The 72,089-nt window shown below is 32.9% G+C and overlaps 1 protein-coding gene across 1 annotated transcript; it reads left to right on the top strand.

The window, feature by feature from the left end:
• The first annotated feature begins 22,063 nt into the window (after positions 1-22,063).
• Positions 22,064-57,919, top strand: LOC134694554 (26S proteasome non-ATPase regulatory subunit 10-like). The gene is made up of 8 exons (XM_063555568.1): positions 22,064-22,072; positions 23,759-23,893; positions 27,618-27,719; positions 28,151-28,249; positions 46,638-46,736; positions 48,778-48,888; positions 55,478-55,576; positions 57,851-57,919. The coding sequence occupies exons 1-8, from the start codon at positions 22,064-22,066 to the stop codon at positions 57,917-57,919; spliced, it is 723 nt and encodes a 240-aa protein (XP_063411638.1).
• Positions 57,920-72,089: the final 14,170 nt, after the last annotated feature.

The raw sequence follows: 72,089 nt of genomic DNA, 5'->3' as shown, positions 1-72,089 counted from the left end.
TGTAGTTCAGTGGTTGTCGTTGGTTCATGTCTGTCATATAGGTTTTTTTTGTAAATTGTTATTTTTCTAGATTGGGCGGTTCGTTTTCGAATTTAATTGTTCCAAAGTTCATGTTGGGACCTTTTAAGATTATAAGGTACGGTCGCCTAATATAGCTTACATGTGTACATCCCATTAAGTTGATGGATAGTTGTATAATTGCAAATCATATCACATCTCCTTATTTTTTTTTTTTAAATGAGCTTTAATAAGTTGGGACAAGCGATTGTACAGGAAAGGCCCAAGTGATAGTACAGTAAACTTGCAAACGATTGTACAGTCAATTAATTTATCCGAAATTGAAAAAAATATTATTTGTTAATCTCTACTTGCTGGTTAACTTTCAGACAGGTAAGACTATATAACAGAAATGATACTTTTGAAATTTCGGTACTCAACGATTTGTATTTCATTGCGTGATTAGTGACATTTCTATCGCTGTCGTGTGACAGTTTTGGTCGATTTATATAAAGCTCCTCCATTCGACGAACAAAATGTGTATGCATACGTCGTTTATTATTTGATTTGTTCATATATACATATAGAATGTTTTGATTATTTGAGTTCATCATTGGAAAACTTTCCATGTTGCAATTTGTTATATTTTCGAATGTCGAAAATGTAGAAACCGTACAGTTCCGTTCCCACACAATATAATAATAATGTAATCGGGTTTTTAAGATTCCCACGGATGCCACATTTTCTTTCAATCTCTTATGTAAGTATGCACAAATTAAAATTTCTGTGTTGTTAAGAAGGTCATGAAATATCGGAAGTAATTTACCTCAAATTATAATAAATCAAAATTTGCTTCTTTAGAAAAAAGTCATCTTGCAATTTCCCTTATAAAACAAAATAAAAACTCTGATAAACACAAAATATTTTTTAAAATTATTCTTTCATCAAGTTGAAAATAAACTACGCTAAACCATTAAGTTTATTCTTCAACTATCATAAACTTATTAATTAGTAACGATCAAATGACAATTGTTTATTGGATGGATTGAACATTGATGCTTGGGAGTTTGCAATAAACCTTCGGTCACGTGCCTGCCTCATGGCACGCGCGGATAAAAAAAGTAAGAACTTTAAATTTATTATATATATGTATATATTGATACCTAATTTTATATTTATGAGTTATATACTTATATTATCTTCTCATATCCATGTTTGTGGTCTAATAACATCGTTTTAATATCCTTCTTGCAAAAACTTTGTTCTTAATGCACCAATGATTTGTATAGTCCTTCAGTGTACTAAGATGTCCTTTGTGGTATTTCTACACACGGTACAAAATTTGGCTAAGGTCAAAATTAAAAAAAAAAATAAAAATTATAACAATTTGCAATTATTTAAGATTAAATTATGTAAGGAAAAGTGTCTTTGTTTTCTGTCAAAATAATTTACCTTTTTTGACATGAAGTTGTCGATAAATAAATTGGATACCCTGCATTTCAATAGCATATTATCAAATAGCTGAAAGATCACCTACGTGTACTAAACAGGGAATCCGTAAGTATTGAAACCCCCTGTCCTTAATGATCCAATGTGTCGTTCTGCATTATTTTGGTGTAAGAAAAACGCACACATTCAGACTAACGCCCTTAAGGTGTATAGAATATAGACATAGGAAGATGTGGTGTGTGTGCCAATGAGACAACTCTCCATCCAAATAACGATTTATGAAAGTAAACCATTATAAGCTAATGTACGGCCTTCAACACGGAGCCTCGGCTCGCACCGAACCACAAGCTATAAAGGGCCCCCAAATTTCTAGTGTAAAACCATTCAAACGGGAGTACCAATGGTTTAATAGTTTTGTATTTTATATAACTTCCCAGATAGGTTGCTACATTCGTTTCCCTTACACCTACACTAATAAACTGTTTTGAATATTTTTTTTATGAAAAGTTTATTTTGTTATAGATTATTTATCATAATTTTCAAAAGCTGCGTCAACTAATCCTGCCTCTTTAAAGGTCAAATGAAAGTGAGCCATTTTCACTCTACTATGCCATGGAACTGGGAAACTTTTTGCGGGGTATAGTTATAATATAACTGTTCTTTATATTTATTATTCAACTGTAAGCCGGAAAATTAAATTTGCTCTCTGGATGTCTTTTGGTTCGTTTTTGTTTTGTTTGTTTGTTTTCTATATTATATTTTGACGTGAATAAACTAACAACAGTTACTTCTAATATTTTAAACGTAATTTATAGAACTCAAACTATATATATGAATAAGAATGAAAGACGAAAATACAGGTTTATATGTAGTATAATGAAATCAGAGATCTGTTATAACAGCTCTTATAAAAAGTCCCTGTACAGCTACAGTATTTTTTCTCTTAAAACATATTTGTTACTTTGTCCACTATTCACGGTCTTATATCGAAAATTTAAAAATCTAAAAAGAAAAGAAATAAGATTTCAAATTTGTTATTTCACAAATTCACCATAATTATGTCATGCCACATGCTATATGGATTCAGATTTTATTTTAGGAAATCTATTACTACACAATTGTATGTGCACCAATCTTTATGAACAAAATTTAACGTTATATTTCCATCTACAAAAAAGAGTGACAGTGGTGGTCGGTACAGCCCGGAAAACAATGCGTACTAGTTCTGTGTACAGTCATTTTTTAAAAGAGGTTCACAACCAAGGATAAAGGGAGAAGATCCAATTGTATGTTCCTATTAAAAAAAGGGTGGACAAAACCCCCATGCCCCCTCAAATCCTCCACTGTGTGTTCAAACGACATGACATTTTACAAATACATTGTACGCAAATCGATACTTGATCTGATTTTTTTCAATTTTGTATGATAGCAGTAGGTGAACTAAACAGCAGACATATATATGAAAAAGAAGAAAAAGAGGAGGTACACGTATGACAACTTTCAAATCAAGATAAAAAAAAAGTGCATGGATGTAAGTAATGATAGGCAACCGTATTGCCTTCAATAATGAGAAGACTACATAACGTATAATCGACTATAAATTGTCCCGCTTGCTGATTATACGTTGTTGTTTCCTATAGAGAAATAAATTATCGATTTAAATTAATTTTTACATCATAAAATAGGTACACTACCATAAAGTCAATTTTGTGAAAAACGATGAAATTTTAGTGACCCCAGTTTAAGTTTGAACCCCTCTAAATCTTTCCCGTTTTTACGAGCACAAAATTCAAGGATCAGTATTTTTTTAACTGTCTTTATGAAAGTTAGCACCGACGGTTAGCTTTACACTAATAAGTTTGTCTTAAAAGGTAATTGTCTTAAAACTGTCGTTACGTTGCTGTCTTGCGGACGATTACCCGAAATCTCTGTGCCATCATCAATCATATAGTAATGACTTTATATCGGGTTATTCAATACTCGGTCTTTGCATAGAAATGATTCTTCGTTAATCTCAGCATTGAAAGAATACTTCATATCACAAGCTATAAATATGGATACAAAAAAAATCACTTCAAATAACAAACGTTCGCATGAAAATGTGCAAAAGACAAAATTCATATTATATACCGATGCTACTAAACTACAGACTCTCCTTGGCGACGTGGAAAAGTGTAAAACTTGTCATACGTTGCAACCAATTACATTACACAAATTATCTGTCAGAAATATTAAAGATTTGAATAACTAAAGGATTTGTATAGTAAATCCTTGATGTACCCTATAATCTGTATTGCTTTTGGAATAACTTTTTTAATTATTGGAGTATTTATTTTTTGGCGCAAATAAAAGATTGGATTTTTTCCAAAATTAACGCATATGCAATGCACCCCCTTTTTAATTTGAAGTCCTCCAGGAAGGTAAAATTCACCAGTATTGATATGTCTGGTGTATTATATCGCACGTTCCATCTACAATAAACGGAAATGACAAGGCCGGATATTGTAGAGGTTTGAGGGACTTTTAATGTCAAATTCATATCCCTGGGCGACGAAATTAGCGGTTTTTAAAAAAACACCGTGTGTACGCTGACTTACAAAAGTGTTTTAGTCTTTCATGCTGTCTAGTCTGGGCAATTTTTGTAGGTTATAAATAAAAAAGGAAAACCGTCAAAAAAAATAATGTAAACGGAAAAAGGGCTTTGCATACGTGTCTCTTACAATTTAGAAAATCTAGAATATGTGTAAAAAATGAATATTTATATTATTCAGTCAGACTTTAATATTGTTGTTTTTTTAATATTGTATCCACAAATTCGTGACGATTTAGACCTTTGAATTTCACGTAGACACCCGTTTCTTGTTGAAAACTAAAAATGCGGTCTGATTTACATGTCTTTGATTTACCTATGGTGTTTTTGTCGTTTGGTTGCCGTCAAATTGAAGTACATCCCATGTCTCCTATATTATGCGCTTTAAAATCATCTTATAAGAATTATTATTATAATTGAAAGGTTTATTTGCACGAGTATAAATAAATTTATCTATGAATATGTTAATATATTAATCGGTGTGAGCTGTACCACATACGTATATATGAACTTTATTAATTTCGATCTAAAACAGTTCCTAAAAATAGATATTTTTTTTTATCTGATATTACATTAAAACACTGATGTTCACTAAGTATCATAGTATTCCTAGCTTAAGGAAAATAAAAGATGTTTTTTTTTTGTTTTTTTTACAAAGTTGTCAATTGTTTAATTTTGTCGTAATTTGCTAGTCAGTCAGCGTCGGATTCCGGGCGACATTGCGTACGCTTTGCCCTTTGATTTGAAAATATATAATTTTACAATATTTTTTTTTATCTTTGCTACGGTCTATGTTATTGCTTCCGCTGTATCAAAGCTAGTGAATAAGTCAAACTGTCCGTACATTGTATAGTGCTATTTCTGTTCATGACTTGTTTATTCTTAATAAAAATATACGCGTTGGCTATTTTTATCTGATAAGTCAACACATGGACTTTTAATTAGTCTAGAAAGTTCGCTATAGTGTTCCATCAATGTCTTACTTTAGGTTCGAGAGCTTAGTTCACCAAAGCGGCCTGGGTGGTTTTTAGACGTACCGGCAAGTCCCTAGCCAACAATAGCACAACCGTCCTTTTGATGATAAATTTGTTAAATTGCTGGGACTATCATACTAATAGCATAATAGTCCCCTTAAATCAGGAGCTCTACCGTTAAATAGTAATTGTTATTATTAATAATGTTATTGTTTTATTTTTACGCTGTCTTAATTTGTAAATAATTATTAAGTATAATATGTATAATATAGCGTAGTGTAAGTCATTTTTGGGCAAGACATTGTTTGCTTTAAAGTGTATTGGATAATTTTTATTGCAATCAATTTATGATTTATTATAGTAAACTAAACTAGGTGTCATCGCATACGAGACAGCTGATTGGATAAATATGATAGGCTGTCACGCCTACAGTAATACTGGTGTCCAATCGAATACCAGCAGACACCTGTCAGTAAAAACAAATTGCAAGCGTGGATATATTAGAGATTTACTTGTGTATTCGATATTTGAAAAATAAGTTAAACTATTCGTTTAATCTTTTTCAGGTGAATTTCAATAACTGTTTTTTTTTTCTTCACTTTCTTATTAAATAAACAAGAAGGTATTTAAATATGAGCGTACCACAGGTAACGGTATTTTACAAGCATTTTATATAGCGACTTGTGTTTCCCGGAACGTACTATTTTTAATATTTTACAGACTTCTGAAAAAATTAGATCATACAGGTTTCATCTACCATGTGCATAAAAAAACACTATCAAATTATATTTGTAAATTGTAAAAGATGAGGAATATTTTTGTATATGTACTAAATAATCTGAAATAAAATAAAACATATTTCTCTCGGCCTGAATTTTAATCGTAAGCAAATGTTCATCCTTTTTTTTTTTTTTTTATCTATTTGTAAATGACGAAGAATTTTCTTTAAACTGTGAATTATTAAACAGACAGACTAACTTTAAAAAACAAAATACAAGCGTGTACTAGCAGCCAAGGAAATGAGTTTCTATAAAGTAACTAATCTAAGTGGTCATCGATGTGTAATATTTGACACTGGACATTATTTGTGTACCAATGCAATACAAATAATGTATACTATCAATCAAAGTTATATACTTTTGAATGAAACAATAGGCTACACATTCATTTGATTCACTGAATTTTTATAATTTTTTTTATCGAAATGAAAATGTTTATAAACTGCTCCCGGTTAATATACATACATGTACAAAGATGTGGTATGTGTGCCAATGAAACAACTCTCCGTCAAGTCACATGGTATAATTTAATTAAAGGTAAAAAGTACGGCCTCAACACGGAGCTTTGGTCCTCATTGAACAGCAAGTTATAACGGTCCCTAAAATGACAAAACAATTAAAATGGAAAACAAAAGTCTAATCTATAAGTTTGATCATTTCGCTACGTTATTTTTAAAGCTTTTTGGTCAATTCTGAAATAGCAAGAAAGCGTCTCACTGTTTTTCAAAATGAGTAGTAACACTGGTGCCTAAAAAAAATTTGATACGAAACTGAAATATAAATCATTATATTTTATCAATCGAGTCTTAACTAACGTTGTTAGATATTTTTTCTATGATATGATTTACTCCTGTATTTAGTTCGTGCTTAAAAAAATAACGATAAAAAAATCAAGGGAGTTATCCACATCGGTCTTTATATTTATACAATGGTCAATATAAACGGTCAATTAAATTTTTGAAATATACTTATATAGTTGTATTTATTTAAAAAAAAAAAAAAAAAATTTTTTATTTGTAAATGTAATAATTCAACCCGGTTTAACCTTATACATTTTATATAAATGATAAAACATGGAACGTAATTCATCATACGTCTACGAATGGGTAACTGATATTAGAGTATAAGGCAGAATATCATTCTTTAATAAACTTAAGTAAACAAAAAACGCAATTTGTAATCTGTGGTTTGAATTTTCGTCAGATCTGCCTTAGCTGTGACATTGGATTTACTGACATAATGGCTATATTATGTGTGAAATATTTGCCACTACACGTTTAGTAGAAAACATTCAAATCCAGATCAAACCGCTCTATTTGATGCAAAAGAAAACGTGACAGGCAGTGCTATCACATGTATATGATCAGATTTTTTAGCCATCAGTGCACATGATTAATAAGTGATACACGAAGAAAAGGAGATGTAAGGTATACGCCAATGAGACCGCAACCGAACAAAAAATAACCGAAATACATCTAGAGTTGTCGACTTCAACAAAAGACAAATATTCCAACATTAGGTCTTATAAGTGCTATCAATTATTTTTTTCGGCCAGAACTCGGACATCGTAGAGTCTATACATTTGTACCATATTGGACTTTCATATAAATTATCGATTTGAAACATGAACGCAGACCTCGATGAGAACAACTGGATTGAAAGTTTACAAACTTTACGACCAATGAAATGCATTGTAATATGTAACACAAACTTCAACGAGAGCATCTAGATATTTTTTTTTTAAGAAATAACCGCTAAAATATAGCTAATAAAATTATATGAGAGCAACTTTGCAGAAGTTTCTTTCCCATTCTTGTAAATACAGGAATACCTAAAGTTTCGTAAGCAATTGCAAGAGACCATACGTTATTTACATTCCGCGAGTTTTTTAAAGCACTTAGCAATTTTTGAAACGAATATGTGAGATAAAGATCTACTGCATTTTGGCAAATTTATATTATGTTATGCATCTTACTATTTTAATTTCAACAGATTCACAATTCTTAAACCGTGCATCAATTTTTTAATGTTTTTATTTAAATTTCTTAATGTCACGTGTATTGTTCATTCATTTGTTTAAAATTGTGAAGCCTGCAACTTTACTAAGATAAACGCATTCAACTAAATTCGATAAAATTTGAAGAAGATAAAAACGATGAATAGATCAAGGTTGTTCTGCTTGAGTGATTTACCTGTACAAAGCTCGGGTCTCAACGATGTTTAAAACGAATTGATGCCAGTTTGAAATAGTTTAACGGGGGCGTGGCCTATTAGTTTGACGTACATTACCAGCAACTTGATTTCAATTGATTGACCGCTAGGAAATCTATTTGACTGGCGTTAAAATGAATTGAAATGAATTGAAATGAATTAAAAATAATTTTTAAATTTTGTCAATCTTTATCAAATAACAATTAATCTCATTTAAATAGCGTTAACACGTTTTTGTCCGTTCAAGCTAAATTCGGGTTACTAGTGCATTAAATATCTGCATTCCTGCATCAAATTGTGCTAACTTGATAGAAAATCTGGACCTTAGATTCTCTGTTTTTTACAATCCAAGATGGCGGAAGACACCCATACCACCTTAAGTACATATGATTGAAATTTTATGTCTTCATAATATAACAAGCAAGCAAATCTCTCTTTTTAGGGGTTAAGTATCATATGATCATATATTAAATGAGAAGAACCCAACCCGTATCATGCCAAATACTCAATAAATATGTTTATTTCCGAAGCAAAGACCATGTGCGGGAATCAAGTCTGTGTAAAGGTTTGGTCTCAATTAAGGTGAATACCAACATATGTGCTTTGTAAAGAATATTAGCATAAACGATTGGATGTGAAATACCTGAACGTTTAAGATGTCTGCACGTTGATTTATATTTACCAATGATGTTCTTCTACCGTTGAAAAATTTTAGTAAATGTGTTGATCAGTTTTTGATATCGAAAACCCCAGTAAAATATTTTTTCAACTAACTTACTAGTGTAAATCATTTCAATCAAGAAACAAAGCTGTCATAGTTTTTAAATGTAAAGTACAAATATGGAAAGTGTTGGTTAGTTCGTTCAAATATTTGTGTTATACGAGTCAGTCTGGGATATGAAATTTGAAGTTTTGTGAAAGTCAGAAAAAGGACATGCTGGTACTCAAAATTGATACAGACAAAATTAATACTGCTGTTATTTGTATTTAACAATCCATCCTGAACTCAATAGATAATGACTTATTGGTAACGTGGCTATATGAATGCATTTAATAAATTCCTAATGTGGTCAGTTTTGGTCGTCAGTGCAGTCAAATTCGTTTTATACGAGCGAGCTTCAGATTTCAAAACTAATAGTTGTTTTGTAATGAATCAATATTTCAAATAAAAAGAGAACATGCTGGCACTCCATATATATGCAGACAAAGAGTCATTGTGTTCCAATATTGCTGTTTGTTATGTCCAACCCGTCTTGATTTATCGACTTATCATGGGCTGTATAAATTTAAATAATAGAATGCAAATACGGTCAGTTTTGGTTGATGCGGTCTAATAGTTTTGTTATACGAGCCAGTGTGTGATAGGAACACAACTAAATTATTGTTACAGAAAAAGAAACATTAGTAATGTGGGCACTCTGAATTTCAGGCGATCATATATATGAAAAATACCATTGTATGTAACTGTATACTAAACTGTTTTAGCAATCTTTGAAACAGACCAAAACTTAAAAAAAATATACGGCTTTCTTTCTACTTTAATATTATTTGCAACTAAACTAAACATATCTGCTAATGAATATAGGCCTTCATATGAATTATATGATTAGAAAAGGAGGTTCTTAATAACTAAACACAAGATTGTTCATAAAAACAAAAATTGTTTGAGAATAAAAAGAAATCTATCAGGTATAATTTAGAAATACATTACTAAAAGATAGGTTTTGTAATATGCTTTAAGAAAATAAAAAAAAATAAAAAGGGTGTCAACGATCTTGTTTTTTAGCTACAAGTAAAAAATGAAAATAATAGTACAAAATGTTAACTGATAGAGTAACCTCTCCTAAAATGGCCAAATTAAAAAAAAAGATTTAGACAAATAACTATGCCAGTTGTGTAGTGCAATTGTGCAATATAATATGGCGGTAAACATAGAATCTACCTTGAATGTCTAATACCAAGGCAGGAATATGACAGTAGTTATCAAATAGTACGTTTCTATGTATATTGACGTTTATTTTTGTAGCAGTTCAGTGTTTCTGTTGTTCTGTGGTTTTATTGTGTTTCTCTTTTAGTAAATGTGTTTCATTCGGTGATGGTTTGTGATTTGGATTTGTTTCAGTTATATCGAATTTTGACGATTGAAAAGCGGTATACGTCTGCTGCCTTTTCTCATACTTACATCTGTTTATTTCCATTTTATGGAATCGCACTTTGTCAATTGTACTATGTATAGCCAGGGATTCATGTATGCCACCCAGGTACAAGTAGTAAATTGTGCAAATCTATCCGTACATGATACTGTTATGATATTGTAATTATGATATTTATTTATGTTGGCCTATTTTGTGATGTATGGCCTGGTAGTTGTTTACAGAATAATCTTATAACTGTGCAATTTAGAAATCACTGGAATAATCACAGAATGATTGGAACTTTCCTTTGGACTTACATAATGATTCCAGAATTATCCTAATAAAAGATGCGTTATATAAACTTCTACATTTTACTAGAAACTTCCGTTGTTTCTAGGACGTTCCATTATAGAGTGTTCTAGAATTTTCCGTGACAACTATATATATACAGACACTAAAGTTAAACTCTCGGACTTAGACTTAGACATCGATAGACATTAGTATTCACAGCATTTGGATTGACACTATTATTCTACAAACAACATCATACTGGATTGTGACCTTAGTAGTGAACGTAATATTCAGATTGGATTCCGAAAGATTTCCGGAAACAGATAAAGATAAAAGATTGGACTCATATTTTGACAGTTAAGTTGACAGTAATATTTGTGTAATACTTTTTGTAAACTTTTGTATAATAAATCTTGTTAAATTTTATTATTGATGTGTGTCTGTTGTTGGCTACAATTTAAAGGCGATTTCTGGCCGTAACAATATAGATAAATTAACAATTAGGAAACACAGATAGCTTGAAGCAGATGATAATGAAAGTTCTAAATATATCTGGACATAAGTCCACGCGTGTAGAGCAAAACAAGTGGTCATCCGCCTGTATATGTCAGTCCGCATTGACCAATGTTTCAGGATTCTATCAAAACAATTCGACATTCAATTATTGCAATTCAACTATGTGCTATTTCTGTTGAGACATGTATCAATTTTCACTTTGCAAACATATATCTAGCAGAACAAAGAAAGTTTTGTTTTAGGTCGTCATATTGACATATTATCGTATGTGATTGTTTTAAAAAAGTTGGTTGAAAAGAAAAGTAGTACTTCATGAACAGTATAGATTCTGTTTAGAGGCATTGATGCTTTAGGAACAAGAAATTTACAAAAGACTACAGTAGGTGTATTTCTCGTTTGTTCGCGAAGATCCTGACATAATTTTTACTTATGAACAAGACTCTGGTGAGAATTGTGTAACATCCAAAGAATGGAGTAACAACATGGAAATTGGGAGTCAACATTACCACAACTGGTCTGTTTCATTAAAGACTGATCTGAACATGTTGATATAAAAATCAAATTGTCAAAGGAGAAGATGGGGACAATACATATCGGTCAACTACAGCGTTTATAGGGTTTTTGTCTAGATATGGTCAAAGTAATACCAAGTTCCAATCCACTTTTGAAAACAAAATCAATGTTATTAGTTAAACCAAATGGTGTTCTAGTTGATATTTGAGTTCATAAGTATCTTAGCCATCTTACTTGTCACCGAAACAACATATTTTCAATGTAGTGTTCCAGACTTTTCTTAAGGAACGTCTCACGCAATTGTCCTTTTGAAACTGAATCTACCTTGACATTCGTTTTATATCGGTCTGTTTACAAGGTCTTTACATTAAATCAATCGGAATTTGAATGTGTACTGATTGATAATTTAGTCTTAGATGCATGACTTATTTTATTAGTTGTTAGTGGCTTTGAACCAGCTGTCAGTAACTACGAGTACTCTCAGATCAGTAGATGTTGTCTTTTTTGTTAGTTGGATATACAACTACCCGGTCACCTTCATTCTTTGTTTTTGTTAGATGGATGTCTTTTTGGATCCATCTGGTTGGTTAAGCCTTTTTAAATTGATTTTTTATCGTCGTTCCTATGCTGTACTGTTACACCACTGTCTCAGGTTATGTTAGGGTTTGGATCCAGCTAACATGTTTAACCCAGCCACATTCTGTATGTAAGTGTCGGACCCAATTCAGGAGCCTGTAATTCAGTGGTTGTCGTTTTATTGATGTGTTACATTTTTTTTTCATTAATATTTTCTACATAAATAAAGCTGCTTGTTTTGTCGTTTGAATTATTGTACATGTGTAATTTCGGTGCCTTTTATAGCTGACTAAGCGGTATGGTCTTTGCCGTACGGTGACCTATAGTTGTTTTTTGCTGTGTCCTTTGTCCTCTTGTGGAGAGTTGTCTTATTGGCAAGCATACCACATCTCCTTTTTAATATATATAACCAACGATATTGCAAAAAAACGTCTACAAGAACTTCGCGGACACCTTAAACATCGGGCTACACAAGAAAGGACATCGATGTGCTAACAACATCAGCCGAGATGAGCTTTTACAATATCAAGACACTTGGTGGTGAGAGCTGAATCATCCTCTTAAGCAGGTTCTTCCTCTGTGGGCTCTTGCAGTTCTGGTTCGGTTTGACTTTTGTATTGCATAAATCTCAAGATTGTTATAGTTTAATCTAAGCAGACTCAAAGATAATTTATTTAACATCAGAATCTTGCTGAGGAAGGATATCTGAAATATCTATAAATAATTACATTCAAAGTTACCTTTTTTGTATTTGGAGTTGTTGTGTACACTTTTTAGGCGTTTTTATATATATATCATACGAAATGAAAATTCAATGACTTTCTTTGAATTGATTTTCTTCTAAGTTCAGTATTTTTGTGGTTTTACTTTTTTCTATCAAAGATTCTTGATCATATTCTGAGATTTAAAAAAAAATGTTTCCTTATTAATAATTCATTTTAAAGCAGAAAGATCATTTTGTCTATTTGACTCGGAGGTTTCACAATTGTATAACATTATTTTTTATCTTTCAATTTAAATATGACTATATATTAAACTATATCTATTTTCTTGTTAAATTATATACTTTTCTGATGCACAAATCAGTCTTAATTTATGTATAATTGCACTTCAAGTATTTATTCCTATAAAATTGAGAATGGAAATGGGGAATGTGTCAAAGAGACAACAACCCGATTATAGAAAAAAACAACAGCAGAAGGTCACCAACAAGTCTTCAATTTAGCGAAAAATTCCCGCACCCGGAGGCGTCCTTCAGCTGGCCCCTAAACAAATATATACTAGTTCAGTGATAATGAACGCCATACTAAGTTCCAAATTGTACACAAGAAACTGAAATTAAAAGGATACAAGACTAACAAAGGCCAGAGGCTCCTGACTTGGGACAGGCGCAAAAATGCGGCGGGGTTAAACATGTTTTTGAGATCTCAACCCTCCCCCTATACCTCTAGCCAATGTAGAAAAGAAAAATGCATAACAATACGCACATTAAAATTCAGTATGCATATTTATTATAATGATTTGGCCTTGTACACCACATGTTGTATGTGTGTTTCTTTTTTTTTATCTACTAGTAAATCCCATTCGAAATGAATGACAGACGGACATATATACAAAACTTAATGAATAATTGAAATCAAGATATTTGCGTTATAACGCAAAGGTTTGCGTTAAACGCAAATATAGGAAGAAAAATAAAAATAAAATGTGTGGCGCTAATATGCTGTCGTAGATGTACATGATTCTCTTGTAAAATCAATTTTTTATATCCCTCACCCATTTTCTCAAAATTTTGGCTAAAAATACTGATTTGATTGGTCGTAAATTTGAAAACTGGATTACTCAAAAAACATTCATTGTACATGTTGTTAATACACAATTTTTTCACAGAGTTATGTTTGATTATAATATTTTAAAAATTCATTGATATTTTCTACTTATATCACATGTTTTTGAAATAATTCAAGAACGAGATTTCAACGAGACTGAACGAGAAAAGTCAGAAGAATACATCATTAAGCCCAGTGTCTTGAATTGTTTGGTCTTAACTGATTTCATTTTATTATAATCACTTCGTGAAGAGTAATTTTTTTTTGTTAGTATACTCATTTCGTCTTTCTTTACAGCAATTTTACAATGATCAGAAGAACTATTGACGAGGTAAGGCTAATATATAATGTAAGAACATTACAAATTATGTATTATTAAACGCTTTTCTGTATCACTACTGTTAATAAGTACATCAAAAAATATAAAAGGTTTTTCGAAATAAGTGCCTTCGAAGTGATAGCTTATTACCTTATTCAGGAACGCTTGAAATCTATTATAGCTGTTGTATCGCAAGAAGCTATCTAACCAAATATTTTTTTTTGTAAGTAAATATCTTTTTATAAAAATCTGCTGATTTAACAATTTACTCGGATTACAAGTTCTAAGTTACGGAATTTCTAGGGAAATATTAGTCGATCAACTTCAGATCAACTCTGTGTGAGACCTTTACGACTGCAGCTTCTTATAGTCCGGCGGCTACAAGCATATTTCAGACGAATTGTGCACATGCTGTTACAAGCATGAAATTTGGCATAGACCTTCCTCAACTATTACTCTTTTATTTCAGATAGGGAGGCATTTGAAAAAAATGTCTCACTTCCGGCAAAATCCAAAATGGCGGACATCATACTTAAATCAGCCCAATATCGAAGGCTAGCGTGTAAAAATGTGTTATTATCATGCTACTATCATAATATTTGGTACAAACCTTTGTGGTTTACTACTTTTGGATAAATCAAATAGATTAGATGTCTTCAGAAACCCCACTTCCAGTTTAAATCCAATATGGCTGACATTGTACTTAAATAAGCTTATTTTTTAGGGAGGGTAATTGAAATGTGTTTTAATGTATTGCTACTATCATTTCATTGTTTATGAACCTTTCTTTGGTGCTTCTGATGGAGACAATGCATAAGACATATGTCTTAAAAACATTTTCTTCCGGTAATATCCAAAATGGCGGACATTAAAATATCAATTTTTTATTCAAATTTTCAACTTTTTTCAAAATGTAAAAAAAATGATTTTATTTTGTGCTGGTCATTAAACTTTTAGCTTAAAGTTATCCTCAAAACCACTTATTCTAGGATGTTGTAAATATTTAGATATAAAGTTGACACTTCCGGTTAAAAATATGACGTAAATTTCTAAAGATGAGTCCTCAATCTATTTCTTCGATGTAGAGTTTTGGATAGATTGATTAAAACAAAATAAAATCACTATAGAACTAAAAGTTATTTAAAATTATTACTATTTAGCCAAAAATTAATGTTTATTCACAGTCACCATGACATGCACACATCGCAGTGCACGGGATACCCGATTTTCCACATTAAAAATGACCGCGGTATACTTTCTTACATCCACAATGTATAAGCTTTTGACAAAATGATGAGGCCTCAAAAAGAGTTTTTCGAAAGTTATCCTTTGTCCCTACCTAGAGTGGGTAGCATACGAGCCAATCCCAAGCTTGTCTCCCTAAACACCTACCGAAGTCTATTGCATGATTAACATGCTGGAAAAGACTAGACCAAGTTGGGGGAATAGCCTAAAAAAGCCGTCCCTGTTGCGAAAATAGTTATTTTCTTGCTTCGTTAACCATGTTATACCCATCTGGTAAGTTTGTGCGATCTTACAGTAAAACCCTGGTGATTTAGTCTGATTAATCATAATTCTTTTTGTTAAAGTCACATCTTCAAATGCATTCAATGTCTCCCACATAGTCTTTTCCCCCCTTTCAAGCAAAGAGAGAACCATATCACAACAGGTAAAGACATGGATAACAATAAGTGTTTCAGATCACTCAGATCACTCATTGCCAAGTGCATTTGAAAGGCCATTGATAGATATTAATCCAAAGTCTTTTGCCCTCCCAAACACAATCCATAGTTCGTCTACCCCTATGTCACAGAATAGCGACTGTTCGAATCATGACTCGTTTAAGTGCGTGTTTCACTGCATCAGACACATGCACCATGATTTTAGTGTCTGCCTCTAAATGTGAACTTGGTGCTGAACTTGAAATACATTACGTGGTGGATAAGATAGAATATCCTGACCATGTGTTGCTATGACTACCATACAAATCCAAGACTTCATCCACTCGTATTTCAGTTTCAAGGTATTTTATTTAGGTAAGGACATAATACCCAATCAGCATACTCAGTAGGCCGCAATCCACAATCGGATAGCTGATTTCCAACAGTTACAAAGACTGTAATATTGCTTCTCACATCCATAAATTCTGCAAAAACACATATTTTCTTGCCTTGTTAACCTAATCTGTTTCTTTTTTTTTTCGATCTTCCAACAAAACCACGTATCGTATTCAATGACATTAAACATCAAATCCATATGGTGATGTTGGCTGGTCAATCAGCATTCTAAATGATATAGTCACATCTTCAAACTCCATTAATGTCACCAACGCAGTTCCTTTTCCAGCAAACGTGTTATCTTTTAATGCCTAGTGCATTTGAAAGGTCATTGATTGATATATATCTTATACTTTTCCCCTTCCAAATGAAAACCAAAGTTTGTCTGCCCCTATGTCACGGAATAGCGAAACGGCAATGACATTAGTATCGACTGTTTGAGTCATGACTCAGTTAAGTCTATGTTTCACTGCATCAGACACATCTATCTTGATTCTAGTGTCAGTCTCTTCGTGTAAACATGGTGCTAAACTTGAAACATCGCCAAGTGGTGGATAACACTGAACATCCTAAGCATTTGTTGCTTCAACTAACTTGTACTTAAAATTGTATTGAGCAAGCTCCTGTGAATGAAAACTTAAAGGTTCTTTCTTACTGTCGTCATCTCTCAGAAAACTTTCCCAATTTTGAGGATGTTTTTAATCCTGGGTTCGTCTGTGTATTCCATTTCCCCTAAATGTTGCCCTTGCTTCTTTTAGCAGCTTTCAAACTACCAGTATTGTCTATGTTCACATGTTACAGTTTCAAGGTGTTTCCTAACGAGTATGATGATTGGGTATTATGTCCTTACCTTAATAAAATACCTTGAGACTGTAACAAGAGTGGATGAAGTCTTTGGTGAGTATGGTAGTTGTAGCAACAAATGCCTAGGATATTCTGTCTTATTCAACACGTGATGTATTTTAAGTGAAGCACCATGTTCACATAAAGAGACTGACAATAAAATCATGGTGTATGTGTCTGCTGCAGTGAAACACGCATTTAAACGAGTCGTGATTAACAGTCACTGATGATGCTGTCAATACTATTTCGCTATTCCGTGACATAGGGGCAGACGAACTATGGATTGTATTTGGGGAGGCAACAATCTTTGGATTTATATCTATCAATGGCCTTTCAAATGCACTAGGCAATGAGTGATCACACACTTTTATTTCTGACCCATACCTTATGACGGGTTGTGATACTGTTTCCTTTGCTTGAAAAGGAAAAAAAAAGACTGCATGGGAGACATTGACGGTATTTGAAGATGTGATTTTAACATAAAGAATGATGATTGATCAGCCTAAATCACCGGGGTTGTACTGTAAGATCGCACAAACTTATAAGATCTAACATGATTAACGAAGCAAGATGGTCAATTGTTGCACAAAAGGGAAAACTCATTTTAAGTGAGGCTATTCCCACGACTTGTTCTAGTCTTTTCAAGCATGTAAAACGTGTAATATACTAATGCAGGTGTTTAGTGAGACAGGCTTTGGATTGACTCTTATGCTACCTAGTCTTGTCACTAATGGATTGCGAAGGGACAAAGAGGGTCCCTTTTATAAAAACGCTTTCTGAGACCTCATCATTTTTTCAGAAGCTTGTACATTATTGATGTAAGAAAGGATGCTGCGGTTATTTTTAATGTGTAAAATTGGGTCTCCCGTGCACTGCCTTGTGTGCATGTGGTGGTGACTGTGAATAAGCATGTATTCTTGGCCAAATAGTAGTAATTTTAAATATTTTTTAGTACTATAGTGATTTTATTTTGTTTAAATCAATCTATCCAAAACTTTTCATCGAAGAAATAGATTGAGTACTCATCTTTGAAATTTACGTCATATTTTTACCGGAAGTGTCAATTTTATATCTTAGCATTTACAACATGCTAGAATAAGTGGTTTTGGGGATAACTTAAAGCAAAAAGTTTAATGAACAGCACAAAATAAAATCATTTTCTTTACATTTTGAAAAAAGTTGAAAATTTGAATAAAAAATTGATATTTCTCTGTCCGCCATTTTTGGATACTTCCGGAAGTAAGGGTTTTTAAAACATATATCTTATACATTGTCTCCATCAGAAGCACCAAAGAAAGGTTCATACACAATGAAATTATAGAAGCAGTACGTTAAAACACATTTCAATTACCCTCCCTAAAGAATAAGCCTATTTAAGTACAATGTCCGCCATATTGGATTTTAACCGGAAGTGGGGTTTCTGAAGACATCTAATCTATTTAATTTATCCAAAAGTAGTAAACCACAAAGGTCTGTACCAAATATTATGATAGTAGCATGATAATAGACATTTGCGGAAACTCTAGGATTACACTTTAGACTTACGATTACAGGTAACAAAAACAAGGGGTCATATCAAAATACAAAAACAAACCAACAATACATATACAAAATAGCAAATTGAATTTTCTATGAAAAAAAATCATATGTTCGAAGCGGTTATCTGCATTTACCACTCAAAGCCGAATACTTGAAGACAAGGATTTTTAAGGACCGAATGTGTAGATGGACATGTATGATATGATCAGCAAGTGAAATAGACTTAGGGGGAGTGTTTTGATCCCGCTAACATGTTTAACCCCGCCACATTATTTATGTATGTGCCTGTCCAAAGTCAGGAGCCTGTAATTCAGTGGTTGTTGTTTGTTTATGTGTTACATACTAGTATTTGTTTTTCGTTCATTTTTTTACTTAAATAAGGTTTTCTCGTTTGAATTGTTTTACATTGTCTTATCGGGGCCTTTTATAGCTGACTATGCGGTATGGACTTTGTTCATTGATGAAGGCCGTACGGTGACCTGTAGTTGTTAATGTTTGTGTCTATTTGGTCTTTTGTGGATAGTTGTCTCATTGGCAATCATACCACATCTTCTTTTTTATATTTCCCCGCGAAAATGGGTTCTTTTAATGCAATGGTTAGAATACGAAAACCAGCAAAAATATTGTTCAGATGATACTCTACTGCACGATTACAACTTTGTATTCGCAACTGTTGCGTTGTCGATTTAAATAGATTGTGATTTTGTTAACAATTTCTTCTCGACTGCTACTCTTTTCATTTGTTTTATTCCTAACAATCAATTGAATAGATTTGAGTATAAACTTTGTGTTGAAATAAATAACTTCGCAGTGAGAGATCACGGACTGTTTTTGGGGTTGAAACACCCCTTTTCTTGCCGATCTATGCTTTTGATTAAAGACATTTGGTCGCACCCTTTTATCTTGGGTTGGAATCCTCTTCGAGAAATGGCTGGATCGACCCCTGCGTCGTCAGTGCACTCTATATTACAATTCCATAACAATATTACCAGTCTCGGAACAGGGTTAGGTTTATCTCATGTTTCGAGCATACTAGTTCCACCAATGTTCATGGAGGATAGTTATCGACAGCGCGAAAAAAAACTCCATACTTAATGATTCCAGGGATCTTGTTGTAATAATTGCATGTAAAAAAACAACAACTTGCATTGGAACTCGTTTGTCATTTTCTGTGTGTTGCTGTTGATAACATAGAAAGCAAAGATTTAGCTTTTTGAATACAACTATTTTACATTTCAACGGAGTCTGGCGAACAGTATAAAATATACTTCCGACACAGAAAAGTTCGTCGATAACTGTTTTTTCTCTTGAATAGTTGTGTTGTTTTTTTTGTCCTATTCAGGAAGAATAAAAGATTTCAAAATTATACCGAACGGCAAGTGAACTTTCATGAGGAATAAATAGCTCAAAAACACCCGTTGCTGTATTTCATCATTTCTTTAAAACAAAATAAAAGAGAGAAAGTATGTCTTAGCATAAACAAGCTTACAAAAGTATTGCTGACTTTTTTCAACAATTGTCACAATCTATCAACTGCGACGACAATTGCGATATCTTGTGTGTCTGTCATGTTAAATTTATTTCTAAAATAATGTAAGTTTATTCTATCATACTTCGTACAATGGCAGCATTTTCAACCTTGGATAACACCATATGCAATAATTAATGTTAACAGATTGCATGAAAATATATTTAAAAGAAAAGTATTTAACTACAGGAAAACTTCTCTATCGTTACATTGTTTTGGATCAACGGTTTATTTTTACACTCTGAGAAAGCCCAAGATTTAAATGCTACCTTTAAGTGTAATTGTCATCCTAATCGTAGGTGTATGACAGTTTCCGCAAATGTCTATTAGGACATCTTTACACGCTAGCCTTCGATATTGGGCTGATTTAAGTATGACGTCCGCCATTTTGGATTTTACCGGAAGTGAGACATTTTTTTCAAATGCCTCCCTATCTGAAATAAAAGAGTAATAGTTGAGGAAGGTCTATGCCAAATTTCATGCTTGTAACAGGATGTGCACAATTTTTCACAAAGCCGCCGGACTATTAGAAGTGTCTACATTAAACACCATGTGATTGATAGATAATGTCAGTATAATAGTAACAAAAGGTACCAATCTCATAATTTGATATAAGACTCATCAGTGACACTCAGATCAACATTGTTGTGAAGCCAAACAGGTACAAAGATGATGATCATTGAGGACTTAAAAAGTGGTACTAAATAATAATTTGTATTAACATATAAACATATTTAAGTTTGGTTATCTGTTATTGAGGAGAAATATAACGACAAAAATAACACAAACTACAAAATGTAAATCATGTACATAGAAACAAAAAAGAATACTATACAGTTGTCTAAATAATATTTAAAGCTCTGTATTGTTCTTAGAATATATCACTTATAAATCAATCTAAAAGACCAAATAAAGATGTACAAATCACTGAATCTCAAAATAGCAAAAACATAAAGATGTGACATACTACTACTACTTGTAAATGAGTTACACTATCTGCTTGTTCTATTAACACTTATAATTGTTTGTTATCTCAATCGGTAAAGAGACACACAATAACAAAGGGAACAGAAACATACCTACTTTAGAAATTAAGAGATTATATGTAACAGTTTCAAACGTGTCCGTCCCATGAAAGTGCACGAATTGAACTCAATTTCTATAAAAAATAACTTTAAAATCAGATATCACCCAAACGATGTTTTGATTCCCTAAATGTTTCAAGGTACATGTGTTTCCTTCACTAATATTTCAACAAGTGTACACCACAACAAAATAAAAAAAAATGCATTAAAATTTGAGCGCATTTGTGTTCAGTGGTGGCCAAATACCGTCTGAAACTGTCATTATTGACTGTGAGTTACTTAGTAACAAGAATTTGATAAATTTTCGTAAAATTGCTGCAATTATAAAAAAAACGGAATAATTCTTTTTCACAAGGAATCAGGCCGCAGCTGAAATTTCAAAAAGAAAACTCCAAAAACATTTTTTGTTCTACCGGTAAATTGAAAACCTACGATTGCAATTGACTGTTAAGTTTATTGTGATCTTGAATTCCATGACATAGTTGATACTTTGTCGTATTGTGTGCTACATATGCAGACTTTTGGTTAAGTTTTGAATAACATGGTTGTTAAAGGTATTCTACATTTATGTACTTAAATTGTCCAAAACATGCAAAACACAACCGACTGATTTAGGAAAAAAGTTATTGTATATTATTCAATACAACGACCAATTATTTAGTACCTTCAACAGATAATGTAGTCCTTAGGACATTTTGACGAAACAAAATGAACGTTTATTTATTTTGACGATTACAATAGTCGGAAATGACCATTTGATACCTCATATTAAAAGCATATCATTGTGATACTCGTCTGATAACTAATCACTTCCTTTTTTTCTGGTTAAAAGATGGGCAAGGTTGGTTATTTGTTTAATTAAGAAATCGTATTACAGAAATGTTTAGAATCCTCCTACAGGAATTTGTCGAAGCCCAAATGTTAATAAATTTTGTTGAACTCCGCGAAAAATTCAAAACGGAATGTTCCTATAATCAAATGGCAAAATCAAAAGCTCAAACACATCCAAGGAATGAATACCGACTGTCATATTCCTGACTTGTAACCGGCATGTTCAAATGTAAAAAAGGGTGGAATGAACCAGGTTTTATAGCGCTAAACCTCTAACTTGTTACTGGCAATTTATTCTGGTTTTAAAACCTGAAATTTACATATCTTTATATTTTTGAGCATTACATACAATATATTTCCAAAGAAATTTTGAAGATAATATATCGTTTGGAGTAAATAGTTATCAACGGTACCAGACTTATACATTTATATGTCAGACGCACGTTTCGTCTACAAAAGAAAAGTAAATTTAAAAAAGGAAAGGTGGAGTTCATATTATTTAAAAAAATGGAAAGTTATACAGACATGTTTTGACAACTTTATTATATTCATTGATAACTTTATTGTATTCATTGACAACTTCAACTATACATAAAACTACATTGATAATAGCGGCAGCGATTGAGGTTACATGTATTTATCTATTTTATGGGAAACAACAATCCTAGATTGTAGGTAGACTAATAGTTGAAATTGTCCTGCTTGCATCAGACTGTTACTTTTTGTATTATTTGCAAGGCCCCTCTCCACCTATTATTAGTTTGAGCTTAGCAGCGTTTAAATGACTTTCCTAACTCCTAGAAAAGAAAAAGTGGATCGAGGTCTATAACGATCCCAAAAAGTATGTTTCTGCTATATTAAAACTTCTATGAAATCATCAGAATGACTCCAATCTTATTGTTATAGTTAATTTTACTCTAATACATCTTTGTTAAAAAAAGGTGAGCTCAATAAATCTGAAATGTAAGGAAAGTGGTGTAATGAAGGTGAGCTCATATTGAAAGGGTAATCAGGTAATTTGTATTGTATGACTATATAAAAAAGAAGATGTGGTATGATTGCCAATGATACAACTGTCCACAAGAGACCAAAATGACACAGACGTTAACAACTATAGGTCACCGTACGGCCTTCAACAATGAGAAAAGCCCATACCGTATAGTCAGCTATAAAAGAAGACTGGTTTAATAAAGTTCTTATGCAATCTGGTATGAACGAAAAATGATTTAATAATGTCTTCTTTGATGTATTGAGATTTGTTTTATAAAATTGATCTCAGGCAATCTGTCTATAAAGAATAGTTGTATAAAGGTGACCTCAGGTAATATATGTATGCAGACAGGTTAAATAAAGGTGACCTCAGGTAAACTGTTGTGTATGAAGATTGGCTTAATAAAGCTGACATCAGGTAATCTGTAGTGTATAGAGATTTGTTTAATAAAGGTGACCGCAGATAATCTGTTGTGTATGGAAACTGGTTTTATTAAGAAGACCACAGGTAATATGTGGTGTATGAAGACTGGTTGAAAGAAGGAGAAATCAGATAATCTGAATTATATAATGACTGGTTTAATAAACCACTGATGTTATCTGTTGTGCATGAAAACTGGTGACCTCGTGTAATCTCTCTATGCAGACTAATTTAATACAGGTGACCTCAGGTAATCTGTAGTGTTTTGAGATTTATTTTATTCAGGTGACCTCAGATAATCTGTCTATGATGAGTGGTTTAGTAAAGGTGGCATCATGTAATCTCAGTATGCAGCCTGGTTTAATAAAGGTGACCTCAAGTAATCTGAAGTATATGAAGTCTAGCTTAATAAGTCCTTTTGTAATCTGTTGTGAATGAACAATAGTTTAATAAATTCCTCAGGTAATCTGTCAAATTTATTTAACAAGTTGCAATACACACTGATTAAATAAGGTCAACTTTATCAAAGTGATATCCATGCACAACAGATTACCTGAGGTTACTTTTATGTAACCATTTTTCTTACTTAATTTGCGGGAGAACTTTATTAAACCAGCTTCCATACACAACATATGACCTAAGGTAACATTTATTTAAGTAGTATGCATATACAGATTACATAAGGTAACCTTTAGTTAACTATTCTTTATAGACAAATTACCTGAGATCTAAATCCACTTCAAATTACCTGTAGACATTATTAAAACAGTTTTCATTCACAACAGATTACATAAGGGGTTAACTAAAACAGTCTCCATACACTTCACATCTTCATTCAAAGAGTCGTCATACACTACAGATTAGGTAAGGTCACCTTTAAAAAAACAGTTTTTATTCACGACAGATTACTTGAAGTCATCTTTGTTAAACCAGTCTGTATACATAGATTACATGAGGTCACCTTAATTTAACCAGTCTGCATATACAGATAACTTGAGGTCACCTTTATTAAGCCAATCTTTATAGACAGATTACCTAAGGTGAACCTTGATTAACAAATCTCAATACAGAGATTACCTGAAGTCACAATATTACACCAGTCTTCACACACAACAGACTACCTGAGATCACCATCATCAAACAAATCTCAAAACGCTTCAGATTACATGAGGTCACCTTTATTACACAAGGCTTCATATATACAACAGATTACCTAGATTTGTTATTTATAAATAGATACACAAATTAGCTGAGATCACCTTTACTATACAAATCCCAATACACTACAAATAACCTAAGGTCACCTATGTTGAACAACTCTACATTCAAAACATATTTCTGAGGTCACCATTATTAAATAAATCTCAAAACACTACATATTACCTGAAGCAACCTTTATTGAGGTAAACTTTTACACCAGTCTTCATACGAGCTCTTCATACACAACAGATTGCCTGAGGTCACCTTTATTTATTAAATCTGCATATACATATTACTCTAGGTCACCTTTATAAAAAAAATCTGAATACACCACAGATTACCTATTATTTAACAAGTTTTCATTCAAAACTGATAACATCAGTGGTTTATTAAACCAGTCATCATATAATTCAGATTATCTGATTTCACCGTTTTTTAACCAGTCTTCCTACACTACAGATTACTTGAGGTCTCCTTAATCAAGCCTGTCTCCATACACAACAAATTACATGAGGTCTTCTTTATTAAACAAATCGCTATGCACTACAGATTAACTGATGTCAGCTTAATTAAGCCAGTCGTCATACACAACAAGTTACCTTAGGTCACCTGTATTAATCCGATCTTTGTAGACAGATTACATGAGGTCACCATTATCAAACAAATCTCAATACACTACAGATTACCTAAGGTCACATATAAGAAACCAATCTACATTCACAAAAGACTTACTGAGTATTAAACAAACCTCAAATCACTACAGATTACCTGATGTCACCTTTATTAAACCAGTCTGCATACAAAGATTACCTGAGGTCACCCCTATTAAACGAGTTTTCATACACAGATTACTGAGGTCTCCTCTATAAAACAAATCTGAATACACTGTAGTGTATTCAGACTGGTTGAATGAAGGTGAAATCAGGTAATATGTAGTGTATGAAGATTGGCTTAATAAAACCCTTATGTAATATGTTGTAAGATATTACAGCATGATAATATACTTATTGTATCTATATATCTTTTATAAAAGGGGTACCTGAGTTCTTCCCCTCCCAAAAAACAAATATAGCATATTTTACTCAAATTGACTCAGTTCACCGTAAGAAAAACATTACAAAAACAATACAACGTCCATGAAGTCCTACATTTTAAAGTGAAAAAAAAAAATTATTTCAGAATTATACACCCTAGCATTGTATCTATTATTTATCCATTACAAGTGGTACCTATGGTAACCCTCCGAAAAAAAAACCATGAATATTACCAATTATGCTCAAATTATCTTAAACATGACATAAACTATGCAATGTTCATCGCGTCCATGATGAAATTAGTTTATTACAGCATAATTATATACCCTAGCATTGTATCTATATATCTTTATTAAAGGGTTACCTGAGTTCATCCCCTCCCAAAAAAACAAATATAACACATTTTACTCAAATTGACTCAGTTCATCGTAAGAAATACATTACACAAACAATACAACGTCCTACATTTTAAATATATACCCTAGCATTGTATCTATTACTATTTTATTACATGGATACCTGAGGAGCCCCCCCCCCCCCCCCCCCCCCAAAAAAAAAAAGAAAGTCCTACAATTAGAATGAAGAAATTATTTATTGCAACATAATGATATATCATAGCATAGTATTTACAATTATTTAATTATGTGGGTTACCTGAGGTCACATCCCCCCACGAAAACCCAAAACAAAATACAACCAATTCATCTCCAATGAAGAAGTTCGCCTGAACAACCACAAACATAAACAATACAACGTTCATGAAGTACTACATGTACATTGAGATTGAAGAAATTATTTAATTACAACATAATTATATTACTTAGCAATGTATCTATTTTTTTATTTTTTTTGGTATTTAGTCACATTACAATGTGGTATTAAGATTGATCAATAAAGGTAACTATATTTTCGTGCGAAATAATCAATTACTAATTCCACCGAATACCAAAGGGCACCAAGGGCACCGGTTACCTCGAACTGTAATTAAAGTTTAACAAAACTTACATTGTATTATAATTCTAATACAGATTTCAAAAGATTTACGTAATGTTGTCAAGTAGATATGACGCCATTTTTAAAACGAGCGGTGGCCATCTTGAAAATATGATTTTTTTTATGGCCAGCGGCTGACTTTTTTTTAATTATCATTAAGTCAACCTATATACCAAATTTAATTCTTGTATCACGATTTGTCAAATATACACTAAATTGTAGTTTTATTACATTTATAGGGATAATAGCTTCAACAATTGGCGCCCGTAAAGCTTTCGAGGCGTAAAACGTTTCATGCAAAAACCGTTGCATTGTCATAAGGATAAATACTCTGCCACGTCTGGTCTATATTTTTGTTTGATGTTTTTGTGCTATGTATCGATCTGATAAGTTAAGCTTTTTTCAACTGACTTGTATAGTCTGTTCCTATTGTGTACTGTTACACCACTGGCCCAGGTTAAGGGAGGGTTGAGCGCGCACAAACATGTTTAACCCCGCCACACTATTTCTTGTTTGTTCTCATTTTTATAACCATACGGTTGCATATAAATGTAAACATTCACTTCATTAGAACTTAGGTTGATCGTTGTCTCGTTGGCAAGTAAACAAAATCTCATTTTAATACTGTTCTGCAAACTAACAATATCAATGTCTCAAATGAGTCTTCAACACAGCAAAACAAAAATAACTCAACGGCGTCAGGTTTCAGCTGGCCCCTAACAATATTTTGTTTATGTATCTTCATTTAGTCAAAATGCATATTTGCACCGTGCAATATGTACTAATGACAAAATATTATTAACATTTGATATCAGGTGTCGGTTTGACTTTGCAATTATTGCAAGTCTCTGCTGTTTTCTTTCCCTTTATTATATAAGTTGATTCCTGTTTTATTTTATTTTTTGTTAAAATTGACAGATGAATGGTAACACTGCACTTCACATTGCTGTAAATGAGGGAGAGACAGGATACATCAAGTTGCTGATTGACGCCGGTATTGATATGAATATACAGAATCAGGTCAGTGGGTTATGAGTAAAACTTACAATCATATTGAATTACCTGCAATAACAAAAAACAAATATACTGCATCATATGTGCATGTCAAACTAGACAAATTTAACTTTATATTGTGTGTGTGGATTTTTGTTAGTAAAGTATCACTTGAGGTTACAAACCACTGTCCCTGGTTGAGCGTTTACTAATATGATTAACCCCGCCACATTGTTTATGGTTTCTTTATTGTCGAAGGCCGTACGATTTATTATAAATGACAATCAAACCAAATCTCTTTTCTTAATACTGCAAACTAACGACAACAATATCTAATGTGAGGTACCAGTTTGACTTTGACTTTAGTACTAATGTTGTTTTACTTCCTTTAATGCAATAGGTTGATTCCTGTTTTATTTCATATTATAGTAAAATTGTTATTATGTTTTTCAATCCAGTATGGTAAAACTGCACTTCACAAAGTTGTAGAGATTAGAAGTACAGAAGTCGTCAAGTCGCTGTTTTATGGTGGTAATGATCTCAATATACTGAAACATGTCAGTGGATTAAAGATTAACTTACGTTTTGTTCATGTTTTAGTACTTAAAAAAGGCCGTGTGTTTTCTCGTTTGAATTGTTTTACATTGTAATGTGTTGGGCCTGTTAAAAATGACTATGCGGTATGGTCTTTGCTCTTTGTTGAATACCATACAATGACCTATAGTTGTTAATTTATGTGTCTTTTGGTCTATTGTGGAGAGTTGTCTCATTGGCTATCATACCACATCTTCATTTTTATATTTACAATCATATTGCATTTTCTGCAAAAATTAAAAAAACAAATTTACTGCATCAAACTAGACAATACTTTCTATTGTGCGTTTGAATACTATTCAAAAAAAAAAGTCGTCAACAAAAAATTCAGTACGTTGCGTTTGACTTTTAAATCGGTTCAATTCGCTAAATGTGAACTGTTGGCTCTAGCGTTCATTCTTTGCTTTTGACTTAAAAAGGCATTTTTTAGTATGACTGACAAGTTTTTTATCTTGATAGGTCATATGGATAAATTAAGAAATGTTGACCCCCGTCTGGGTCACATAAAATAATTCTTACATAATTTAATTGCTTCTGAATATGCTTAACTAGAGCGGAAATTATCATCACAGTCGATTTGACTTCTTATCTGGCCGTTAATGTTTGAAGACCAGTAAACGAACTCTGCTTTAGAAAGAACTATGAAACAAGTAAGGCAAATATCTATTTGAAAGGTCATTGATATATATTCAAAACAAAATCCTAAAAATTGGCAAAATTTTCTGAAAGATGACGACAATAAGAAAGAATTTTTTTAAGATTTCATTCGCAACAGCTTGCTCAAAAGATTTTTGAGGAAAAGGTAGTTGTAGCAACAATTGCTCAGGATTTTCCACCACATGATGATGTTTCAAGCTTAACACCATGTTCACAGGAAGAGGCTGACACTTGAAAAAAGATGCATGTGTCTGATGCAGTGAAACACAGACTTAACTAAGTCATGACTCGAACAGTCGATACTGATGTTGCTGTCATTGCTGTTTCGCATTTCAGTGACATAGGGACAGACGAACTTTGGCTTGCATTTTGGAAGTTGGAAAAGCTTCAGATATATATCTATCCATGACCTTTCAAATACACTAGACATTGAGAGATTACACATTTGCTGGAAAAGGAACTGCGTTGGTGACATGAATAGTGATTAGATTTATTACTCTATCTTTGAGAATGATGATTGATCAGCCAAAATCACCAGATATGAATTTGACAATGTCATTGGTTGAACGATATGTTTTTTTGTTGTAAGATCGAACAAACTTATCAGATGGGGTAAATGAAGCAAGAAACAATGTGTTTTTGGAATAGGAAATACTTATTGAGGCTATTCCTACGACTCGGTCTAGTCTTTTTCAGCAAGAAAAACGTTCAATATACATGGCGGTGCGCATGAGTAGCAAGCTAGGTATTGGTTTCTATGCTAACTAGTCCTTTGCTTATGAATGGCGATAAGAAACATATGATCCATGGGAATCCTTTTTAGATAACTCTTTGTGAGGCCTCTTCATCTGATCAGGAGCTTGAACATTATAGAATAAGCTCTCCGATTGTAAATAAACATGTATTTGCGGCCATAAATTAGTCATTCTAAAGATGTTTGAGAAGTTTTAAATTAGTGATTTTATTTTGTTTCAATCAATCTATCCAAAACTGTACATCGAAGATATGGATTAAGGACTCACCTTCGTAATTTACGCCGTATTGGGTTTTTTTTACCAGAAGTTTTAACTTTGTATTTAAACATATAAAGCTGAATAGAGTTATTGGTTTTGAGGATGACTTAAAGCCAAGAGTTTAATGATCACCTAAACAAACAACATTTTCTTTAGTTGAATATTAAAATGAAAACTTATCAATATTTCTATGTCCGCCATATTAGATATCAACGGAAGAAAGCGTTTTAAAGATATTAACAATATAATGATTGTAGCAATACTTTAAAACACATTCCAATTACCCTCCCAAAAATTAAGCTTATTTTAGTACAATGTCCGCCATGTTGGATTTTACCAGAAAATAGGTTTTTGAAGACATCTAATTTATATCATATATAAAAAAGGAGTACATAATGAAGGTTTGTACCAAATATTATGATAGTATCATGTTAACTACACCTTTCCACATACTAGCCTTCGATATTGGGCTAATTTAAGTATGATGTCCGCCATTTTGGATTTTACCGGAAATGAGACATCTTTTTCAAATGCCTTCCTATCTAAAATAAAAGAGAAATAGTTGAGGAAGGTCGATGCCAAATTGCATGCTTGTAGCAGGATGTGCACAAAGCCGCCGTACTATAACCATAATTATATGGATTCTTTAAAATACTAAAAACTTCTGAATAATTTTAAATCTCGAGCTTTTATTGAAATTAGTTCTATCAAAACGTTTGATACTTCAACTCTCTATACCACTATTAGCCTTGTGAAATTGAAAAATCGTCTTGAAGAAATTATCCACATGCACTATAACATGTATACATGCATTACTTTAGGATACCATAAGGTATATTTTGTTAATAGTGAAAAAAAAGGGTATAACATGCTACACAGAGGAAACATTGATCAGTTTGCTGGAGTTTCTAATTGACAACATTTTTGATGAATTTTCGAGGTAGATTTTTTCAACAAACAGTCTTCAATCCTATGGGGACTAACTGTGCGCCTCTCCCTGCCGATCTCTGCTTATTTTCATATGAATCGTAGTTCAATCAGGCACTTGCCAAACACTAGGAGAACAAAGAATCCAGGTTATTCAATTTCAATTTTAGATATCTTGATGATGTCCTTCCATTAACAATCAAACTTTTCTAATTGGTTCAATTATTACCCCCCAGAACTACAAATTAAAGAAACAACAGACACGGCGTCCTCCCCGTTATTCTTAGACAAATACCTCAAAATTGTCCTTCACAGTAATCTCAGTAACAGAATCTATGACAAACGAGATGAATTTAATTTTGAAATTATCGATTTCCCACACCTACGTAGCATCATACCAACTTCACCTGCATATAAACATTTCCAAACGTATTCGGTATTCAAGAGCCTGTAGCAACTACTCAGACTGTGTGACACACCAACTTCTCAAATAATTCTCGATGGTCTTTAAGTATTGTTTATGCGTACTGACGTTTTCTATCATCTTAACACGTGTCATAGTGTTCTTTATTATTTCCATATCAATATTATTTTACTGTTTGATTTGTTTTTGATGATATCTATTTGGCAATGCTCTGCACTTATGCATCCCGTCAGTGTGTTGTTTGCATTATCTTTCATAGTAGCTTTGTCCTTTTTTGTGTGTTTCTGTAATACATATAACGCGACTCTGTGCTTAAAAATACCGGTATTGTGTTATTGTTTTATTATAAATTTTGTATTCTACAAATGCTTTGCCTGTGTGCCCTTTTGAGTGTTTTAAAACATAATGACGTGGCTCTTTTTTTAGAAGAGGTACACCATAAGCATATAGACCAACAGCAAAAGTACAATTAAAATTCTGCAGAGGATATGTCTAAAGAACTATAGACTATATTATATTCACACTTTGAACGGCACACTTATTTTATATATCTGCCTGTGTGTCGTTCATATGTTGACGTCAAACACGCAATTCTACGTTAGAGTCAATGTTTTATCTGACAAGTCGGTCCTTTTACCTAAGATCTTTTAATCGTTTATGGATAGATTTAACTTAGGGTTCGAGTAAGGGGTTAGGGTTAGGAGAACCTTTAATATGATTCAAAAATAACAGAGCACTAAATGAGGTTGTCAAATTTGGTGTGTGCCTTTTTGTGCTTCTCTTTTAAATATTTGTTTATTTTTATTGTGATAAACATACTTGTGGTACTTGTACATGTGTTATTATTGTTTATTATGTTATCGTACTCTAGTCTTTCATTTTTGCTAATGTCCTTTGTACATACGTTTTGGTTTTACTTTTATACATATAGCATGGCTCTAGTCTCTGTACCTTTAAATCCCGTTATTGTGCTATTGTAAAACTTGTATGTTGCTTGTCTTTCATTTTTGTTAAGTGATTTTTCTAAATGCCTTTCATGTTTATTTGTTACATATATGATATACTTATACATCCCGTAATTGTATTATTGTACTATGGAAATTTTGTGTATTCTTTATTTTTTGGTAATATGCGTGGTCTGTATCCAATCTTGTGCTTCTTTGTCACATATATGTTTTTGTTTTTTTTAGTGATTAAGATTATAACGCAATATTGATTGCTGTATTTTTGACATTTTGACAATTTTGTCTGTTTGTCTCATTCATAAAATTGAGAATGGAAATGGGGAATGTGTCAAAGAGACAACAACCCGACCAAAAAAAAAACAACAGCAGAAGGTCACCAACAGGTCTTCAATGTAGCGAGAAATTCCCGCACCCGGAGGCGTCCTTCAGCTGGCCCCTAAACAAATATATACTAGTTCAGTGATAATGAACGCCATACTAATTTCCAAATTGTATTCAAGAAACTTATATAAAAATAATACAAGACTAACAAAGGCCAGAGGCTCCTGACTTGGGACAGGCGCAAAAATGCGGCGGGGTTAAACATGCTTGTGAGATCTCAACCCTCCCCATATACCTCTAACCAATGTAGAAAAATAAACGCATAACAATACGCACATTAAAATTCAGTTCAAGAGAAGTCCGAGTCTGATGTCAGAAGATGTAACCAAAGAAAATAAACAAAATGACAATAATACATAAATAACAACAGACTACTAACAGTTAACTGACATGCCAGCTCCAGACTTCAATTAAACTGACTGAAAGATTATGATTTCATCATATGAACATCAGGCACAATCCTTCCCGTTAGGGGTTTAGTATCATACCATCATAACATATATGAGAAGAACATAACCCGTGTCATACCAACAACTGTTTTTAGAATAAATGTATTTAGTTCCGACGCAAAGACCTTATCAGTGACTCAATATTAACGCCAAAATATGCAATCTTTAATGACTTGACAACAGTATCGTAATTATATCCCTTCTTAATCAGTCTATTTAAAGGTTTTGTAAGTTTCTGAGGTGAATACTGACACCTTTGTGTTTTATAAAGAATATTTCCATAAAAAATTGGATGTGAAATACCTGAACGTATAAAAAGTCTGCATGTTGAGCTATATTTACGAATGATGTCTTTATACCGATGATAAAATTTAGTAAAAGTTTTGACTAGTTTGTGATATCGAAAACCCTGGTGTAATAATTTTTCAGTAATACATAAATTTCTCTCGTTAAAATCTACAACATTGTTACAAACACGAGCGAATCGTACAAGTTGAGATATATAAACACCGTAAGATGGTGACAAGGGAACGTCACCATCTAAAGACGGATAATTAACGATAGGAAAAGAAAAATCATCCCTTTTGTCATACATTTTAGTATTCAGCTTTCCGTTAGTGATAAAGATATCAAGATCGAGGAAAGGGCAGTGGTCATTATTAATATTAGCTTTATTTAAAGTAAGTTCAGCAGGATAAATTTTATTAATATACATACTGAAGTCGTCATTATTGAGAGCCAAAATATCATCCAAATATCTAAAAGTATTATTCAATTTGTTTATCAGATGTTGTTTTGATGGGTCTTTGCTTATTTTTGTCATAAATTGTAACTCATAACAATACAAAAAGAGGTCCGCAATAAGTGGTGCACAGTTAGTCCCCATTGGAATTCCGATAATCTGACGATATACGGAATCCCCAAAACGAACAAAAATGTTACCTAGTAAAAATTCAAGGGCATATATAGTATCAAAGCATGTCCAATTAACATAGTTTTTTTGTTTATTGCTACTAAAAAATGAACTAAAAGAGTTTGAACATATATTTTCAAATTCTGATTTTTTGAATGCCCATTTAATTAGGTGTGTGATTTTTTTCTTAATGAGAATGTGAGGCAATGTGGTATACAGGGTAGAAAAATCCAAACTTTGAACAGATTCAAAATCACCAATATGAGCATGCAATTTATCAAGTACTTCCAACGAGTTCTTGACACTCCAAAAGTAATTTATTCCACTATTTTCGAAGGCCTTATTTGAACAATGTATTATAAGGTTTTTAATTGTACCAATTGTGCTGGTAAGAAGAATAGACAATTTAGTAGTTGAACAATGGCTTGAAGACGAAATAAATCTATATTTGTAAGGGGTTTTGTGTAGTTATGGAAGCCAATACATAGTTGGGACTTTCATTGTATTCGGCTCTGCTTGTAAAGCGGTGGCTAAAAGTTTATGTTTGTTACTGATTTCGTTTTCTGAAAATAGAGTCAGTTGGAATGTTGGTGAATTGGTGATTTCCTTTTTCAGAACCTCAATGTAAAATTTACGTCAAACAATAATAATATTATTAGCAGCTTTATCGCCCGGGACAAAAACAAATTCCTTGGCTAGTTCTTTTAGTTTATGTTTGATACAAAAAATAGGTTTATTGTGGTTATTGTTAATAGTAAAATGTTCTTTAAAATGTTGAATACGTATATCAACTATCTTCATTACTGAATTGAAAAAAGAGTCCAAAGATGTTTGTCAGCTTTTTCCCGTTTTATCCATTTCATACAGTAAGTATGGAGTGAGTCGTGGATGATATTACGACACTCATTCCAATTAATAATTGACGGGGGACGATATTTAGGTCCTTTACTGAGGAATGATTTTAACTCTCGGTCTTGAACGATGTTAAGATCTCCTGTTATAACATGGGAAATGGGTCCATTAATATATGCGGAATTACTGCAATTACATGAAGTAGGTGTATTTTCACTGATATTAACATCTTTACACAATTGACTATAATTAAATAAGAAAATTTATAAAAATGACCACAAAATTGATATTCATGTCAACACCGAAGTGCTGACTACTGGGCTGGTGATACCCTCGGGGACGAAACGTCCACCAGCAGTGGCATCGACCCAGTGGTGTAAATAGTTATCAAAAATACCAGGATTATAATTTTATACGCCAGACGCGCGTTTCGTCTACATAAGACTCATCAGTGACGCTCAGATCAAAATAGTTAAAAAAGCCAAACAAATACAAAGTTGAAGAGCATTGAGGACCCAAAATTCCAAAAAGTTGTGCCAAATACGGCTAAGGTAATCTACTCCTGGGGTAAGAAAATCCTTAGTTTTTCGAAAAATTCAAAGTTTTGTATACAGAAAATTTATAAAAATGACCACAAAATTGATATTCATGTCAACACCGAAGTGCTGACTACTGGGCTGGTGATACCCTCGGGACGAAACGTCCACCAGCAGTGGCATCGACCCAGTGGTGTAAATAGTTATCAAAAATACCAGGATTATAATTTTATACGCCAGACGCGCGTTAAAAACCTTCCTTTCACCGGAACACAATAAAATCATTATTTTTTCAAGTGTCTACACTAAGACCATCATTGATATCAATTTAAACTTATTTGGAGAGGGGGCCAAAAATAGCCCTTATCATACCTTGTCCTTTCCGGGTAGATTTCTTGTATATATAACAAATAAGAGGTAGCTCAGTATTGTCAAAATAACCAGGAATTTGTACTTTAACAGAATGGTCGTTAAATATACCGGCAATATTTACAAAATCTAAGCCTTTATTGACATACTTAATTTTAATAAAATGTTTTTTATGATCTTCAGGGCGATCAATTTTGGGAAATAATTTAGAATAACAATATGCCATAATAATTTGAACAATTTTATAGGACTGCTATATGAAATTGTATTGCAATCCTCCAAAATTTTATTTAACTTATTAACCGGTAACGAACAGAGTTTTGTTAACAGATCATGTCTGCCGTTGTTTTTTGAAATAGAAATTAGGTCCGAAATATTGGTATGATTGGCCCTAAACTTTCTTTGATTGCGATTTGTTCTACGACCGTGAGCACGGTTTTTACGTACAGTTTTAGAAACTATATCCAAAATGTTAACGGAATTGGTTCTAGATATATTACCAATTCCCATGATATTATCATGTAGACCGAGAGGGTAAACTGTCTGTAATTTTTTAATCCAATTTAATTCAATTATTTTCCGTGATCGTACAAACTTTGAATGCGATTCACCAGGCTGCTTATTTACTACTTCTAAAGGTTGAACTGCTAAATATTTAAACGGATGGTTGTGCTTCTTAAGGTGTTGGTAAATGATACTTTTGAATTTATTTGGTCTTTTAAAACGATACAGATGTTCTTGAGTGCGTTTAGATAAATATCGTCCAGTTTCTCCTACGTACTGAATACCACACCCGGTTTGTTTCATGTGAGTAAATAAATAATACTGTTTGTTTTTCAAGTTACATCAGTTTCAAATTTTAAGAAAATGTGCGACCATTAAACGTGAACCTTACCGTATTGTTGGTGGAAAGACGGGGACATGTAAGTCATTTGTTGGCCAGACACTTATCGATAGAAGGGTAACCACGATTTTTATTGTTAAAAATGTTAGCGATGGTAGTATTTTTAGATAACCGATTTTGAAGATTGAGACGTGTAGATACCCTTTGAACAAGTTTAGTTTTTAGTATTTTTCCGTTTCTAAGCTTCATAATTGTTTTGTTAGTGAATTACATCATAAAGGAGCAAAGATTGGCGTCCAGAATATGAACCAGCATACAATAATTAAAGTTATGTAAAATTGATAAATTTTTGTTCGGCTGAAAATGTTCTATTTCTTTAGGCATATCCTCTGCAGAATTTTAATTGTAGGTTTACTTTTGCTGTTGGTCTATATGCTTATGGTGTACTTCTTCTAAAAAAGAGCCTCGTCATTATGTTTTAAAACACTCAAAAGGGCACACAGGCAAAGCATTTGAAGAATACAAAATTTATAATAAAACAATAACACAATACCGGTATTTTTAAGCACAGAGTCGCGTTATATGTATTACAGAAACACAAAAAAAAGGACAAAGCTACTATGAAAGATAATGCAAACAACACACTGACGGGATGCATAAGTGCAGAGCATTGCCAAATAGATATCATCAAAAACAAATCAAACAGTAAAATAATATTGATATGGAAATAATAAAGAACACTATGACACGTGTTAAGATGATAGAAAACGTCAGTACGCATAAACAATACTTAAAGACCATCGAGAATTATTTGAGAAGTTGATGTGTCACACAGTCTGAGTAGTTGCTACAGGCTCTTGAATACCGAATACGTTTGGAAATGTTTATATGCAGGTGAAGTTGGTATGATGCTACGTAGGTGTGGGAAATCGATAATTTCAAAATTAAATTCATCTCGTTTGTCATAGATTCTGTTACTGAGATTACTGTGAAGGACAATTTTGAGGTATTTGTTTAAGAATAACGGGGAGGACGCCGTGTCTGTTGTTTCTTTAATTTGTTGTTCTGGGGGGTAATAATTGAACCAATTAGAAAAGTTTGATTGTTAATGGAAGGACATCATCAAGATATCTAAAATTGAAATTGAATAACCTGGATTCTTTGTTCTCCTAGTGTTTGGCAAGTGCCTGATTGAACTACGATTCATATGAAAATAAGCAGAGATCGGCAGGGAGAGGCGCACAGTTAGTCCCCATAGGATTTAAGACTGTTTGTTGAAAAAATCTACCTCGAAAATTCATCAAAAATGTTGTCAATTAGAAACTCCAGCAAACTGATCAATTGTTCCTCTGTATAGCATGTTATACCCTTTTTTTCACTATTAACAAAATATACCTTATGGTATCCCAAAGTAATGCATGTATACATGCTATAGTGCATGTATAATTTCTTCAAGACGATTTTTCAATTTCACAAGGCTAATAGTGGTATAGAGAGTTGAAGTATCAAACGTTTTGATAGAACTAATTTCAGTAAAAGCTCGAGATTAAAAATTATTCTGAAGTTTTTAGTATTTTAAAGAATCCATATAATTATGGTTATAGTACGGCGGTTTTGTGAAAAATTGTGCACATCCTGCTACAAGCATGAAATTTGGCATAGACCTTCCTCAACTATTTCTCTTTTATTTTAGATAGGAAGGCATTTGAAAAAGATGTCTCACTTCCGGTAAAATCCAAAATGGCGGACATCATACTTAAATTAGCCCAATATCGAAGGCTAGTATGTGAAAAGGTGTAATTAACATGCTACTATCATAAGATTTGGTACACACCTTCATTGTGTACTACTTTTTGATATATGATATAAATGAGATGTCTTCAAAAACCCATTTTCTGGTAAAATCCAACATGGCGGACATTGTTCTAAAATAAGCTTAATTTTTGGGAGGGTAATTGGAATGTGTTTTAAAGTATTGCTACTATCATTATATTGTTAATATCTTTAAAACGCTTTCTTCCGTTGATATCTAATATGGCGGACATAGAAATATTGATAAGTTTTCATTTTAATATTCAACTAAAGAAAATGTTGTTTGTTTAGCTGATCATTAAACTCTTGGCTTTAAGTCATCCTCAAAACCAATAACTCTATTCAGCTTTATATGTTTAAATACAAAGTTAAAACTTCTGGTAAAAAAAAACCAATACGGCGTAAATTACGAAGGTGAGTCCTTAATCCATATCTTCGATGTACAGTTTTGGATAGATTGATTGAAACAAAATAAAATCACTAATTTAAAACTTCTCAAACATCTTTAGAATGACTAATTTATGGCCGCAAATACATGTTTATTTACAATCGGAGAGCTTATTCTATAATGTACAAGCTCCAGATCAGATGAAGAGGCCTCACAAAGAGTTATCTAAAAAGGATTCCCATGCATGGATCATATGTTTCTCATCGCCATTCATAAGCAAAGGACTAGTTAGCATAGAAACCAATACCTAGCTTGTTACTCATTCGCACCGCCATGTATATTGAACGTTTTACTTGCTGAAAAAGACTAGACCGAGTCGTAGGAATAGCCTCAATAAGTATTTCCTATTCCAAAAACACATTGTTTCTTGCTTCATTTACCCCATCTGATAAGTTTGTTCGATCTTACAACAAAAAAACATATCGTTCAATCAATGACATTGTCAAATTCATATCTGGTGATTTTTGCTGATCAATCATCATTCTCAAAGATAGAGTAATAAATCTAAACACCATTCATGTCACCAACGCAGTTCCTTTTCCAGCAAATGTGTAATCTCTCAATGTCTAGTGTATTTGAAAGGTCATGGATAGATATATATCTGAAGCTTTTCCAACTTCCAAAATGCAATCCAAAGTTCGTCTGTCCCTATGTCACTGAAATGCGAAACAGCAATGACAGCAACATCAGTATCGACTGTTCGAGTCATGACTTAGTTAAGTCTGTGTTTCACTGCATCAGACACATGCATCTTTTTTCAAGTGTCAGCCTCTTCCTGTGAACATGGTGTTAAGCTTGAAACATCATCATGTGGTGGAACATCCTGAGCAATTGTTGCTACAACTACCTTTTCCTCAAAAATCTTTTGAGCAAGCTGTTGCGAATGAAATCTTAAAAAAATCTTTCTTATTGTCGTCATCTTTCAGAAAATTTTGCCAATTTTTAGGATTTTGTTTTGAATATATATCAATGACCTTTCAAATGCACCTGGCAATGAGTGATTACACACACGTATTGTGATCCATATCTTTACCGGTTGTGATATGGTTCTCTGATGACTTGAAAAGGAAGACATGCGTGAGAGACATTGATGGTATTTCAAGATGTGACTATAACATAAAAAAAATGATGATTGATCAGCCTAAACCACCGAGGCTTAATTGTTATAGCACACAACCTTATAAACTGGGATTAACATGGTTTACGAATCAATTGAGGGTATTCTTTTAATTGGTCTAGTCTTTTCCAGCATGCAATATACTAAGGAAGGTGTTTAGGGGGTAGGGCTTGGAATTGGCTCTTATGCTACCCATTTCAGGCGCTAATGGATAGGGAAGGGACACAGATGATCACTTTTAAATAACTCTTGTTAAGGCCTCATCATTTCGCCAGGAAGCTTTTTCATTGTGGATGTACTGGGGAATGTGGTTCAATGTCAATGAAATGCTACATCCTAAGCACCAGAAACAAAAGCCATACAACCTACAGTTTAAATGGACACATGCTACAACAAGTCAATCATAACTCGTACTTAGGCCTACAAATTTCGGAAGACCTCAAATGGACCATCCACATATCAAACGTGGCAAAGAAAGCAAAATCAACACTATGCTTTCGAAGAAGATACTTGAAATACTGCCAACAAGATTGCAAAAAAAAAACAAACCCAGCTTACATCTCGCTCGTGATCAGCGATGGAATATAGAGCCACAGTATGGGACCCCCACACGGTAACAAACATAAATCAGCTAGAAAGAATACAACGTCAAGCAGCAAGATTTATCACCATAGATTACATGTCAAGAGAAGACGGGTGTGTCTCAATTGTGCTTGCCCAACTCGAACTATAAGACCTCCAGACAATTGCAAGACGAACAAGCTAGAAGTTGGTATTTGTGTACACAGTGGTTGAGGGGCTGATTCTCGCTATTGAACATGACGAATTTCTCAAAAAAGAACGTCCTAAAAGAAACATAACTGCCAAGAAATCTGAAAAATACCACGGAAAAAATATTGTGGAAAAGCAAGTAAAGAATCAATTTAAATGTTTTGACATTCCACTAAGCAAAACACCACAATACTCAAACTCATTCTTTGAAAAGACAGTGATCGCGTCGAATTAGCTACACAACACTGTAGTGCGCACATCATGCGTAGAGAGCGTCAAATCTCCTCTTACACCTTGTCAATCAATTGGCGGCGCTCTCTCAAACCGTTATATAAAAGCCAGAATTGGTATCGACAACGTATTTATACAATTACAGATACATATACAGTGGATGCTGCGGTCGTTATTAATGTGGAAAATCGGGTCTCCGGTGCACTGCTTTGTTTGCATGTGGTGGTGACTGTGAATAAACATAAACAAATAGTGGTAAATTGAAAAATGCTTTTAAGTACTTCAGTAATTTTATTTTGTTTTAATTTTTAATCAATCAATCTAAAACTCTAAATCAAAGATATGGATTGATGACTCATTTTTGAAATTTACGCCATATTGGTTTTTTTTTACCGGAAGTGTTATCTAATAATTTACAACAGAATAAAAGTAGTGTTTTTTTTAAAAAAATGACAAGTAAAAACAAAACAAAAAACATTTTCTTTACATTTTGAAAAAAGTTGAATATTAACATAGAAAATTGATATTTCTCTGTCCGGCATTTTGAAAATTACCGGAAGTAAGGTTTTTAAAGAGATAAGTCGTATACATTGTATCCATGATAAGCACAAAAGAAAGGTTCATGCACAATGTAATGATAGTAGCAATACATTAAAACACATTTCAATTACCCTCTCTAAAAACAAGCTTATCCTAATACAATGTCCGCCATGTTGGATTTTGCCGAAAGTAGGGTTCTTGAAGACATATTTGCCATCTCATATACCCAAAAGTAGTATATAACAAAGTTTGGTACCACATATTATGTTAGTATCATGATAATAACACATTTTCACATACAAGCCTTCGATATAGGGCTGATTTAAGTATGATATCCGCCATTTAGGATTTTACCGGATGCTCTCTATCTGAAATTAAAGATTATTAATTGAGGAAAGTCTATACCAAATGTCGTGCTTGTAGCAGGATGTGCACAATTCATCTGAGATATGCTTGTAACCGCCGGACTATTGATACCACTACGCGAGTAAACAGTTTCACATAAATTCTGAAGACTCTCTTTCACTGTGGACAGAACTGTAGTCAATATAATGCAGATGAGCCGGCAATGTACCGTTGATTTTACGGAATTTTGTGAAGCTTTAAAAAAGTATATAATACAAACAAGGTGAGTCGTCCAATTTGTTGTTCAATGTAATGTTATGATTCGTCACAATCTCATCCTTGTCCAATGATATGTCTTTGTATGTGGTATTACTTGAGTGTCTGTTATTACTAATTATTCTACAAAAGTTATCAAAGGTACCATGATTATAATCTAGTATGCCAGACGCGCGTTTCGTCTACATAAGACTCATCAGTGACGCTCATATCGAAATATTTATAAAGCCAAATAAGTACACAGTTGAAGAGCATTGAGGATCTAAAATTCAAAAAATGTGTGCCAAATACGGCTTAGGTAATCTATGCCTGGAATAAGATCCCCAGTAATATCTTGTTCAGAGGGGCTGTAATTATCAGGCGAGCGGGAACAGTCACATGTCATAGTTTGTTTATACATTGTCATAAATTAATCAAGGTCCAGCTGTGCTTGTTTATAGTTGAATACTTTTGGTGAAATGGTTTTGGAGTTACTATATTGTACAATAGGAAAAGACTTATCTTGGAAATAAATACCGGCAAAGAATATACCATTCATGGACAAATAAATTGTAAAACCGTAAGCGTGGTATATGCAATTAATTGTACAAAATGTGAAAATTTAAAGTAATATATGTAGACGAACGGGTGATACACTATATCAACGAATGCTATTGAACTTTTAAAAAATACGAACAAATAAAACAGAAGATCAAGTAGCCAACCATTTCATTTAGAACAATCATTCAATGACAAATTTAAAAGTTACCGCCATAGAAAGAGTATTTTGGACAGAAACTTACAGAAAAACTAAAGAAGCCTTTTGGATGAAAAAAAAACAAACTAAAGAACCTGAAGGACTCAACACAATGTCTGAACGATAATAAAAGTATTTATATTAAAAAAGCGAAAAAAGCGACTAATAAACGTCATAGAAGTTATTATAACGTTATGTATCCAAGCGATGTAATTGTTGTTTCAATGTTGTAATTTATTCCAATGAAGAAGGCCGTAATGGCCGAAACGTATGGGAATTTGTGTTATTGTTTTCATTATATATACATCAGTTGTTCGACCTGTTAGTCAAATGCGTTTTGTTTAAATATACTTTTTCACTTTTTTGGTCTTTTGGAAAATGTTGTTTGTGCTGTTTTTAGACCCTTCTACAACGAAATTTGTTTGACATGCACACGTATAAAAATTGCGGTTTTTATCCAACGCAATCATAGGTTTGAACGTAGTTTTCAATTTAGACTCGTTTATATTTTTTGTTTGGGCATGTCTCATATTTTCCCTCCGGTTTATATGATCCATTCATCCTATATTGTCTCTTAAAATTCAAGAGTCAATCTTAAATTGAGAGTAAATTATATGGCCTTCCAAATACCGTTTCGATCCCTAACATCGCTGAAGAGACATATATTGTCGAAATCTAGATCTGGTGTACTAAAGAAATATTGACACCGAATGTTTGTGGCACAACATCGTAGCCACAAGTTAACAATTTTTTTTAATTTTTTTTCTGTGACGTATTAAATTTATATTCAGATCCATTTTGTTACATCTTGTGATCAATTTTATTTGGCAATCGTCAATGGCAGTCAGCAGGGTTAAAGAACATCAGTTGTTCGACCTGTTAGTCAAATGCGTTTTGTTTAAATATACTTTTTCACTTTTTTGGTCTTTTGTAAAATGTTGTTTGTGCTGTTTTTAGACCCTTCTACAACGAAATTTGTTTGACATACCCACGTATAAAAATTGCGGTTTTTATCCAACGCAATCATAGGTTTGAACGTAGTTTTCAATTTAGACTCGTATATATATATATATATATTTGGTCGTGTGGTCTAGCCCACCAGATACAGAGCAGGCGATGTGGTGTCACGATATTAGTAGCATAGGATTCGAATCCCGGTGTGGGAAGAACAAAAATTTTGCGAAAGCAAATTTACAGATCTAACATTGTTGGGTTGATGTTTCGCTTTTTTCATCTGTTTTTTATAGTTCGTTCTTATGTTGTATTTTTACACCACTGCCCCAGGTTAGGACAGGGTCCCGCTAACATCATAAACCCCGCCACATTATATATGTATGTGCCTGTCCCAAGTTAGGAGCCTGTAATTCAGTGGTTGTCGTAAGTTAAAGTGTAACATTTAGGTTTTTGTTCATTTTTTGTACATAAATAAGCCCGTTAGATTTCTCGTTTGAATTGCTTTACATTCACGGTCTCTCATAGCATCGTCTTTGTCTATTTTTGAAGGCCATACGATGACCTATAGTTGTTAATTTATGTGTCATTTAGTCTCTTGTTGCAAGTTGTTTCAATCTTTTCACGGGAAATCACACCACATCTTATTGTTTATGTAAGTTGTATATTTTCCTATAATGTGCTGTTTTAACACTGTCTCAGGTTGACCATGTTAACGGAGGGCGGTTGAGCGCTCACACATATGTTAAACTCCGCCACATACGATTGCTTATAAATGTTTAAATCCATTTCATTTGAACTCAGGCGGATAGATTAGTTGTATTTATTGCAATAAAATCAAATCTACTTTTTAACTAAACCAAAAACTAAAAATTATAAAATACAAACATGTGTTACAGGATGTCAATATTAACGACTTCAAGTCTAAACTTCCTGATTGCACTGTTGCTAGTTCCTCATTCTTATATAATTTTGTTGGCCACGTTATTACCGTTGTCTTTAAAAATTCTGAAATGAGTTTTCCAAAAGGCTCGAAATATGGTGAGCCTAAATCCATCAATTGGAAACACAGCATCAAAATTCGTATTGATATAATCGAGGATCATGCCAGACAAAGGACTAAACGCGAGAAAGACTATTTGTTTCTGTTTGATGTTTTCTTGCTTTGTATCGATCTGATGAACGCCCACAAACATGTTTAACCACACCACATTCTTTATTGTTTGTTGTCGTTGTTGACGGCCTTACGGTTGCTTATAAATGTTGACATTCACTTTATTTCAATTCAGTTGGATAGTTGTCTCGTTGGCAATCACACTAAATTGCCTTTTTATACTGTACTGTTAATAAGACCCAACGTCAATGTAACTAATGGGTCTTCAATACAGCGAGATAATCCCTCATCAGGAGTCTGGCATCAGATTGCCCCTAAACAATAATGTATGTATGTATCATCATTAAGCCATCATACGTTCAAACACCTTGTAAAGTAAACAAGCACGTTTTGGTCAAAATTAACGTGTTTCACAAGTTATCGGGTCCGACATTGTCTACAAACGCACAAGCGACTTTCAAAGGGAATTATTTTGTGAACAGAAATAAAAACTTCACACATCTGGAAATTGTTGCTGTCTCTTTACTTAAATGTTCTTTTTGTTGCATCTTCTCCATAATCAATCGATTCAATTAAAGGAACAATCTGTTTAAATATTTTACTAGGAGAATTGATCAGAATGATTATTTCACATCGTACGGCTTGGGGTGTAAAGCTTCTTTCTGCTTGGTGTTTATTTTTTATTTTACAGTTTTTCTCCGGACACTGTAGCTTTATCCACCAATAAAACATGATCACCATTTACTCGTACACCAGTGCCGAAAGCGTTGTTAAACACAATTCAATCAATCAATTCTAGAATATTGTTTTCTATTTTGTCAGATTGGGCTGCCTCTCATGTTTGGGTTTTGCTCATTGTTTAAAAAAATCATACAGAGCCATACATCGTACATTGTTCGGTTGTTGGTCACAGCGGCAATCACACTATATATACTGACAGCTTGGAATATTCAATTCTCTGCTTTTTTTCTCTCTCAAAACATTTACCACATTCTGATAAAAAAAAACATATGTTTTAACATGTATAAGAAAAATAGATGCTGATCTCATAAAAAATAACTGATGATGGTCAGTAAGTATGGGGCTATTAAATCAACTTACACCAAATATGATCTAGTTCAAGAGCAAATGACAATGTAAATCATATTTTAAATCCTGCAACCTTAACATTTTTTTCACTCATAATCATAACTTCTGTGACATGGTGCTCCACAGTTGATGATAATGAGTGTGACGTTACAAGCTAAACATTGACTTTGATGAACCTTAGTTTTTAGCGATTTTATAACTTTAAACTGCAAGTGTTTAAGGGAGCAATGGTCATAGATTAAAATATTCTTAACATCGCAATGTCGTTGTCGAAAAACAGCAAGTTGATAAATCCTTGACCTCAGTGCAGCCAAAAAATCACCACTCCATTAAAAATTCTCCCAACGTCCGATTTAGCCAATCAGAATTCGCATAGTTTCGAAAATGACGTAATAGATGAAATTCCAAGCTAATTACCAAAAATCGATTTGAAACCGCATTTACCTACCGGCGTCCTTTAATGCAATGGATTGCTCTCTGTCTATTGCATATTATGTTAAACATATCAGTTTATTTTTTATTTAGTATGATCGCACTGCAATTCACTCTGCTATATGTTATAATTGTTATTTGGTTTTTTTTTGTACACAGTTTGATAACACTGCACTTCACAATGCTGCACTTAACAGAAACACAGAAATCGTCAAGTTGCTGATTGATGGAGGTATTGATCTCAATATACCTGGACAGGTCAGTGGAGTAAACTTACAATGTAAATGGATACTCTGCAATCCTTTAATTTTGGATGTAACTAGTCTTCTTATTGGCTAACTTCTTTTCGTTAATCAGCCCATAGACATATTTTTGACATGTGACCGTGACGTCATCAATTTTTTTCATGAATTACTCAGGTTTAAAATAGAATTAAGAATTAAATTAAAAGAAATAACTGTAATATTGTTTCTGTCTATTCGAAATAACATAAAAAATGTGATGCACACTCTAAATAACCCGCTTCACTTTCTGTTGTGTGTTTGGATACCCTTGAGTAAAAGGGAAAATCACAAAAATTTAAAACGGAAAGTCCCTAATCCAATAGCAAAAACAAATGATAAAACACATTAAACGAGTGGACAAAGTATCACCTTGGTATTAACATTAGTTATAAATTACAAATAAACATCTCCCAAAACAAACACTGTAGAAAGCAGAACAATAGAAAAGTTTGAAGACTTGACAATTATAGTGATAGAGCTTACAATCAATGACAAATTAAATGTGACGAGATACTATCACACGCCATAAAGTATAAGCATTGTTCAACATGCCCAAAACGAATAAAAATTTAAAAACATAAACTACACTGTTTGGAATATAACACACCATGTGATATTTTTAACATACAATAACAAAAAACATGATTGCATTGAGAGAGCGACAAAACTACAGAAGTACATAAATATTACTATCAATTTTGTCAAAACTATTAAAAATAGTTAAAAGGGTTCATAAAAAATGCTAGAGAGGAAGCCATATGGATCATGAATCAGTGACCTTGACCTCATCTTTATTGTTTAATTGTTATAAATACGTTTTTTTGTGGTTTAGTCTGTTTTTAATATACTGATGCAATATGCATGTCTACTACAATTGATGCAAGTAATTATTGTAAGGTGTACATGGCCAACTGGCATGTGCCATCTGTCCTTGACCCCATCTTTATTGTTTAGTGTCAAAGTTATGTTTTTTGTTATTGTCTTTTTGCATGTTTCTAATACTACATGCAATAGGTCAATTATATTTGGTGTATGGAAATATTTAACGATGAAAATGTCAAATTGCAAGTTTTGTTTAGGCATTGCCCTCATTTTTACAGGTCATTGCGCAGTGTTCATTGTTTTTGTTTGGTCTGCTTTTCTTAAGTTTAAGTAAAAAGTCAACTATATGTGTTACATTGAAGGATTGAACCCTGTCTATGTCCGTCATGTATGGTTCATCTGATATTGAGCTGAATTTTATAGTTCATGGTTCATTTGTCAATATTGAGCCTTCTTTGTTTAGTTTGTTTTTCAGCAATGAATCAAATACAGGTAGTGATTTTCTATCTGATATCATTACCGGCGTCAATCAATAATTTAATACTAACCCCACAAACATATGGGGATTCAGAAGGGTGCGTATTCATGTAAGTACAAGCCCATTGATAAGTCTTATTTTGTTACATTTTGGTAAAAAGGTGACGGAATTTAAATTGCAAAAAAATGGAACGTATTCGTCGTCATCTTTGAAACATATATTTCATTAGTCTTATAAATCGTAATACCATCCGTGAAATTTCTCACGAAACCATTTCAACTTCACCATCAACTTGGGTTATATCCATCATTATAGATCAGTTCAATAGAGAAAAAAACTCCTTATTTTAAAAATCAGTTTGTACCTATCCTTTCTCGTACCTTTACAAAACGAATTTTAACTAAAGTCTTAACTTCCTGATTGCTCTGGTGCTATTTCCCCAGTCGTATATAATCTAGGTGGCCACGTTATTAGCGGTGACCTTGAAATGTCAATAACACTTCTCTGTGAAATGGGTTATCCAAAAGGCCCGAATATCGTGATCCTAAATTCGTCAATTGGAAACACAATTTCAAATAACTGATGGATATAATCGAGGATCAAGCTAGACAAAGGACTAAACGCGAGAAGGAAGACAGGTTTTTGTTTTTGTTTTATGTTTTTTTGCTTTGTTTCGAACTGATTTATTTTTTATTGTGTTAACATTGTTATTTAGACTCACTGCCACCTACATGCCACTGCTCTTCACATTGCTGTAGAGAACGGAAACACAGAAAACGTCAAGTTGTTGATTGACGCTGGTATTGATCTCAATATACAGACACAGGTCAGTGTATTAAATGTTGAACTTACTACCATATTTGAATTATCTGCAATAACAAAATCCAAATTTACGGCATCATAGGTGCTTGTCAAACAAGACAAAGTTAAAATCTCAAATGTAACGTTTTGTTGTGTGTGGATACTCTTAAGTAGAGTATAACTCAAGGTTTTCAACATCAGCAATAGGTGACAAAATCATATCTTCCATAACACACATTGTAGACTGTTGGACAATGTAATTTTTTGTTGACTTAAATGTATCCCTTGAGTAGAGATCACAAAATATTGAGTTTACAAACTCGAAAACACAAGTTGTTTTTTATCTGAGCGTCAATGATGAGTCTTATGTAGACGAAACTCGCGTCTGTCGTATTAAATTATAATCCTGGTAAGTTTGAAAACAATTTACACCACTGAGGTAATGCCAGTGTTGGTGGATGTTTTGTCCCCCAGGGTATCACAAGCCCAGTAGTCATCACTTCGGTGTTGACATGAATATCATAACATGGTCATTTTCATAAAATTCTTGTAAACAAACTTTGAATATTTACAAAACGAATTTTCTTATCCCAGAAAAAGATTACCTTAGCCGTATTTGGCACAACGTTTTATGAATGTTATGTCCTCAATGCTCTTTACATCGGACGGCTTGGGGTGTGAAGCTTCTTTCTGCTTGGTGTTCATTTTTTATTTTACAGTTTTTCTACGGACACTGTAGCTTTATCCACCAATAACATATGATCACCATGTAATCGCACACCAGTGCCGAAAGTGTTGTTAAACACAATTCACTCCATCAATTCTAGAAGAGTGTTTTCTATTTTGTCAGATGGGGTGCCTCTCATGTTTGGGTTTTGCTCATTGTTTGAAAATCATACAGAGCCATACATCGTACATTGTTCGGTTGTTGATCACAGTGGCAATCACATTATACATGATATATACTGACAGCTTGGAATATTCAATTCCCTGTTTTTTTCTCTCTCAAAACATTTACCACATTCTGATAAAAAAAAAAATGTTTTAACATGTATAAGAAAAATAGATGCTGATCTCATAAAAATAACTGATGATGGTCAGTAAGTATTGGACTATTAAATCACCTTACACCAAATATGATCTAGTCCAAGAGCCAATGACAATGTAAATAATATTTTAAATCCTGCAACCTTAACATTTGTTTCACTCATAATCACAACTTCTGTGATAAGGTGCTCCACAGTTGATGATAATGAGTGTGACGTTACAAGCTAAACATTGACTTTGATGAACCTTATTTTTTAGCGATTTTCTAACTTAAAACTGCAAGTGTTCAAGGGAGCAATGGTCATGGATTAACATATTCTTAACATCGCAATGCCGTTGTCGAAAAACAACAAGTTGATAAATCCTTGACCTCAGGGTAGGCAAAAAATCACCACTCCATTAAAAATTCTCCCAACGTCTGACTTAGCCAATTATAATTCGCATAGTTTCGAAAATGACGTAATAGATGAGATTCCGATGCAATTACCAAAAATCTATTTGAAACCGCATTTACCTACCCGCGTCCTTTAATGCAATGGATTGCTCTCTGTCTATTGCATATTATGTTAAACATATCAGTTTATTTTTTTATTTAGTATGATCGCACTGCAATTCACTCTGCTATATGTTATAATTGTTATTTGTTTTTTTTGTACACAGTTTGACACAGTGTTGACATGAATATCAATTATATGGTCATTTCTATAAATTTTCTGTTTACAAAACTTTTAATTTTTCGAAAAACTAAGGATTTTCTTACGTCCAGGAGTAGATTACCTTAACCGTATTTGGCACAACTTTTAGGAATTTTTGGGTCCTCAATGCTCTTCAACTTTGTATTTGTTTGGCATTTTAACTGTTTTGGATCTGAGCGTCACTGATGAGTCTTTATGTAGACGAAACGCGCGTCAGGCGTATTAAATTATAATCCTGGTACATTTGATAACTTTTTGATAACACTGCACTTCACATTGCTGCAAATAACAGAAACACAGAAATCGTCAAGTTGCTGATTGGTGGAGGTATATATATTGATCTCAATATACCTGGCCAGGTCAGTGGATTAAACTTACAATGTTAATGGATACCCTGCAATCATTTAATTTTGGATGTAACTAGTCTTCTTATTGGCTAACGTCTTTTCGTTAATCAGCCCATAGACATAGTTTTGTCATGTGACCGTGATGTCATCAATTTTGTCATGAATTACTCCGGTTTAAAATAGAATTAAGAATTCAATTAAAAGAAATGACTGTAATATTGTTTCTGTCTATTCGAAATAACATAAAAAAATGTGATGCACGCTTTAAACAACCCGCTTCACTTTCTGTGTTTGGATACCCTTGAGTAAACAGGAAAATCACAAAAATTCAAAACGGAAAGTCCCTAATCCAATAGCAAAAACAAATGATAAAACACATTAAACGAAGGGACAAAGTATCACCTCGGTATCAACATTAATTATAAATTACAAATAAACATCTCCCAAAAACAAACACTGTAGAAAGCAGAACAATGGAAAAGTCTGAAGACTTGACAATTATAGTGATAGAGCTTACAATCAATGACAAATTAAATGTGACGAGATACTATCACACGCCATAAAGTATAAGCATTGTTCAACATGCCCAAAACGAATAAAAATTTAAAAACATAAACTACACTGTTTGGAATATAACACACCATGTGATATTTTTAACATACAATAACATAGAAACATGATTGCATTGAGAGAGCGACAAAACTACAGAAGTAAATAATTATAACTATCAATTTTGTCAAAACTATTAAACATAATTGAAAGGGTACACAGAAAAATGCTCGAGGGGAAACCATATGGATCATGAATCAGTGACCTTGACCTCATTTTTATGGTTCAGTTGTTATAAATACGTCTTTTTTTGTGGTTTAGTCTGTTTTTATTATACTGATGCAATATGCATGTCTACTACAATTGGTGTAAGTAATTATTGTAAGGTGTACATGGCCAACTGGCATGTGTCATCTGTCCTTGACCTCATCTTTATTGTTTAGTGTCAAAGTTATGTTTTTTGTTATTGTCTTTTTGTTTCTAATACTACATGCAATAGGTCAATTATATTTGGTGTATGGAAATATTTAACGATGAACATGTCAAATTGCAAGTTTTGTTTAGGCATTGCCCTCATTTTACAGGTCATTGCGCAGTGTTCAGATTTTGTGTTTGATCTGCTTTTCTTAAGTTTAAGTCATAAGTCAACTATATGTGTAACATTGAAGGATTGAATCCTGTGTATATCCGTCATGTATGGTTCATCTGAACTTGAGCTGAGTTTTATAGCTCATGGTTCATTTGTCAATGTTGAGCCGTTTTTGTTAAGCTTGTTTTTTCAGCAATGAGTCAACTACAGGTAGTGATTTTCTATCTGATATCATTACCGGCGTCAATCAATAATTTAATACTAACCCCACAAACATATGGTGATTCTGAAGGGTGCGAATTTATGCAAGTACAATCTTTTTGATAAGTCTTTTTTTGTTGCATTTGGGTAAAAAGGTGACGGAATTTGAATTGCGATAAATAGAACGTATTCATCGTCATCTTTGAAACATATGTTTCACTAGTCTTATAAATCGTAATACCATTCGTTAAATTTCTCAAGGAACCATTTCAACTTCACCATCAACTTGGGTTATATCCTTCATTATAGATCTGTTCAATAGAGAAAAAAACTCCTTATTTTAAAAATCAGTTTGTACCTATGCTATGGTGGTTATGTTGAAGTGTGATGGATAACATTTTCCAAATTTATCATATAAAGATATAAGAAGATGTGGTATGAGTGCATCTCTCCATTTAAATCACAATTTATAAAAGTAAACCATAACATGTCAAATATCGGTCTTCAATACAGAGTTTTAGCTATTACTGAACAGCAAGCTATAAAGGGCCCTAAAATGATTAGTGTTAAACCATTCAATAGGGAAAACCAAATGTCCAATCTGTATTAAAAAAAAACATGTCAATTTGATTAAGATAAATCCTGTATACCACCCACTTCATTAAGTATGGTGAAATATTTTGATTGGTTAAGGTCAAAACTAAAGATTAATATTCATATATACTTTATAACATTATATCTGTTATTTTTTCTTGCTCAGACTTATGTCCATGTCGACTTCATCAGGCCCATTGACATTTAGCTTTGACCTCTAAATTTAAGATAATTAAAACCTTTTTTTTTTTAATATACTGATTGAAGGATTACGTACCCATCTTACATCCCTATGTTTAATTAAAAATCACCCGCATTCAATTATTATTTTAAAGTCAACATTTAAAACTACAAACATATTATAAAATTAAAAACCAATTGTTCAGAGAACAATTGAAGGTCTTTCCATTGAAAACAATGTATTTTAATATGAAAGTTGTAAAATTAAGTTTAAAATGTCATTTCAATCGTTAACTGATGGGTTATTGTACGCTGATTCCAGAAATATATGGTTTTTATACAATATTTTTTTAAATAAGGGAGATAATTTGTTACTTCCGGTTTGAAAAATGTTACTTCCGATAATATTTGAATATTTAATTGACACTGATTCCAAAATGATCTGGTTCTATATACTTTCTTATTAATAAAGTACAAAAAATAGCTACTTTCGGTTTACACAAGGTCACTTCCGGTTGTTTTTTTCAAGGTTAAATGGTTTGATACCTTTTGCCAAAAGTCTCATGGCTATATCATGTATACATATGAGCTGAAAGCAAAGGTCAAAAACTAGAACGTCAAATTAATCTATGACCTTGAGATCAATTTCAAGGTCATAAACCAAGGACCTCAAATCAAAAGACCATAGGTCTTAATAATATTTGGTTAATCAGTTATATCACCAAACGCGTATTTTTAAATACAAGAGGGGAGAAAACTCACTTTTACGTTTAACGTACTCTTGCAATCAAAATTTATGTGTTACGACATGTCGCAAATAACAATTTAGAAAAAATAATATGTCGATATCTTATACGTTTTCTGGAAATTAGTGGAAATAAGCCAAATTCAAAAATTAGAATATGACCTTGACCTTTGACCTTGACCTAATTTTTATTTTTTTGGACCAAGGACCTCAAATCAAAAGATCTTTGGTCTCTAGCACTTATGGTTTTCAAGATAGAAATGCATATCACTTATATCAAATGCATAAGGGGAAATAACTCTCATATGGAGCGTTCATATCACTTCGGTCAAAATAGGACAAATCATGCGAAGGATATAACGAGCAATTTTGTAAAATAAATTTGTCATAATATTTTACGGTTGCGAAGGAGATGCGCTAACAAGGAAAACAGTGTTTGGGGAGATAACTCCTACAAAGAAAAGTATTCGTTTACGCAGGGTAAATTTCAAAAACGCATAAACTGTTCGATATCATATACCAAATATCTAAGCGACATATTGCGAAACAAATGTTTATCGCAAGAAGAAAATTAGGCGGAAGAAAAAAAAAAAAAAAAAAAAATAATCAGAAGAAAAACAATAGGTCTTTCCACAGAAAAGTGGAAAGACCTAATTACAGCCTTTGTTTGAGGTTGATACATGGTTATATCAAGAGCAGAATAGCTCTTTGAAAATAAATAAAAACCAGAAATCCTTAACTGCCAGTTGATCTAATGATAGACATGATAGATGTATGAAAACATTGAATATTATTTGAGGGGATTGGCCACGTATATCTATATCTCGACATAGCCTAAGTTTTACTTTGAAATACGAAAAAAAGAATAAAAACCAGAAATCTTATACTGATAGTTGATCTAATGATACATGTATGTTATTCTTATCCTCTAACGACATTAAAACTTTAGATTGTCGGACTTTACATTTTAAAATACTGTTGCTTTGTCATAACCCCGTTTGTATTCATAAATAGGTTATTCTCATATCTGTAATGTGTGTCCTTGTTTTGTTATTAGGGGAACGTGATGTTTAATTACCACGTACGGTCTACATTTTGTATGTTTTTTCCTGCATTACATAGTTTAACCCTTTTTTTACTGAGTGTTATAGTCTGTTCATATTGTGTGATGTTAAATCCCCGTACCAGGTTAAGGAAAGGTTGAGCGCTCAAATATAGGTTTCACCCCGCCATATTCATTTTGGTTTGTTGTCATTGTTGAAGGCCGTACGATTGCTTATCAATGTTTACATACACTTTATTTGAACTTAGGTGGAAAGGGGTCTCCATGACAACTAAACTAAGTCTACTTGTAATACTGTACTGCGATATAACAACATCAATGTCACCAATAGTTCTTAAACACAGCGAGAAAATTCCGCATCCGGAGTCCGGTTTCAGCTGACTCCTAAACAATATTCTATTTATGTATCTTCATTGAGTCAACATGAATCCAGGTACCATACAATATTAACTAATGACAAATTCTCATCAAAATCTGATATCGGGTACCAATTGGACTTTACGCTAAGTGCGATTCTATACTATTTTACTTCCTTTAATGCAATAGGTTGATATTTTTTTAAATTGTATATAATGTTAATATTTTTATTTTGTTTTCTATCCAGAATGGTTACACTGCTCTTTACATTGCTGTAATGAGCAGTAACACAGAAATCGTCAAGTTGCTGATTGACGCCGGTACTGATCTCAATATACAGGATCAGGTCAGTGGATTATACCTTAAACTTAAACAATCATATAGGTGAAACATGCATTTGAAAAGACATGGAAACGTATGTTCATGGTAACCCTATGTTTGAGAACATATGGTAAACACATGTTAATAAACTATATGGTATAAAGTAGAATCACAAAAATACTGAACTCAGAGGAAAATCAATACGGAAAGTCCATAATCACATGGCAAAATCAAATAACAAAATGCATCAAAAACGAATAGACAAGAACTGTCATATTCCTGACTTAAACATGTGTTCGGATGCTGGTTTCTTTACTTCCAGTGGCAGGTCAGATGCATACTCAGGTTATGAGATCAGGAAAATGAAAAATGAACACTAACCCTGATTTGTATTAGACTGACACCTTTAACCCGGAAACTACAGTTTGCAGGAAGATATGTCGTCCTTCCTACACACATTATTCTGACTGCAGGTCTTTGCTCTTACTTGTTAATGCTGCTTGTCTAGCTGAGCGGTTAATACCAGTTTCAAAGTCTTTGCATTGTCTCAGCCCTCTGTTTGAACCTCCTTCACTTTCAGACTAACCGATATAGTATAATACTCTATAAGATATATGTACAAAACAAAGTCATGATGTTAAATATGTGTTCGAAATAAAACTTTCGTGGTAAAAATTCTATTGCAGCATTTCACTTCAGTACAGATGTTTCAATAAAAAAAGAATCTACAACTATACAGCTTGCAATTTGTTTAAGGTTTTGTAAGAGCACTTACAAAATATATCATTTAGATAAGCACACCTTTTTAGCTTAAACATCCCGTCAACTTAAAATAAACAATTTCTATATATGCTTTTTTCTTAAAATTGAATGATTGATAAAAAAATCCCATCTGTTTTAACATAATATATTTTATATTTTGAAAATTAGAAAATAGTATAATAAAATGTAACGTGGAAATATATGGTAACACACATTAAAGTATAATTCTTCTTCTTCATTCTTTTCTTGACTTTTGCCATATATTTTATTTTGCACGGCAGATTCTGATATAAACGAAATGCAAAGTTTATTATAACAGCAACTGACTGTCAATTATTTTTGCCTATCATATAAAATAATAAAGGGACATAACTGAAGAACAAAAACAGTGACGATACCCAAACCACTACTTGATCTGCGTTTTGTGGTAATAAGCATTGTGTATATAACATTTGGTTGAGGCAAACTTATGTTAGAAAACAGAAACGATACAATTCTGCAATTTTTCCATTTGGAAAGGAGCATTACTCTAGTTCGGTTGGAGAGACAGCAAACACAATTCAATCTTTATCTGTCTTTTGCGGTAAAACGCATTGTTTATAAGTTCCAAACATTTGTATGAGGCAAACTAAAGTTATAGAACGGAAACTCAAAGTTCAGCAATTTTCCATTTGTAAAAGGGAATAACCCTAGAACTGTTCAAGTGTGACGCAACCAAAAGTCAAAGTTGATCTGTGTTTTATTTTTAATAAGACTTGTGTGCAAGTTTCGAAACATTTGGTGTGACAAACTAAAGTGAAGGCACCAAAACCAAATTTGGGACGTACGGGACAAGAGTAAAACTCATGACTCCCTTCGTTACTGCGGTGGGCATGAAAGATAGACAAAGTGCGATAATGGCATCGTGAAACTTTCTTTTAAATATCTTTTCTAAAATGCTATGGTGGTTATGTTGAAGTGTGATGGATAACATTTTCCAAATTTATCATATATAGATATAAGAAGATGTGGTATGAGTGCATCTCTCCATTTAAATCACAATTTATAAAAGTAAACCATAACATGTCAAATATCGGTCTTCAATACAGAGTTTTAGCTATTACTGAACAGCAAGCTATAAAGGGCCCTAAAATTATTAGTGTTAAACCATTCAATAGGAAAAACCAAATGTCCAATCTGTATTAAAAAAACATGTCAATTTGATTAAGATAAATCCTGTATACCACCCACTTCATTAAGTATGGTGAAATATTTTGATTGGTTAAGGTCAACACTAAAGATTAATATTCATATATACTTTATAACATTATATCTGGGTTTTTTCTTGCTCAGACTTATGTCCATGTCGACTTCATCAGGCCCATTGACATTTAGCTTTGACCTCTAAATTTAAGACAATTAAAACCTTTTTTTTTAATATACTGATTGAAGAATTACGTACCCATCTTACATCCCTATGTTTAATTAAAAATCACCCGCATTCAATTATTATTTTAAAGTCAACATTTAAAACTACAAACATATTATAAAATTACAGCCTTTGTATGAGGTTGATACATGGTTATATCAGGAGCAGCATATTGACAGTGGACAAGGCCAAGCTTGATGTGCTTCTGTTGGTCAATATATTCTCCATGGAAATGAGAAGTGCGTATCTTATTTCAACAGCTTAACAAGTATTATTGACAAGTTTATCATAAGAAAACAAAACTTTACGACAAAAGAAATGATTTCAGCTTTCCAGTTGTGAACTTTCTATTTTTAAGTATCAACATTCCAGCTGCACCTGTAAATAGAGTATATAGCACCCAATTGCTACGATATTCCCATGCTTGAATGTCCTATCATGTTTTCTTGATAGAGGGTTGCTGCTCACAAGGAAGCTTTTAACCCAAGAGTTCCAAATAGTGAAGTTGAAATAATCCCTTCGTAAATTTCACGGACGCCATCAGGAGTTGGTTGACCGTTATGGAATAACGGTACAAAATGATATCGGATATGTTCCTTACGTCGTAACTACAATCCCCTTCCTTTTCATGAATGTGACCTACCGAATTAGACTATTTACCGGAATTTTTATCACAAAAGCAACATGACGGGTGCCACATTTGGAGAAGGATCTGCTTACCATTCCGGAGCACCTGAGATCACCTCTAGTGTTTTGTGGGGTTTGTGTTGTTTATTGTTTACCTTTCTATGTTGTGTAATGTGTACTATTGTTTGGCTGTTTATCTTTTTCATTTTCAACCATTAAGTTGTTAGTTTATTTTCGATTTATGAGTTTGACTGTCTTTGGTATATTTCGTCCCTCTTTTATGTCTTGGTTACTCTTAAACTTACCTAATCATAAATTTTAAATCCTCTATCAAAACAGTTTATCTACATCTAACCTTCATGACTTTGTTATGGTAAGACAAAAACTAGAGCCTCTAAAGACCCTGTGTCACTAACCTTGCCAGGTCTATAGTGCATATTCAACAACTGTATGACACACGCCCACATTGCAGATGGGAAAAGTATGAATGACAAATTTATTTGTTTTTAATATCTTGTATTGCTAATAATTTAGTCTCTTTAGTTTCTTTTCGAATCGAATTATTTTTTGCTCAAAACACATCATTTAAAGGAAACCACTTCTTAAAGTGTGAGTCTACTAGCTAAAGAGCATATTTTGAATTCAGCAGATCTTGCATTGCTGATAATTATGTGATTAATAGTGTATACCCAATATTTTAATATTTTGATTATCATATAAGGCAAATTAAAAAAAAAGAGGTAAACAAATGCGATAAAGGGAAAACATTATCTTAAGTTGTTGGATGATTTTCCCCATATTTGTTTTTAAATTGGAGATCTTGTCATGCTGAATCCATTTTTTTTTGTACTAAAGTTTTATTTACAATTAATAAAAAGATGAGGTAAAAACGCTAAGAATTGGTAACATTTTTCATCAATGTGAGAATTGTGATGGATTTCATATGATGAAGACATAATCTTCAATCAGTTTAATCAAGGTCTGAAGCTGACATTGGAGTAGCTGGTAGTAATTTATGTATTACCAATTTTATCTCATTTATGTGTTTTGGAGATTAGCGTGAAGTGAATTTTCACTGTCAGACTAAGAACCCATTTTGTTGGGTACAGGATTTTTTTACTGTGTTGAACACTAATTGTTGGACTTTTGCTGTTCTGTTCTGTCCTATGGTTTGGTTGTTGTCTATTTGACACATTCACCATTTTCATTCTCAATTTTATTATTTTTAGAACTTGTCTTAAGTGGTTGTCGTTTGTTTATGTGTTACATGTTTGTTTTTTCGTTCTTTTTTTGACATAAATATGGCCGTTAGTTTTCTCGATTGAATTGTTTTACATTGTGTTATCGAACCTTGTATAGATGACTATGCGGTATGGGCTTTGCTCATTGGTAAAGGCCGTACGATGACCTATAGTTGTTAATGTCTGTGTCATTTTGGTCTTTTGTAGATAGTTGTCTCATTGGCAATCATACCACATCTTCGTTTTTATATTATTGATAATTTTAATTTTTATTTGTATTTAAAAGTTTCTCTCAATCTGCATTGTATTAAAGTTTGTTATATACATGCAGTGATAATATAGGCAAAAATGAAAAGAAAGAAGTTATTTCAGGGCTAGAAATCCTTTTAGAAGTTGTCTGACAGTTCCACCTCTATCATATTCTCTTTATTTTTATAGTGTTCATAATAATAGACAAATATTGAACTTCACCTGTATGTTATATTTCTAGGTATGTCAGCTATCATGGTAGGCAGTGAGGGTCATCAGATATTTTTTTTTAAATAGATATCCAAATGTTGATTGTGCCAAAGTTCGGTTGAATTTGACCTTCATTATAGTAGTTTTATAGGAAAACTGACACTAAGCTTCTAATGCATTTTCAAGAATCTCTATGACCTCAAAATTTACATTTAAGGGAACAACCACTAAAATCAAGGACAGATGGGGTTGGATTGGAGTGGGGGGTCTAAAACATATAATGTTCAAGCAGATGACCAAAAACATTATTCTGATTCCAGGTTTCCACAGCCTCATACCTTAGTGAACATTTTTTTAGGGTAAATGGTTGCTCCTTAAATCTGACAACATAAAATTATTTAAACAAAGGCATACGTTTCATAACATACCTCTCATCACACTATGTTTCATTGGCTGCTGTTCTTTATATGCACAAGCATCAATATAGACATGTTTTAATTGAAAACATATAAGAAAAGTTCAAATTTCTTTTTCGATCGGACAAAGTTAACCCTAATTCAAATATTTATGACGTCTTGAAGCGCTATATATATTTTTTCCAGATGATTTCTCAAAGACATGAATGTGTTTTCTATTATATTTAATGAAATTTACCTCAGGGGTCGGGCATGCGTCTCTCTGGTATCAAATTTCCTAACTAATTAAGCTGTTTATGCGAATATGGAATATTTAATATATATTAAAGATAAAACATCTTAATTTATTGGGGTATGTTTAGATCTCTAGCTTGTTGTTTTGCATATATACTGGTACTATTCTAAAAGTATGGCTTTATGAAATAAAACAAAGAGATCCACAACGTAAACAAAACACAATATCTATGAATAATATATATTATATCCCAATACGAGGCGTGGTTTGAGAAACAGATGTGTTTACAAAGTGCCACCATAATGTATCTTGTTTTACCGATCACAATAAAGTGAGCTTTTCTTGTGTCATGCGTTTATTATGTAAAACAAAGCCCAAAGCGCTTTTTAAATTTTTAATTACAACTCAGATATCCAGATAAAACAATCTTTCACCAGGCTTTTATTAGGAAAGTCTGTGTGTTTGTCCTCTGCCCCTCATTACAAATTATTTAAAATAAAAACGAGAGATGAAAGAAGGCACTGGTGAACTACTATGTAAACCTGTAGATATGATATTTAAATTCAATTGGGCATTATCAAAGTATAATTGTACAAAATATACAAACAAAGCAAGTAAACTAACCAAAGTGTTGATCTACATATATAAGAACATTAGATATAAGCTTCAGTCAAATCAGGCGAAATGATTATCATTTCTTTTTATAAAACAATTTGAAATGAAACAAATGACAAACGACAATGACCTTTTAACCTAAGTTTATTTTCATTCTAGATATACAACATTTATATTTTGTTATTTTTATTAGAACGAATGTTTTTAAAATATAGTGTAGTATCTTTTCTGTCCATTTGTGTTAAATTGCCACAAGATATCAGCGCAACGCCTAATTCCTCTTTTCTTGGGAGACATATTTTTAAGCGTACACCATGTTGGAATCCGTGAAAAATGCGAAAAAGGACGTTATCATTTTACGTTTGTTATTGCTATAAACAACGTCAGAGAGCTTTAAGGTCACTACCAAGTTGCGTTAGTTGATGCGCATAAACAATAGGTCTTTAAGTGTACTTCTCCTTCTGAGTGTTTAATCTTCCGTTTAGGAAAACCAATAAATGTCTTGTATATCAATAAAACTAGTCTAACACTTGATACAAATGAAGTGAATATCAACAAGAAAAGTATACAATTCGTGCTAGATAAAACTTCCTGTACAGCTGCCAGAACAGTATTACAGAAGGAAAGAAATAATGTTGACGTTCATAGTATGAACAAGTGATCATTTGTAGTTATTCCAAATGCATCAGACAGTTTAAATTATTCAACAACAATCTTTATTTAAGAACATACTATAAACCTCTAGTAATTATCAAGGACACCAACATGCTTATGTGTCTTCCTACGATCACTTACTACGGCATGAAAATACGGATTTTTTGTGTTATTAAAATTTGCTGTTATAAAATATTAGAAATTATTATAAATTAAGGAATGTATCTTTCTCATGCAAAGCTCTGATTCCTTTCATGGATTTGGCTATACTTTTTGGATCTTTTGGATTAAAGCTCTTCATCTTTTATATAAGCTTTGGATTTCAAATATTTTGGCCACGAGCATCACTGAAGAGACATATATTGTCGAAATGCGCGTCTGGTGCAAGAAAATTGGTACCGTTAATTTATTACTATCTACTATGCGTCAATAGTATTTGGTTCAGAGCAGCACACCATTACATCAATAATTGGCTGGATTCTATCACGTTTCTCCAATGCTGAATGCAGAGCCTGCTGACGGTATCATCCCTCGTTAGCTCATGTAGATCTAACTGGCTTCCCATAACAAGCTGACTCCACTGACCGATCCAGGAAAGGACAGAGGAAACCATAAATATGTGGCAACAGCTCTTCTTCAGACCCCTTATAGGAGAGAGAATACACCCGATGGCAAGAAATCTTGGTGCAAGGGACCGAAGCCGAGGCCCACAGCTCCCAAAAATGCAAACCTCAATTGAAGAGAATCCTTGAATTGGGAGGCGTTCATTTACCAAATTGAATGAACTGCCGGTAGATGACAATGGGAAAACAGGAAAAATGTCTGTAGGCCCCAGATTGCCAGGTCGATGTTGACTCTGAGTACGCTCGCAAGTAAAACAAAGATGATGATTACAAGGCCTTAAAAAGCATTCATTTGGAGCAGCGCTTCAGCAAGAAAGATGATCAAACAAGATTGAAACTGAAGCATTCGTCCGAGGTTGTACTGACAAAGATTGTCCAAGGCATTTAATTATAGAGAAGAACCCAGATACACTCAACATTCGTTAAAAAAACGGAAAACCTGAATAGCAAACCAGATGGCCATGTATGGATAAAATAATGACCATTGACAAGTCTACTTTGCTGATGGCGCAATATCACCGAACGACAAAGGGAATATGAACAGTCATTTTGATAATGAGGTGCATAACATCACACAAATTGTCACAAGATTAGCTGATGTTATGCTTTCAACTAATAAACATTACCATGAATTTACCGATCACTTTTACCTTGGTTCTTCTGATCAAATAATCATCGAAGATCACCAGTTCAATGAAAGATCACCTGATTAATATACATGTGTGTACAATTGGAAGATCTCCTGAGCAATTCAATCGCGGTAGGTCGCCAGATAGAAATACACCCAAGCTTAATATCTATCGATCAGCAACACCCTAACTAAGCTAGAGATCATATAGTCACTAAAGACAACGCTTAGCATTGCCACGGACACACTTAAAAAAATCCCGGTTATTTCTGTCAACGGTCACTTTCACCAGAATACGGAGCAAATAAAAGTGCAACCCCAACAATGGATTCTTTACACAGAAAGGATCGGACCAATAGACCAACGCATGTTTCCAAAGTCTATTAACCATGAAACATCACATCATCACAAAATCGAACAGAGGTCAACGGCTTCGTCCAATATTGTCATCAGACGAATAATTTGTTAGAGCTTAGCAGTACGAGGTACTATACATGACCATAATGTGAGCATGTTTGTGGACACGGCAGATGAAAGTGACGTAAGACGTGGCATTGCAGAGACACGAGACAAGGTGCCCTCGGCACTTCTTCAAAGTTCAGATGAGTTACCTACTATTCCACCACATGTAACTGACATATATTAACGTTGAATCGACACATTTCAACCTAAATCATTTCAACCAATTAAACTGAAAGCGTTTAAAGCACAATTACAATAACACGTTACATATTGATTATTATTTTGGATTTCACTATTTGTTTTTGAATATGCAGCCCTATTTGCAAATGTATGTTTTATAGAAATATCTAAAAATAAAAAAAATTATATTTTAAAAATAATTAATAACAAATTCAAGAACATGAAGTCCGTTTTTAAAGAATCATTACTTAAATTTTCGAAATTATAAATAATACCTATTAGGAAAATCTTGATATTTATACCTCTTGAAAATGACGGCAATATTGGATTTTTCAGAGTGGGTCCATAGCTGAAATCAAAGGGTATATAACCAAGAACTAATATGCAAAGTTTCATGCTTTCCTCATCAAGTGTGCAATTCTGTTATATACTAGTCAAAAAAAGAAACGATACAAAACTTTTTTTCAAATTAAGGATACAGTTTTCCGTTCATTGAACCAATATTGAAGGTAGTAATACTTTTAATCATTATGGAAATATAAATCCGTTTAAAAAACATTTTTTTTTGCTTTCGTGACGTTTTTTTGCGACTTTTTTTTATTTTACAAAATTTACATAAAACCACCATTTTTGAAAACAGAAGTTCCAACTCATGATGCCAACCTCTCATTTGAAGGTAAATACAATGTTTGCCATCATTTTGTTTTTAAAATTCATATATTTTCTTCGTTTATTTTTTAAGCAAAGTTCGGCCCCACGAGAAATCGTTAAAATGTATATATTATCAACTGATTTACCATAGACAGTATGTGTATATTGATATTCAAAAAGCGGTAACAATTTTAAAACTAAGCCGAAAGGTTCCAAATTTAATGTGTGTTGTTTTCACATCTAAACAATTGATTTGAGACGAAAATAAAAAAAAAATGCATTTTATGAGAATTCAAAAAACATTTTTTTTTCCCCAAAAAATTGAAAAAACAAACTTTCAACGCATGAGATACAACATGAACACAACTTGATAAGCATATTGAAATTTTGAATTTTTTTCAGTACTTAGACAATTATGTGTCGATTTTTTATTCAACTTTCCGCAAAGTAGATTTGCACCCTGTAATCTTTTACACGAAATTTATTAGATACTTTCCGACAAGTTTTGATTTTCATTATCACATGTGCATACATTGCAAATGAAAGCTTTTTAAAAAAGTGTATCTCGTTTTGTTTTATATGTAATACTTTTTGATAAATTTTATTTCGACGTCGTATATCGTTTCTTTTGTTGACTAGTATATATCTGCACCAATCGGCGGTACTTCTAATTTATTTTTGTATTTAGGTTCGTCATATTACATTCAAATATAATGTACTATTGATAATTTCTTATTCCAATGTGATTGACTTAATGCAGTGCGAACGATGTTGTGTTGTTCTGTTAAATGACATAAGTTATCATTCACTAAAAATATTGAAATTTAGTTTAAAATGTCTGTTCCTATGGCTTTATAATGTATACATATGCATTTAAAGCAAAGGTCAAAATCTAGAACTTAACCTATGACTCTGACTTCAATTTGAAGGTCATAAACCAAGGGCATCAAATCAAAAGATCATAGGTCTTTAATTTGTATGTTTAAGGAATAACAGTTAATAGAACGTTAAATTTACCTAGGACCTTGAGCTTTATTTCAAGGTCATCAACCAAATAAAAGACTCAAGTTCACTACTTTATATGTTAATGAGTTATAATACCATACAATCAATATTAGATTTAAAAGGGGGAAAATTCGAATCAATTGTCTACGTACCCTTTCGACTAAAATTTATGTGTTACGACATGTTGTAACTAACAATTGTGAGAAAATATTTTGTCGATATCTCATGAGTGTGAAAAAAAAAGATAACAAGCCAAAATAAAATGTTTGAATATGACCTTGACAGCATTTTAATTTTTTTGGACCAAGGAACTCAAATCAAAAGACCCTAGGCCTCTTTAACTCATGGTTTTCCAGTTAACAGTGCATTTCACTTATTACAATAGTTTTCGATGCCTGCTATATCATGCTTCCGTCTTCGACCTATGCCTCATTTTTGTTGACATTAAAGAGCGCCTATAAGGAGTGTAATGCGCTATGTCTGTTAGTTGAAAAAATGAATATGACAGTACTTTTGTAATTATGAAAGTATACGCAACTAGCAAATCAAGGGTATCTTTCAATATATAAAGTAAGTTATACAAAAACTGTTTCCTTGTCATACATGTAACTCCATCTGTATTCCTAAATAATGTATTCTCAAATCTGTAATGTGTGTCTTTTTTGATAATAGGAACAACAAATGCATAAATACACATCCGGTCTATATTTTTTGTTTGATGTTGTTTCTGCATTGTATCGACCTGATGAGTTCAGCCTTTTTTTAACTGGGTCTATTCATATGTTGTGCTGATAAACTACTGTTCCAGTTAAGAGAGGATTGAGCGCTCACACATATAATGATTCCTGTCACGTTCTTTGTGATGTGTTTTTGTTGAAGGCCGTACGATTGCTTAGAAATGTTTACATCCACTTCATTTGAACTTAGGTGAAAAGAGGTCTCGATGAAAATCAAATTATATTTTACTGCAAAATGACAATATCAATGTCACCATTGAGTCCTCAACATAGCAAAAAAAAAACTTCCGCAGTCGGTGTCGGGCATAAGCTGATACCTAGATAAAGGCAACAGTAGTATACCGCTGTTCAAAACTCATAAATCCATGGACAAAAAACAAAATCGGGGTATCAAACTAAAACCGAGGGAAACGCATTAAATAAAAGAGGAGAATAACGACATAACAACGAAACGTAACACACACAGAAACGGACCAAGCATCAGACAAAACACCACGAGAATAACAAATATAACATGAAAACCAAATACATGAATTTGGGATAGACAAGTACCGTGTCACGTCTTATCTCAATATCTCAAAAATAATATAAAACACAAACGACTCAACGTTAAAATGCAACACACACATAAACGAACAATACACGTCTCAATCTTCATTATCGATTATCTAAAATAACTACCATCGCTAACATTTTAGAATTACAGACAGTCTACCCTCTCGGTCCTAATGATAATATCATGGGAATTGGTAATATATCTAGAACCGATTCTGTTAACATTTTGGATATAGTTTCTAAAACTGTTCGTAAAAACCGTTCTCACGGTCGTAGAACCTGCTACCTGTTATTTGTTATATTTACAAGAAATCTACTCGGAACTTTGTGTTTAATTATAGTCAACTGTGTAAAGATGTTAATATTAGTGAAAATACACCTACTTCATGTAAGTGTAGTACCTCCGAATATATTTATGGACCCATTTCCCAGGTTATAACTGGAGATCTAAACATCGTTCAAGACCGAGAGTTAAAATCATTCCTCATTAAAGGACCTAAATATCGTCCCCCGTCAACTATTAATTGGAATGAGTGTCGTAATATCATCCACGACTCACTCCATACTTACTGTATGAAATGGATAAAACGGGAAAAAGCTGACAAACAATTTTTGGACTCTTTTTTTAATTCAGTAATGAAGATAGTTGATATACGTATTCAACATTTTAAAGAACATTTTACTATTAACAATAACCACATTTAACCTATTTCTCGTATAAACATAAACTAAAAGAACTAGCCAAGGAATTTGTGTTTGTCCCGGCCGATAAAGCTGCTAATAATATTATTATTGTTTGACGTAAATTTTACATTGACGTTCTAAAAAAAGAAATCACCAATTCAGCAACATTCCAACTGACTCCATTTTCAGAAAACGACATCTGTAACAAACATAAACTTTTAGCTACCGCTTTACAAGCAGAGTAAAATACAATGAAAGTCCCAACTATGTATTGGCTCCCGAAGCTACACAAAACACCATACAAATATAGATTTATTTCGTCTTCAAGCAATTGCTCCACTACTAAATTATCTATTATTCTTACCAGCACACTTGGTACAATTAAAAACCTGATAATAAATTGTTCAAATAAGGCCTCCGAAAATAGTAGAATTAATTATTTTTGGAGTGTCAAGAACTAGTTGGAAGTACTTGATAAATTGCATGCTTATTTTGGTGATTTTGAATCTGTTCAAAGTTTTGATTTTTCTACCATATATACCACATTGCCTCACATTCTCATAAAGAAAACATTGACACACCTAATTAAATGGGCATTTAAAAAGTCAGAATGCGAATATGTATGTTCAAACTCTTTTAGGTCATTTTTAAGTAGCAATAAACAAAAAAACTATGTTAATTGAACATGCTTTGATCCTATATATGCCCTTTTTATTTACTAGATAACATTTTTGTTCGCTTTGGGGATTTCGTATATCGTCAGATTATCGGAATTCCAATGGGGACTAACTGTGCACCACTTATTGCGAACCTGTTTTTGTATTGCTATGAGTTACAATTTATGACAAAAATAAGCAAAGACCCATCGAAACAACATCTGATAAAAAATTTAATAATACTTTTAGATATTTGGACGATGTTTTGGCTCTCAATAATGAGGACTTCAGTATGTATATTAAAGAAATTTATCCTGTTGAACTTACTTTAAATAAAGCTAATACTAACAATGACCACTGCCCTTTCCTTGATCTCGATATTTATATCATTAACGGAAAGCTGAATACTAAAATTTATGATAAAAGAGATGATTTTTCCTATCGTTAATTATCCATTTTTAGATGGTGACGTTCCCTTGTCACCATCTTACGGTGTTTATATATCTCAACTTGTACGATTCGCTCGTGTATGTAACAATGTTTTAGATTTTAACGAGATAAATTTGTGTATTACTGAAAAATTATTACACCAGGGTTTTCGATATTACAAACTGGTCAAAACATTTACATCCTTTAACTCTACTTTCCGCTATATAAATGACGTTCTTTCACTAAACAATTCAAAATTTGGTGACTATGTGGAACGCATCTATCCCATCGAATTGGAGATAAGGGATACTACATATACAGTTAAGTCAGCTTCATATCTTGACTTACATCTAGAAATTGACAATGAGGGTCGGTTGAAGACAAAACTTTACGACAAAAGAGATGATTTCAGCTTTCCAATTGTGAACTTTCCATTTCTAAGTAGCAACATTCCAGCAGCACCTGCATACGGGGTATATATCTCTCAATTGATACGATATTCCCGTGCTTGCATATCCTATCATGATTTTCTTGATAGAGGGTTACTGCTCACAAGGAAGCTATTAAATCAAGAGTTCCAAATGGTGAAGTTGAAATCATCACTACGTAAATTTTACGGACGCCATCACGAGTTGGTTGACCGTTATGGAATAACCATTTCACAAATGATATCGGATATGTTCCTTACGTCGTAACTACAATAACCTTCCCTTTCATGAATTTGACCTACCGAATTAGACTATTTACCGGATTCGTAATCACATAAGCAACACGACGGGTGCCGCATGTGGAGCAGGATCTGCTTACCCTTCCGGAGCACCTGAGATCACCCCTAGTTTTTGGTGGGGTTCGTGTTGTTTATTCTTTAGTTTTCTATGTTGTGTCATGTGTACTATTGTTTTTCTGTTTGTCTTTTTCATTTTTAGCCATGGCGTTGTCAGATTGTTTTAGATTTATGAGTTTGACTGTCCCTTTGGTATCTTTCGTCCCTCTTTTACTCAATTTTATCATCGGTATAAGGACATCATTCGTAAATATAGCTCAACATGCAGACTTCTTCTACGTTTAGGTATTTCACATCCAATTTTTTATGGAAATATTCTGTATAAAGCACAAAGGTGTCAGTATTCACCTCAGAAACTAACAAAACCTTTGAATAGACTTATTAAGAAGGGATATAGTTACGTTACTGTTGTCAGGTCATTAAAGATTGCATATTTTGGCGTTAATATTGAATCGCTTATAGGTTCTTTGCATCGGAACTAAACACATTTATTCAAAAAACAGTTGTTGGTATGACACGGGTTATGTTCTTCTCATATATGTGATGATGGTATGATACTAAACCCCTAACGGGAAGGATTGTGACCTATGTACATATGATGAAATCATAATCTTTCAGTCAGTTTAATTTAAGTCTGGAGCTGGCATGTCAGTTAACTGCTAGTAGTCTGTTGTTATTTATGTATTATTGTCATTTTGTTTATTTTCTTTGGTTACATCTTCTGACATCAGACTCGGACTTCTCTTGAACTGAATTTTAATGTATGTACTGTTATTCGTTTACTTTTCTAAATTGGCTAGAGGTATAGGGGGAGGGTTAAGATCTCACAAACATGTTTAACCCCGCCGCATTTTTGCGCCTGTCCCAAGTCAGGAGCCTCTGGCCTTTGTTAGTCTTGTATTATTTTTAATTTTTAGTTCCTTGTGTACAATTTGGAAATCCGTATGGCGTTCATTATCACTGAACTAGTATATATTTGTTTATGGGCCAGGTGAAGGACGCCTCCGGGTGCGGGATTTCTCGCTACATTGAAGACCTGTTGGTGACCTTCTGCTCTTGTTTTTTCTATGGTCGGGTTGTTGTCTCTTTGACACATTCCCCATTTTCATTCTCAATTTTATGGTGTAATGATGTATTGTGTATGGTGCAATGGTGTAAGGTGTATGGTGCTATGGTGTATGATGTAAGGGGAATGGTGTAATGGTGTATGAGGAATGGTGTGATTGTGTAACGTGCAATCGGGAATGGTGTACGACATTTCATTGGTTGAAAACGAAGTTCTTTTTATTTTAACTTTTCGGATTGTAAACATAAACAATAATTATAATCTTAATTAAAAAATTTCCAGAGTAGCAAATTACCTTACATTTCACAACTTCTTTTTTTATTTATAAGAATAAAAGCAGATAACATCAAGATTTTTATAGTGTATTATTCGCCATAAATACAAATTTTATTTTCATGTAATAGCGGTATTTTTAACATTGCCTTTAAGGGAGAGAGAGAGAGAAGTGTGGCTCGTCATAAAACCAAGTTCGACCCATCATTCTTCAGTTGAGCAGATTCACAATATTACTTCCATGAGACAGTGTAGCTCCATTTACCAGTAAATTTCATTTTAACTTCTCTGACATAAATAATCAACGTAAAAACAACACCTTTCTCAAACATGGATTTATTTTAACTTTCCGAGCTAACAATTTGCCACAGAGCAATTTCATGATTGATTCATATTTACCATTTGGTACATGTATTTGTCCGTGTTCAAAGCGATACGTACATGAAGGACAAATTATTTTGTCGGTAGTCTAAACACAACCTAGGCGGCCTTGGTGCACTAAGCTTCAAAGCCGCCATGGTGCACTAAGCTCCAGGTAGTGTACTAAACCCAAGATGGACAAGGCAAATAAGCACCAAGGTCATTCAGTACGATACAAATTTGAATAAAGAGCATATTTTTAAATTTTGGTGTAAATATATTCAGAAATAAAAGAGTTATTAGAGGGTTTTCTGAAATTTTTGACGTAGATTTATACAATTTGCAAGTTTCATTTGCTTTTTTTATGTAGTTGGTTGATTCTAAGTCTGTCTCTTTTAATTTGGTGATGTCTTTTTACCATGAATCTATTTACCTCAATTTGTGGAAATCGAATAAATAATGTTTACCGATAATTCAACTTAAAATGTTGTACTGTCGTAAGTAATGAACATGAAAGAAGGAAAAATTGGACAGAAGTAAACGGGTTACAATAAATGAATTATAACAAAACTTTAATTGCAGGCTGCTAAAATTGCATGGTGCATAATATCATCTTTCATTGTAAGTTTTTCATATCTTGATTCAACCCTAATACAAATATATCCGACACTCTGCAAGTAAATACAAAAAACATCTTTACCCTTGAATAAGTTGAATTGAATTGTATTAGAAATTTGCTTGACACAAAACTTGTCGAAATACAATCATTAAATAAAATTATTATAACCCGATCTTGAAAATATTTTCCCAGTCATTTGAAGTTGCTTGCTTTTAAAATGTACTAATCTTCTTCTGAATAGTCCGTATTATATGGGATTGCATTAATTCAATGGAACTGTTGTCTCTGTTTCCGATAAGTCTTTCAGTTACCACCGTTTCATGCACAACATGCACCGTTGGTGTTTTTTTCGACAACCAGCATTTTTTTTTAATTTCATATCGCGAATCGTTTTAAGTATCTGTAATAT

The sequence above is a fragment of the Mytilus trossulus genome, chromosome 13 (assembly GCF_036588685.1).
Source record: "Mytilus trossulus isolate FHL-02 chromosome 13, PNRI_Mtr1.1.1.hap1, whole genome shotgun sequence".
Taxonomy (NCBI): domain Eukaryota; kingdom Metazoa; phylum Mollusca; class Bivalvia; order Mytilida; family Mytilidae; genus Mytilus; species Mytilus trossulus.
Note: the sequence above shows the minus strand (reverse complement) of the source record. Positions and strands in the feature narration are given on the sequence as shown.

What these genes read in the sequence shown, in the direction of transcription:
- LOC134694554 (XM_063555568.1), top strand. An exon ending in ATCTCAATATACAGACACAG is followed by an intron (nt 48,889 to 55,477) that starts GTCAGTGTATTA and finishes TTTTCTATCCAG; the next exon opens with AATGGTTACACTGCTCTTTA. An exon ending in ATCTCAATATACAGGATCAG is followed by an intron (nt 55,577 to 57,850) that starts GTCAGTGGATTA and finishes ATAAAATTACAG; the next exon opens with CCTTTGTATGAGGTTGATAC.